The 72,089-nt window shown below is 36.5% G+C and overlaps 2 protein-coding genes across 4 annotated transcripts in view; both read right to left on the reverse strand.

Moving 5' to 3' along the window:
• Positions 1-4,571: 4,571 nt before the first annotated feature.
• Positions 4,572-57,750, reverse strand: LOC101207263 (valine--tRNA ligase, chloroplastic/mitochondrial 2). Of its 2 annotated transcripts, XM_011653085.2 has the most exons (27): positions 56,727-57,750; positions 55,443-55,527; positions 54,702-54,828; positions 54,013-54,096; positions 53,679-53,773; positions 53,150-53,241; positions 52,366-52,419; positions 51,245-51,297; positions 51,087-51,154; positions 41,317-41,392; positions 40,814-40,897; positions 31,565-31,713; positions 31,369-31,486; positions 31,146-31,262; positions 30,566-30,786; positions 29,888-29,977; positions 27,121-27,232; positions 18,410-18,520; positions 18,173-18,310; positions 13,524-13,574; positions 13,337-13,449; positions 13,013-13,157; positions 12,783-12,887; positions 12,586-12,687; positions 6,243-6,315; positions 5,921-6,087; positions 4,572-5,238 (listed from the first exon to the last, which is right to left on the reverse strand). In XM_011653085.2, the coding sequence occupies exons 1-27, from the start codon at positions 56,872-56,874 to the stop codon at positions 5,107-5,109; spliced, it is 2,910 nt and encodes a 969-aa protein (XP_011651387.1). In that variant the 5' UTR covers positions 56,875-57,750; the 3' UTR covers positions 4,572-5,106. The 2 variants fall into 2 exon arrangements, with proteins under 2 accessions (XP_011651387.1, XP_011651390.1); XM_011653088.2 differs by lacking the exons at positions 55,443-55,527; positions 56,727-57,750 and having other exon boundaries at positions 54,027-54,096; positions 54,702-54,774.
• Positions 57,751-66,846: 9,096 nt separating this feature from the next.
• LOC101203335 (glutathione S-transferase DHAR3, chloroplastic) overlaps positions 66,847-72,089 on the reverse strand; it is a 12,561-nt gene continuing 7,318 nt past the window's right edge. For both annotated transcript variants that reach the window (XM_004145807.3, XM_031882867.1), the window contains exons 2-6: positions 70,757-70,847; positions 70,394-70,537; positions 69,515-69,632; positions 67,932-68,072; positions 66,847-67,243 (exon numbers count right to left, since the gene is read on the reverse strand). In XM_004145807.3, coding sequence (XP_004145855.2) covers positions 67,157-67,243; positions 67,932-68,072; positions 69,515-69,632; positions 70,394-70,537; positions 70,757-70,847 — 581 coding nt within the window. In that variant the 3' untranslated portion in view covers positions 66,847-67,156. The remainder of the gene's footprint in view (positions 67,244-67,931; positions 68,073-69,514; positions 69,633-70,393; positions 70,538-70,756; positions 70,848-72,089) is intronic.

The following is a 72,089-nucleotide window of genomic DNA, read 5'->3' on the forward strand; positions in this document are numbered from 1 at the left end:
CCGAATTTAAATTTCAAAAAGGGAGAAATGTTGAGCCACCTCAAAAGTTGAAATGACGGTATCAGACATCTCATCATGTTTAAAACGCAATCATTTTGACCCAAGCGAGGTAACAATCATTTTAACCAAGTTAAGCCCTTTATAAACTCGTTGAAAACCCTTATTTTTCTTTATACCGAGCTTGCCCGCCTTAAAGCTTCAATGTTTTCGAAAAAACTTCTGGCAAACTTTAAGTAAATTTCTTTCTTTATTCTTGGTGCATTCCTTTATTTCTTCCTATTTCAAATGCCTGAACACAAAACCAACACCATTAAGAGGTATTTGACCTCAAAACCCAACTAATCACAAGAACGAACAGATCAAGTATGTTTTGATGGTCCTGTATCAGAAAGGGCTCAACCCAGTCACAATCCCACATTTGAAGCATCTAGAGGTACTTTTGAGAATTCAATTGACTTAAATCATATTTCGATACGAGGAGTAGGAAGTGAAGGGTAGGAAAATGCATCCAAGCACCCTCTGATCAAAGGGTTAGACTTAAGAGATGAAGACTAGAACGATGAGGATTTGGCCGCGGTGTTGGAAATGGTTAAATTGCGGAAGAAGGTGAGATGAACAACAGGAGAAAGAGAGAATAGAAAAAGAAAGGAAAGCAAGGAAAGAGAAAGAAGAGTGTGAACATAGTATGAAACACAACAAAGAAGATAGATGGCGAAAAGAGGAGTTGAAGAAACAGGGTGAGAGATAAAGAGAAAGATCCTCCATCCCCGTCACCGTAAGAGAATTTGAGAGGATCGCAAAAAAGACCCAAAAAAAGAAAGAGAAGGTAGCGTCAGACCTCCATCGAATTCTAACGTCAAGCTCGACCTTCACAGACGAAAAGAAGGAAGTAAAGTTGAGGGAGCGGGAAAAGCTCCTCAACAAAATTGAAAAAGTTCCACTCTCTGCATAGAAGGGCAAGACAAAGAAAACTCTTAGCGAGGAGTTAGTTGAAAAATTCTAGAGGAAGTTGGACGAGTAAAGTCCTCTTGAGGATGAAGTGTTGAAGCCTTCAAAGAAGAAGAAGAAGGTTATGGTGAAGAAGAAGAAGGTTATTGTGAAGAAGAGTGTTTTGAAGGAACAATTTGCCAAGAGGGGAGAAGGAAAAGAAAAGAAGAAAGGTTCTTTAAGCGAATTGACCTTAGAGAAAGAAGAGGACCAAGAAGGTGGTGAGAATGAGCCCTTCTCTACCAAGGTCGTTACTGTAAGATTGGTACCTAAGAAAGGCTGAAGTATTAGCTAAGTGTTCTAAAGTGGACGTTTTGAGCAGTTTATGTGATAAGAAGTTGGCAATAAAGTTAATTATGCATTGGGGAAGGGTTACCCGATAAGGATTTCTCGGTATTTAAGTGTACTATGATTAAGGTATTTCAGGAAATGAAAGATTTGGCATGGAGTAAGGAAACTTTCCAAAAATTTTCTATGTTTTAAGTGGACCATGTGTAGAGTTTAAGCTAAGCATGATTAAGTTAAATATTAAGCTTACACGTTCATCACTAAGAGTAGAAGTTGGCAACCTATTAAGGATTTAAGGATGACTAAGCTTATTTAGGAAGTAGTATAAATAGAAGACTTCTGCCAGATTGTTAAGTATTTTTACTCTACATAGTTCAAGAGAAAATTTAAGAGTTGAAGTGCTGTCCAAGTGTCTACGCGTGAAGAAGAAGAAGACAACCCTTTGGAGTTTAAGTAACCCAGTGGTGTGAGGGTTTTCTTTCAAAGTATTTTATATGTTTGAAAGCTTTTCTTTAAAGTATTACTAATTTGAATGATGATTTCAATATAAAATGTTCAAAGAAATTCTTATGCAAAACTTATACTATGTTTTATGTATTTTCAATTATTATAAAATGATGTTCAAACTATTAGTCTGCTCCCTATTAATGAGGTAACTATTATATGCACATAAAGGGTAAAGGAAGCCATGTATTAAAGATGCACATGGTGGAATGTGAGGCGGAACAATCTTAAAAGATGTGCATTGCCCCTCAGCCTGAGCAACAAGAAATGAATCAGGATATTCTCGGATGCTGGTGCTGAGAAGGTCATCTCAGTAGTCTAAATGTGAGATGATGAGTCTGCATAGATAATGATTTAAGTCCTTGGAGAAAGGAATGACCATTGATTAATGTGTGTGATTGTAATGTTTATGCGATTTGTTATGTTATGTGAAAAGATATATTTATGCAAAATGATATGTTTGGCGAAATAATGTTTACGAAAGACATTTCACAAAAAGGTCTTCATAAGAGCCTCACTAAGTCTTTGGATTTATGTTTTAAAGTTTATCTTACAAGTTCCAAGCATTAAATCCAAGGAAGGAAAATGTGAAAGGGGCATGTTAGGCGAAAAGAGGCTACCAAGGCATTTAGATTAATCTTAGTGTTGTACTTTGTATTTCCTTTGAGTGTGTAAAGAGTCGCCTACCAAGGCATTTAGATTAATCTTAGTGTTGTACTTTGTATTTCCTTTGAGTGTGTAAAGAGTTGTAGAACACCCTGTTTGAGTTAATAAAAGTAAAGTTTTATTATTATGTGTGTAGTGTTTATATGGACTAAAACATATTTTCTAAATTAAGTTTAAGAAGTTAGGCTTTTGAGCAAGGTTTAAGGACCTCAAAGCTAAGTGTTTTGAAGTTTAATATGTCAAGATACTCAAAGTCATACCGCGTCTCGCATGGCTAGTAAGGACCCATGTAGGATGGGGTGTGACAATTAGCAAATATTTTAAGATAGAGAAGAGGCGCTTCCCTTTTAAAGGCGTTCTGACAACCTTTTTTTAATCACTCATCCGCGTATTCAAGTTGTAGAAGCTTTTTGAAGGGTTAGTTGATATAATGATAGTTAAACAAGAAAATATTTTGGGCCTGAAGAAATCAATGCATTCTATGGATTGGATGATAAGGCGGTGGGTCAAGTTATTTTTAAGAACCTATCATGGGAGGACATGAACGGTGTGTTGAAGACCATAGCATGGGCATACACAAAGTGGGATATAACGCCAACCAAGAAATACCAACTCTTCTTAAATAATTTGATACGTAAGCTAGTGTTCAACTTTCTTTGTGAAGAAGAAGTTGATGTCGATGCGTCATGCAAATCTCCCTGAACAAAGCAATGTTACTCTAATGTATTATGGAGAAGATCCTTGTCAATGTTGGCAAAATAATATGCAAGCACATACATGCGTGGGTCAGACATCCACATGACGCAAGACCATTTCCATATCTAATAGAGTAGTTGTACTTTAAGGCACTTCCCGTGTTGAAGAACCTCCCAAAAATTACGATGAAGGATGAAATTTGCACAATAACAAGTCTAAACCTCGTAATCAACCTCCACAAAAGCAAGGCTAAAGACAAACCACTCAAGACAAAGAACACATGGAAACGTTTGTTGAGGATGATGAAGTGGAAGTTGAAAATGAAGAAGAAGAAGAAAAAGAAAAAGAAGTCTCACTTGTCTACAAGAGGAAAGGCGAAGGCAAGGCGTCCAGGTCAAAGAAAAGAGGAAAAAAAACCCAGAGACAAGGAGTCTAAGGACCCTCTTCCTCTCGTAGTCATTACCCTGCCTACTGCCCAAACCACCAAAGCCACCATCTTGCCTTCGCCCTCCAAAACACCCAAAACCACCACGACCACAAACCTAAGAACACCATCGTTCTCCTCACAAATCCAAACTTCTAACTCCCCAAAAATCCAAAACGTCAAGCCCTTCCTGTCAAATCCAAACTACTACTACTTCCCCGCGGCAAGAAGAAAATCCTCAATCTCTTGTCACAAACTTGCATGACCTAACCATCACATTGCCTGATGACAATGAGCCCCTAATCAACCAAGGGGAAAAATGATGAGTTCACCCAAGACCAATTCGAAGACTTTCTATGTGATCTGCCAATAACATTATAGATCATTTAGGTTATATACTCAAACTTAATTCATATTTATGTCTTTACATAAAATTCAAATTCACACAAAATAACAATGAAACCTTAATTTATTGAATTCAAGATTATAGTATCCATTTTCACTAATAAGTCATTTATTAAATAGAATATGGTTTAAAATTACAAACTCGACATAAAATCCAACACTACCATTCACAAAATTTAAAATTTTACTATATTTTATAAATATTTTGTTAATTATGCTATTTTTGACAAATTTTCTTCTAAAATATAGTTTTAGGTTATAAACTCAATTTCTTTCTAAAAAAATTAAAACATGTATTATGTTATATATTATAAACAGTATAATATTACTATACAATAAAATTTGACATACAACATTTATAAACAAATTAATCATAGTTTATTATTTGCTAATATTCGGTAGGTAATTGCAACTAATTTTATAATTTATAAATATATAATATCAAATACATTAAATTGTTCACATTAAAATTTGATTTTTGAATCTGTTACCAAACATGCTAAAATATAAAATAAAAAATCTATTTTCACCAAATCCCTTTTTCAACGGTTTTCTTTTCTGTAAACTTATTAAAAGTATATTGTAGAGAGATTCTTATAGATGTTATAAATTTACCTGGATAAGTAATAAGTTGGATGTCAAATCTTAGAATTAACTCATTTACATCAAGTAGTTCATGGATACTTGTTTCTTTATAATGGAAAGCCTACATTGATGATGACACTCAGCTTCATCTCAACCACATACGACTACAAATGGCAAAAAGAATCAGCGGAAGGCTAAAAATACATATTACAAGTTAATATTCAAATGGAAAAATAATAAAATCAACGAAGTGAAGAATCGTTTTTAAAAAACTATTTCCTAGGCTATAAACTAACATAAAGAAAGAGTTGATTTCAAGTTTTTAACTATTTGGTATGATTCAACTCAGCCTCTATTTCTGGGGTTAGCCTGAGGGTTGCTCAGCCTTTACTGAACAAACTCAATGGGATGGAGGGGCATGTTAATTCACCAGAAAAATGGAGCTCTTACAACTCGAGAAAGCCTCGCATAAATTGGCCTCAATCAATTGCTTGTTACTTCTTTGATAATTGAACAGTTTACATACAACTGGAACCAATTTTTGGTGATGGTCAACAATCAGGAACTGGAACAGTTGATCCAAGGAGAGAAAGGCGCTTCTCGGTGAGAGCTATCTTCTCTTTCGCTTCTTCAGCCTTTTCTCTTACACCACGGACGATGTCCTCGGGAGCTTTCTCTACAAACTGCAAGATCAAACCAGACCGCAAGAGCTATAATATGTTTTGGTGTGATTAAAATCCCTTTCAGTTTATGTATTTCTTAAAGGAAAAAAGCTGAAGTCTTGTTCTGGTGAATAGATTAAAATGTAACATCATTTTAGGTTGAAATCAGAAGCTTACATATCCAACGCATTGACTAATGAATATCAAATGTAAAATAAAATGTATTTGCTATATCAGTCCCTCATTTCAAATAAACAGAAAAACAGGGTGTTCATCCGGGTGTGAGTCACTAAAAAGTGGCTGTAAGAAAAGCACTGATATATAAATGCAATACTAAATTCAACTATACAAAGTCAAATTGATTTGGACCTCCCTTGCCACGTTGTTCACAATGATCACTTTTCAATTTGTAAGATTTGACTTGATGTTGTTGGATAAGTATGAGGACGTGACTGAAAAATGAGTCAAAGTTCCCAAACCCCTCCCCCCCCCCCCCCCCCAAAAAAAAAAAAAAAAGCAGCCCGGAATCATTAAGAAATGACGAGGCAGATACAAGGAAGAAACAATTCTGTACTAGTTTATCTTTTACTAACTGAAAACTTCAATATTATGTAGAGTTACCTATTTCATATGTATTCTATTTCAGGCAAAAAACATGTAAATAGATACTAATCTGAAATATGTTTCTGAGCAAGTAACGTACACTTGGAGAACTGAGCCGAGCTATAAATCCATCATACTCTATTTTCATTTTTGTAAGGCGCTTCGATAAGCGTTGAACTTCGGCAGAAATATCAACCATATCAGCAAGAGGTAGATAAGCCTCTAGCCCTTCACCAGCAACGAGGTGCACCGACTGATCTACATTTCCTGCGGAAAAAAACATAAAGCAAAAATAATACTTCAACAGTCTAACCCAACTTAGGTAAATGATTTAACAAGGCACGGAAACCATCACCCACAAATATGCATGCGAATAGATACTGGTACAAAAATGAGAAAAATAACTCAAGTAATAGACATGCCTGGAGGAGAATTTGCAAAATGGACATTATGTAGATCCAGTCGAGTAAGAAGAGCTAAAACTTCCTTCTCTTCCTGCAGCAGGCAGTAAAAACAAGTTATAATTGTTTTATGACTTCCGCAAGAGATTTACATCAGTTGTGCCACTAGGTATGATAAAATAGAGTCAGCAATGAGATATGAAATAGGGCTACCACAATTTGAAGATTCAGAAATTCTGCATGGGTTGATTTAGAAGATTGAATTTTACGAGATTTATTTTCCATTACCCACCCACGGTCTGGTGGTGAGCTGATGGAAACCAGGAACTTTATTGAATAGTAAGTAATAGTATTATTGATATTAGATTCAAGGATGAATCTAGGTTACAATCTCTAATCCGATCTCAAGGATGTAAGAACTCCCTTCTGCTAACCTATCTCTCAAGGTAGAACAGAAACGCTTCTCTATCCAAAAGCTTAACTAACTTTCCCGCCCTCTCCTTTCCACTATTAATACTTCCTAACTACTTTACTCTCACGTAAACCCTCTCCCTCATTCGCACGTGTCAATTCTTTTTTCTTCTCCTACTATATTGGTGTATGATAGGGGGTCTATCATTACACTCCTCCAAATTCAAGGTGAAATTCTGGAAAACATTGCTACAAATCTTCATAAGTCTCCCAGGTTGCTTCATGTCGAGGAAGTCCCTTCCAACTTACCAGAACATCCCAACTTCCTGTTTTATTCTTCAAATAGCCATATATCTCTTCCCTGCTTTCCATTCATGATTCTCTGTTACATAAGGAATATCTTGACAAATTTCTTCATGCTGTCCCAGTAACTGCTTCAGCTGTGAAACGTGAAACGTGAACACCGGATGTATAGCTGCATCACTAGGCAAATCAAGCTTATACGCCACCAGCCCAATCTTTTCCACAATTTTATAAGGCCCAAAGAACTTGGGTGAAAGTTTTTGGTTCATTTTCTTCTGCAAGGTTTCCTGTCGATAAGGCCTTAATTTCAACAGGACTAAATCTCCCGCTTGATAATTCACCTCTCTTCTCTTCGAATCAGCATATTTCTTCATTTTATCTTGTGCTACCCTTCAATGTTCTTTAAGAGCTCCCAACACAACATTTCTTTCCTTCAGCTGGTCATCCAATGTGGAATTCAAAGTATCACGATTTCCGTAGTATATTAAGGGAGGGGGTAGTCGCCCATATACCGCCTAAAAAGGAGTGACACCAAGTGACCTTTGACATGTGGTACTATAACAATACTCGGCCCAATGTGACCACTTAACCCACTCCTTCGATTTTTCTCCACAAAAACAATGTAAGTAACTTTCTACAGTTCGATTAACAACCTCTGTCTGCCCATCTGATTGAGGATGATATGCCGTACTCTGTTTTAACCTTATTCCGGTTAATCTAAAGAGTTATTTTCAAAAATGACTTAGAAAGACTTCGTCCCTATCCGACACTATTGACTTCGAAAACCCGTGTAGTCGTACAACCTCCTTTACAAACAGTTCAGCTACACTCTTCGCTGTATATGGGTGCTTTAATGACAGAAAATGGCCATACTAACTAAATCGATCAACCACAACTAAGATCACATCAAACCCTGCTGCCTTTGGTAAACCATCGATAAAGTCCATAGAAATGTCATCCCACACTCTGTTAGGAATTTCCAATGGTGTTAACAAACCAACAGGAGACAATGCCAAGGTTTTATTCCTTTGACAGACAATGCACTCTTCACAATACTTCTTCACGATGGTTTTCATGCCCTCCCAAAAGAGCTCTCCAGTCAATCTCTTATACGTTTGTAAGAAACCAGAATGGCCCCCAAATACTGAGTCGTGGTAAGTATGCTAGATCATTGGAATCAATTTGGATGTTTTAGAAACCACCAACCTATCTTTAGACTTCAACATCCCTTGTTGCATTGAATACTTACTGTTCTGACCTTCTTTTTTATTTAACTCTGCTATGATTTGCTACGAACGATTATCCTTAGACACCTCTTCCTTTATTATTGCTAAGTCAATCATAGTTGGTGCTGTCAAGTTGTTCAAATGAACAGTTGGAGGCATTCTCAACAAAGCATCAGCAGCTTTGTTCTCAAGACCCGGCTTGTACAAGATTTTAAACGAATAGCCAAGAACCTTAGATATCCACTTCTAATATTGAGGTCGTATCACCCTTTGCTCCAACAAAAACTTCAAGGATCGTTGATCTGTTTTCACAATGAACTTTTGCCCGAGTAAATAGGGTCTCCATCTTTGTACCGCCATCACCACTGCCATCAGTTCTCTTTCATAAACCGGTTTTGCCCTATCTCCTACTGCCAATGTATGGCTGTAATAGGCAATTGGCCGTTTAGTCTGTATTAGAACAGCTTCTAGCCCATATCCGGATGCGTCGGTCTCTATTTCAAATGGCAAACTAAAACCTGGTAATGCTAAGACTTGGAGAGTCATCATGGCATGTTGCAATTTGACAAAAGCTTCTTGAGCCTCCATATTCCACTTGAATCCTCCTAATTTCAAAAGTTGTGAATGGGGCTGCAATCGAGCCATAGTGCTGCACAAATTTTTTGTAATAACCAGTCAAGCCTAGAAAACCCCTGACTTCTCGCACATTAGTAGGGCATACGCCACTCCTTAATAGCTCGAGTTTTTTTCGAACCAACTTCTACACCTTGCCCGGAAATGATATGCCCTAAGTAATCAACTCTTGGTTGAGCAAAGCTACACTTTTTCTTGTTTGCATGTAATTCGTTCTTCCTCAGCACCTCCAATACCAGCTTCAAATGATTCATGTGAGCCTTTAAATCAGCACTATAGATCAGAATGTAATCAGAAAATACCAAAACAAACTTTATGAGGTATGGACAGAAACACAGTATTCATAAGAGACTGAAAAGTGGATGGTCCATTTGTTAACCCGAAGGGCATCACCATAAACTCAGTGACCTGTTCTAAATGCAGTCTTTTCCACATCCTCTGGACACATCCTGATCTGATGATATCCAGCCTTCAAATCAATCTTCGAAAACAAGGCAGCCCATTCAAGTCATCGAATAACTCTTCTATTATTGGTATAGGAAATTTGTCTGGAATCGTTACATTATTGAGTGCTCGATAATCGACACAAAACTGCCAACTCCCATCTTTTTTTTAAACTAATAATACCGGGCTGGAATATGAGCTTGTGCTGGGACGCATTATTCCTGAAGTCAGCATCTCTTCTACCAAATTTTCCATTTCTTCTTTCTGTTGATAAGCATACCGGTAAGGTCTCACATTCACCGGATCCACTCCCTTCTTCAAATGAATATGATGCTCAATCTGTCTTCGAGGAGGTAATGTTTCAGGCCACTCAAACACATCTTCAAAGCTCTTCAACACTACTGTTGCTGATTCTTCCATAGTTAACTCCTTCTCTATCTCCTTCTCCTTTCCGATGACCATTCACTCCTCTCCAATGCTCTACATTCTATCAAGAAGCCTTGGTCATTCTCTCCCCATGTCCTCATCATATTTTTTAAACTCACTCTCCCCTTAGTCAAGCTTGGATCCCCTTGAATTATAATCTTCTTTCCTTGGTGCACAAAAGTCAGAATCAGATTCTTCCAATCTACCTCGGTGGTGCCTAAGGAATACAACCATTGCATCCCTAAAATAGCATCCACTCCACCCAACTCCAATGGTAGAAAATCATCAACTACCTTCCATACACAAAGTATCAGCTCTACTGCTTCACAAATGCCCTTTCCCTTAATTGCTGTTCCTGAACCAAGAATGACTCCACAATTGGACATCTCCTTCGTGTTCAATTGCATATCCTTCACCAATTTTTCGAAAATGAAGTTGTGGGTTGCACCACAATCTATTAAAGCAATTACTTCCTTCCCTCAAATCTTTCCTTTCACCTTCATCATGCCTGGATTCGGTAATCCCACCACGGAGTTAATAGACAACTCCACAATGGTCTGATTCTCCTCTGTCACTTCAATTGTATTCAACTCTTTTCTTTCATTCTCTTCTTCTAAAATTTCAAACTCTTCATCTACCCCTCATACTACAAACATCCACAGAGGGACTCTACTCCTTCATTTTACATAATGATCGTGGGAATATTTTTCATTGCATCGAAAACACAATCCCTTCTCTTTTCTTGCCTGAAATTCAGCGTCGGATAACCTCTTCGACGGACCTTCCTTTCAAACTTCTCCTATCGACGTCCCTTGCAATGTTATGGTCCTCATTGGCCAGCTCGAGTATCCTTTATTACCTCTGACATTAACGTTGTTATTCATTTTGTTCGTATTCAGCGGTATTTTCTGTTGCCTTCCCCCGAAATATCTGGGAAGATTCGCTTCCCTTCTAACGTCTTCTCTATTTTCCACCTTTTGTGTTATCTGCATCATTTGTGCGAGGCCTTTGGGCTCACAGAAATCAACTTCGGTTTTGATCCACGACAATAATCCCGTCCTAAATGTCTCTACCACCACCTTCTCCGGTAAATTAGTAAACGACGCTATCCATTTATCAAATACATTCCGATATTCTTCGACATTGTCTCCTGCATAATTCGTAAAAATTTTCCATATAGGGAACCTTTTCGGATTAATCAAAATCAAATCAATAATCTCTCCTTCATATTCGCCCATCCCGTAACTTTCTCCCGTTCCTCTTGGGAACAATACCAATATAGAGCAGGTCCTTCGAAACTAATCGTGGCAACTGTTATGATATATATATATATACATATGTCCTTTATTGTAATTTTACTTAGTCTCTAGGGTTTAGTTTATTCTCTATATAAATATGTAACATTGCTTTGACTCAATGAGAATAAGACATATACGTTTCTGAATTCTAAATTACAGCAACCATCATTTTTTTGGATTCAGAAAGTTCATGGATTTGGAAATGCCTGTCAACGCGAAACAGCCATGAATCGGGATCCTCTCCATTGAATATTGACATCTTCACCTTCTTGAATTTACTTCGCTCATTATTTCCATCTTCATTCGTTTTCTTCTCCTCCTTCGTCGTGTCAATTTCGCGTCCGGAAGATCCTTTGTCTTCCTTGATATTCTTTGCCAGAAAATAGTCGATATCTTATCGCTCATCGCCGATCTATCCTATGCGGCCGATTCCATTAATCGCAACATCATTTGATGTTGTATTTCCATGTTCTTCTTAACTCATTCAAAGTCTTTTCAATCGCCGGCAACTTGCTGATTTCTTTCTTAATTCCGAGCATTTCTTGATCAAAACTTTCTAACTTCTCTTCAATTCATGTTTGCACCATTTTCTTTTTCCTTTCCCAATATCACACGCTCTAATACCAATTTGATGGAATCCATGAGCTTTATTGAATAGTAAGTATTATTGATATTAGATTCAATGATGAATCCAGGTTACAATCTCTAATCCGATCTCAAGGATGTAAGAACTCCCTTCTGCTAACCTATCTCTCAAGGTAGAACAGAAACGCTTCTCTAACAAAAAGCTTAACTAACTTTCCCGCCCTCTCCTTTCCACTATTAGTACTTCCTAACTACTTTACTCTCACGTACACCCTCTCCCTCATTCGCACGTGTCATTCGCACGTAGACTAGCACATGTCTTAGTTTACAAGCCAAGTCATAACCATGGAGTTATCAGCATCCCATGTAGCAAACAAAGGATCGTCTAGTTTTGAGAGAGTTTTATCTTCGGTAATGTAGCCGATTTTCCCGTCCACAAATATACAACCTAACACTTTGTGACCAATGAAGAAAGTTGTCTCCATTAAGTCGCATCGTGGTTATTTGGATAGTGGGGCTATTGGAATGGGTACGATTGTTGACTTTAACCATAGGTGTCTTAGTGTCTGACATGGTTGAAGCAATCCAGTTCAAAAAACCATAGGTGTCTTAGTTAAAAAAAAAAGAGCCAAATTTGTCACTGGCGGTAGGCGGCAAATAGCGGCAAAATTGGAGGCAAACGATTTAGATAGGAGCGACTGGCGGAGACAAGCAAGAAACCACAAAAACCCACTAACTTATAGTAAAAAAAAACGGCTTCCGACAGGTCCAACGGTCGAAGTACAGTGACCAGCAGCGGCTGCAGTGGCAGCTGGCTGTAAGGGATTTAGGGTTTTTTAGGTTTTTCAAAAAATTAGGATTTGTAAGGTTCTCAAAAAACTTGCTCTGATACCATGCCAAAATAATATATTTCTTGTATTTCATAAAGAGAGACGGGTTTTCTTAAATAAAACGAAGGAAAAAATAAATTTGGCAAATATAGTACAATTAATACAACAAAATATAATACAAAAAAGGAAATAACCAACAAATACTTACAGATATATATTGATTGACCTCTTCACTTGCAACTATAGAAGCAGAAATACGCTTTGCGGGCTCAACTGAATACTCTGCTCTAGCATTCCGAATTGCTTTAGTCTTCCAAAAGCAAGCACAGAAACTTATTACACGATCTTTTGTAGTTTTAAGAAGGAAAATAATTATAACAATAAAAGTGAAATAAATAGGCTCACCAACAATTTTAGGTTCTCAAATTTCTTGACCGCACTGGCCTGCCTTGGAAGTGAAATCTGTGGCCAACGAGATATAATTAAAGCGTCTTTACAATTGGGAAGTGCCTGTATTGAAGAAAAGAGAAGTGGAAATTAGCTCAAATCAAAGTAGCAGATAACGATAGAAACAATGTGGTCTGGATAGCTAAAATCCAATTTAAAGTGAGAAAAAATGTAGACAAAACATTGACCTGCCAAAGTTCTTCTGTCACAAACGGCATGAAAGGATGTAGTAATTTGAGAATATTTTTAAAAACATACAACAGCACAGCTTGTGCCAAAGCAACTGAATCAGCTCCAGATTGATAAAGGCGAGCTTTACTGGCTTCAATGTACCTGATTTATTCGAACAAAATAGCCACAAGTTTGAGGGAGCTGGTAGGATATTAATATTGATTTTGTTGAAGGTACTGTAACGTAGCTAGATAGTAAACCTTAAGTAGCTATTAGTTTAGGTCTTTAAACATGTATTAGTTTTTATTTGAAATGTCCTATAACATAGCCAGCAAACTTACCAATCTGCAAAATCACCCCAGAAAAAGTTATATACATCCCTGCCAACATCTCCAAAGAAAAACTTATCATAACTAACAGTGACCACGTCTATTAGAGAATGAAGTTCTGAGACCTGAAAAATTAACAGAGTCCAACTGAATACTGAACTTATATTGGTTAGAAAAAATGGAAGGATAATGTTCTTACAATCCAGCATTCTGGTAAAGGTAACTTGAGCAGACAATCATCTTTCTCAAACTGGAAAAGTAAGAAAGGAACGAAATGGTTAATGATGGGAACCAGATAGCATGCAACTTTCAATTTGCATAGAACAGCTAGGAATAAATACATCAACGAGAAAGAATAAAAGGTGATTTGAGGAATGTATACCTCTCCATGATCAGTTCAGCTCAGAACACCTAAGAAATAGCCTACCCATACCTCACTTCCTCTGTTTATCCAGTGATCTCTATAATACTACTAAACTGAACATCGACCCATCCATACAACTCCCATATACATAACTAATCTTTCTACTTTATAAACAACAAACACATTGCGCATAGGAAAAATTGGAACTTCAATAACAAAGTTTAAAGAGAATGAATAACCAATGATGTAACTCAAATGAGAGACTTTTATTAATGTTTTTGAAGTTGTGAATACAAGAAGACAACTACTTTGTTTATAGCAAAACTAAACTAATCCTTATCCTAATTAAGAAGAGAAACTTAACAAAAGTAAACTAATCCTAATCCAAATTAATAAAAGAAACTTAATCCCAATCCTAATCCTAAATAATAAAATAAACTAATTCTTATCTTAAAAAACCAAAAAAACTAATCCTAATCCTCTTTTTTTTTAAACGGAGACAAAACCTCCTTATTATTGCGAACTCAAAGTACAAGAGATTTATACAAAGAGAGAAATAAAGAAGTTATAATCAAGGAAGTCCTAGAGGGATCAAGAGGCACAATCGAACATCTCAGCTAGGATGACACCCCATAGCATCAAGCATCAAATCCCGAGTAAAAATAAAAAACCCAACAAAGATACAATAATAAAACATCCAGCTTGATTCAATGGTCCAGAAAACAATATAGGACCATAAATAACAGCAAGAAACAATGGGGAAGGCCCAAAAATACAATCTCAAAATTAAAGGCTAAACATGGGCAATCCTTCAGCGTGAACTGTTTCCCACAAAGCATCAGATATCAGAGTATCACACAGCTGCATCATTGACCCAATGCTCTTTATATAGCTAACCAGCTCAACAAGGGCTTTCCTTTCTTCTGCACTATTTAGACAATTTGATGGATCTTAGTTATCTTACGAATGATTCTTACTTCTCGACATGAGATTAGAGAACAAATTGAGAACTTAACTGCTCAAGAACATATTCATTGGCGGCAACATTGTAAGCTTAAATGGTTAACTAAGGGAGATGAGAATTCCAGATTCTTCCATCATACTATGACTACTGGTAAACGCAAAAGTACTATATAAATTCTTTCTCGACGTGGTTGCAGTCTTCTAACTATTAATGACATTGAATCTGAATTGTGATTTCTACTTGAAATTATTCACAAAGAAAAGTGGCCAGCGTTTTATTCCGATGAATGTAAACTGGAGCCCCATCAATGCTGAACAATTAGCTGCCCTTGAACACCTTTCACCGAAGAAGTCTACCATGCTGTTTCCTCTTTGGGTGTGAGTAAATTTCCAGGTCCTGATGGTTTTACTACTTAATTTTACAAGTTTTTCTGGTCTACATTGAAGTCTGACATCAGGAGCATGATTTTTTTTATTTCTACTCAAATGAATCAATGTTTCTCTGAACGAGAATTATCTTTGTTTCATCCCAAAACAGTTGATACTAAAAGTGTTTCGGATTATCGGCCCATTAGTATCATCTCCTGTGCCTACAAACTCATTGCCCGTGTTCTATCATATCGTCTCAACAAAGACCTTCTCGACACTGCTGTGCCAAACCAGTTGGCTTTTGTTTAAAATAGACAGATTTTATATGCCACTCTTTATGGCCAATGAATTGATTGACGATTGGTCTCGTAACAGGAAAGAAGGCGTGGTTCACAAACTTGAATTGGAAAAAGCTTTCGATACGGTAGACTGGGACTTCCTTGATGTCATCCTTTACATTAAGGGTTTTGGTCAATTATGGAGGTCTATGATTCGTGGTTGCATCTCCCGTGCAAATTTCTCCATTATTATTAATGGCCAGCCTAGGGTAAGATTATTCTGGTAGTATCAGACAAGGTGATCCTTTATCACCATTTTTATTTATTTTGGTTTCTGATTGTCTTCGTGGCCTCATGAAGCACAGTTTATCTAAGGGTCTCCTCGCTGCCAACCCTATTGGTGATTCTGATTTTATTCTTAGTCATATGCAGTTTGCATACAACACTTAGATCTTTTCCTCCGCAACTCCTTTTGCCTTGCAACATCTTTCTGAGGTGATTCATATCTTTGAAGCTGCTTCTGCTTTGTCTATTAATCTTTCCAAGAGTGAGCTTTTGGAATTAATTCAGATGCCTCTATCATGGATTCGTTGGCTGCTTCTTTTGGGTGCAAGCACGGTCATTGGTCCTTTACCTACTTTGGATTTCCATTAGGTGGAAATTCAATGTCTATTGCTTTATGGAAACCCATTATTGAATGTATGCAACATAAGCTTCATAATTGGAAGAATGCTTGCATTTCTTTAGGGGCCGTCTCTCTAATTCAGGCTACTCTCTAGCTTCCCAGTTATTATTTATCCCTCTATTATGCTCCTTCAGACATTATCAAAATGCTGGAAAAGTTTATTCGTGATTTTTTGGGAAGGTACACAAGGTTTGGAAGGTTTGCCCAATGTTAATTAGGAGATTGTTCAGCATGATCGTCTGATGGGCAGGCTTGGCATTGGCAATTTTCTACCTCGTAACTGTGCTCTCCTTGCAAAATTGCTTTGGCGGTTTTTACATGAACCTATTGTCTTGTGGAGATAACTTAATGTGGCAAAATACAATACCAATTCATGTGTTTGACCGACAGATATTAAGAGATTTTTCAAATCTCCTTGGCGTTTTATTTGTCAAACCATTGATCTGGTGACTAAGCGTACTCGCTATCATCTTGGCAATGATACTTCCATTTTTTTTGGAAGGATCCTTGGCTCAGTTGTGGTGTCCTCTCTTCAACTTTACCTCGTTTATTTTGCTTGGCTCGCTTCCCCGATATTAAGGTTGCTGATGTGTGGGTTGAGGATGTTGACTTGGTATTTGCGTCTGCATCGTCATCTTAATGATTTAGAAGTTCTTGAATGGGCAGCCTTGTCTCAGCTTTTATTTTCGTAATACCACTTATTTGTGGATTTGGACAATTAAAACTGCTGATTGCAATGTCGTATGGCCTACACATGGCCCTCTCACCCTCTTGGTGTCATATGTGTCATTCTCAATCGGAATCTGCTGCTCATCTGTTTCTTCATTGCACTTTTGTGGCCCATTTTTGACACTATATATATCCTCAAGCTTTCAACTAGTGAACAGTTTTCTCCCATAGCATGTTTGATAACCTATCTACTTTGTTGGTTGGTCGCCCTTTCCATGGACACAAGAAAAATTTATGGCTGGCCATCACTCAAGATATGGACTCTTTGGGGGGAGTGCAATAAGCGGTTCTTTCAAGACGCTCCAATTTTGAGGTTTTTTTGGACGTGGTTATTTCTACTGCTTTGTACTGGTGCAAATATAAGTACCCTTTTAAGCTTGTAAGTCTCTCTTATCTTGTCGCTGATTGGCTTTCTTTCCTGTAATCACCTTTGGGTGTTTTGGGCTATGCCTTTTTTTCATTCTATCAATAAAATGTTTCGATTTAAAAAAACATGGGTTGGATACAAGGGATAGAAGTTAATAACACAAAACATTGCACCATTTATTTAAACATTGGGTGTAGTATAAGCAGATACTTGGCAAGGTTATTAATACTATCAATTTTTATATGGACATTTTTTACATCCTTCTAGGAAGACCTTAGCAGTTGATGTGACACTACCCATAGAAGTCAATATATGATGCAAGAGTTTGACTAGCAGGGTAACAAAGTTGTTATCCCTCTAGCCAATAGGAAAGAGGTAACACTGTACCACCAACCAAGTTCCTAACTTGGTTTTCATCCTACTGCCTAGTGAAATCGGTGATATCATAATTGAAACTAGGTGGCTTAAATCGTTAAAACTTAAGAAAGGTCAGTTGAAAAACTAAGATTGTTAGAGGATGTGTTGGAAAAAGATTGACTAAGGTTGCTGAAATATTGTAAAGAACTTTACCATAGAGAGCTAGCCAATCCATTACCTCTATTATGCTATTCAACATACCAATTGTATCCTTCTTGCATCAACTTTACCTAACCATAAATTGCCACCATTCAGAGTATAAAATTTTATATGATTAGGTTCCGCAACTTTTTGATAAAGGATTAGTTCAAAATTGTATATGCCTGTATGTAGTTCTAGCCATCTTAACAGCTAAGAAAAGGTCACCGATCCCTAGGACTCTATTTTGTACTCTTAGTATATATATCTTGTACTTCGAGTTTCTGAATATCAATAAAGAGGCTATCTCCTTTTCAGAAAAAAAAAAAAAAACAGCTAGTGATAAATAATGGATGTCCAGCATTTGAATTAGTTTTCTTACTCCAATATCCTCCTATCCATGGCTTTAATTTGAACAATTATGCATTTCTATCTACTACAAAAAATCACCGTATGAAACATAAGAATGAAAGAAACGTATTACACTATCGTGAATTACATAGCTAGACACTAGTGTAAATGTCAAGAGAAGAGAAACCTCAAAACTCAGTATGGAATCCCAAGATTGCGAATCATTTTGTGTCGGTAAATTCTGCAGTATGAACTTTCCAGCATTCCACAATTTATTAGTGAATGCCTTATTGGAAGTCAACCTCTCGGTGGACAGATTAAGGTCCTGAAGAAAGAAAGTAACCAAATAGCTAGATCAAGCCTCTAACTGTTAAAATTCAACTGTTATAAAATTCTGACAATTATGTAAAAAAAAATGACAAACCTGACCAGCAGTTCCTAAAGCAAGTGTGAATCGTAAAGCATCAGTGCCAAATTCTTTAATTGTATCAAGTGGATCTATCACATTCCCCAGTGTTTTAGACATTTTCCGTCCCTGAAAATATTATGACGCAATCAACTAGTACTTGTCTTGATATATAAATCAAGAACACAATTAGTCGGTGGTGAAAATCAAATGATGAAAGCAAGAGTACAACAAAGGGCATAACCACCCAATCTCATGACTGATATTGTGGTTAGCATTTAATTGAGGAAGTATGGATATTGTTACCAAGATAAATATATCTAGAGGTTATAGATATCCGTGTGTGGGCATGTGCATATATCTATGATGTTAGTTATTTCCTTTTGTGCTAATTAGTAGTTTTGTCTCTATTGAAAGTAGAGACGAAGAATAAACACAATTTTACGTGGAAATTCTAATACAGGGAGAAAAACCACAATGTTGATAATTTTATTATTTTCTAATACTCATAAAGGTACAAAGGAGAAGTATTTATAGGCAACACAAGCCTAATTAACAAAATAAAAATAGGGCAAAGTAAATTACATAACTACCCATGGGCTTTCACCATGACCCAAGCCCATTGTTTTTAACACTTCCCCTCAAGTTGGGATGTAAACGTCATAAAGACTCAACTTGCTAACACATAAATAAAAGCTACATGAGGAACCCCTTTATGAGGATATCAATAATCTGTTGGCTTGAGGGTATGTAAGGAATGCAGATGCTATCATCGTGAAGCTTCTCTTTGATGAAGTGTCTATCAATCTCTACATGTTTAGTCTTGTCATGTTGGACCGGGTTAATGGCAATGCTAGTGGTTGCCTTGTTATCGAAAAATAGCTTCATAGGCACCTTATAGTCTTGACAAAGAACAGACAACACCTTCTAAAGCCAAATCTCCTCACAGATCCCCAAACTCAAAGCACAATATTCGGCTTCTGCGTGGTTTCTAGCCACAACTCCTTGCTTCTTACTTTTCCAAGTAACAAAATTGCCTCACATAAAAGTACAGTATCCTAAGGTAGACTTTCTATCAACTATAGACCCTGCCTAGTCAAAATCAATATAAGCTTCAACACATCTTTGGCCAGTCTTCCTAAATCTCAAACCTTTACCAAAAGTTGCTTTTAAATACCTTAGAATCCTATTAACCGCCTCCATGTGATCTTCATAAGATGCCTACATGAACTTACCGACGGTGCTCATAGCATAGAAGATGTCAGGCCTAGTGTAAAATAAGTAAATTAGCTTTCCCACCAAGTGTTGATATTTCTCTTTATCAATAGGAACCCTGTCACCTGAATTTCCGAGTTTGGCACTAAACTCAATGCGTGTACCAACAGGCAGACATCCTAGCACACCTTTCTCAGTTAATAAACCAAGGATGTACTTTCTTTGAGACACTGTGATGCCTTCTCTGGATCTAGCAATCTCCATCTCGAGAAAGTACTTCAGATTCCTCAAGTCTTTGATTTCAAACTCAAAATCCATCTTCTTCTTTTGTTGAATGATCTCATCAATGTCATTCCCAAAGAGCATAATGTCATCGACATAGACAATTGATATTACAGTTTTCCCTGTCTTAGAGACTTCAGTAAATAAGGTGTGATTGGAGTGCCCTTAATTGTACTTCTAAGACTTGATGAAAGTGGCAGATCTATCAGACCACACTCTTGGTGATTGTTTCAACCCATATAAAGACTTCCAAAGCTTGCAAACCCGATTATTAAATTGAGCTTCAAATCTTGGATGTGAGCTCATGTACACTTCCTCTTTTAAATCCCCATTCAAAAATGCATTATTAACATCAAGTTGATATAGAGGCCAGTCCTTGTTCATTGCAATAGACAGCAAAACTCTAACAGTGTTCAAATTCACAACCAAAGAAAAAGTCTTAAAATAGTCAATCTCATAAGTCTAAGTGAACCCTTTAGCAACTAGCGATGTCAAGGGTACCATCTGCTTTGTACTTGACTATAAACACCCATTTGCATCCAACAATCTTGTGCCCCTTAGGAAGTGTGCAGGGATCCCAGGTTTTGTTCTTTTCCAGGGCTCTCATTACTTTCACGACAGCAGCTTTCCACTCTGGACATTCTAAGGCAAGGTAGATACTTTTGGGTACTATGATAGAGTCAAGATTGGTAGTAAAAGCTCTAAACTGTGGTGAGAGATTCTCGTATGACATATAATTAGAGATGAAGTGCTTCATACAGGACCTAGTACCTTTCCTCAGTTTAATAGGAAGATCAAGAGTTGGATCATACTTACTGGTATTTCCTAAATAGTCGGACTTAGTTTCATTTTTCAGTATGTTCAACTTCATTCTCATCAATCATGTCCTCTTTGTCTATAATAACCCCATTAATATTGCTTTGCCCACCCATATCATCTTCAAAAACAACTATCTCGGACCCGTCATTCTTACCTGCCTTACTATCGGTGTATGAGTCAGCTGAATTTGTCTCAAACCTGTCATTCTCACATATTTTGTTATTATCATGTGAGTTAATGGAATCAGTCATACCTTGGTCTCTTATTGGTTCAAAATCCTAGACTAGAGTCATCTAAACAGCAAGAAACTCAACTTCCTTTTTGAGATTGCTCCTATAGTAAATTTTTTAGGGAACTTAATTTGTGGATAGGACTGTACTGTCAGGATTAAGGTCAGGTAAGGTAACCACGAGAGGACAAGTAGACTCTAAAGGGAAGCATATAGTTAGACTCTTCACTCACGATGGGTGAAAGCATTTATAGCCTCGTTGGTGCAAACGATACCCAACAAACACGCAAGCTTGAGCTCGATGAGTGAATTTAGTTTGGTTAGAGTCATGGCTATGGACATAGGTTGTGCATCCGAACACTCGAAAGGGAACATCAGGTATGAAATGGGTGAAGGGATAGGATTCTTTGAGACAATCTAACAATATATGGAGGTGAAGAACACGGGAAGGCATCTGGTTGATGACATGAACTGCAATGAGAACGACATCACCCCAGAGATAGAAATGAAGAGAAATGGACAACATAAGGGAACGTGCAACTTTCAAAAGGTGACGGTTCTTTCGCTCAACAACCCCATTTTGTAAGAGGATGTAAAAACAAGAACTTTGATGAACAATTACTTTAGAGGATAAGAACTCATTAAAAGGTTGGTGGTTTTGAAATTATCACTTTGCAGAATTGTAATCTTTGTATCGAATTGCATTTCAATAGTGTGATAGAAGTCTCGAAACGAGGAGGTAACTTCGGATTTGTCGGGGATCAGGAAGACCCAAGTAAGACGAGTATGTTCATTGATAAAGGTCACAAACCATCGATTCCCAGAGGTAGTGACTTTGGATGGTCCCTAAACATCATTGAGGACAAGAGTAAAAAGTTGGGTTGGCTTATAGCGTTACGAGGGAAAAGAGACTCGACATTGTTCAACCTGTATGCACACATCACAAGATAAAGAAGAAACATCAACTTTAGAAAAACGGTGAGAAAATAAGTATTTCATGTATTTAAAGTTGGGGTGGCCTAAACGAAAATGCTACATCATAAAATCTTTTTCAAAAGTAGTAAAGTAGGAAGATAAAAGACTAGTCCTAGAAATGCTACTAGAGAAGGTATCATCATTAAACAAGTAAAGTCCCTACCGGGCAGTGACAATCACCCTCCTCAAGCTCAAGTTCTAAAAAGAAACAGAATCAAATAAGAATGTTGTTTTGCAGTTTAATTCATGAGTAATCTTGCTTATTGATAGAAGATTATATGAAATTCGTGGCACATGCAACACATTGTGTAATGATAACCTCCAAAAGGAGAAATCTGCCATTTCCTGGCAATGGGAGCCAAGGAGCCATTGACATTTCTTATTTTCTCATTCCCAGCACATGGCATGTAGGACATAAAGTATTCAGAGGAACCGATTAAATGATTTGTGGCACCAAAGTCCAGGATTCAAGAGGTTCTTACCATCAACACTAATGAGACTAAAGGACTGAGGGATACCTGACTAGACAATAGCTCCAAATGTGTTCGGATCAGTAGTCTCACTCACATAGGCTCATCCTCTTACCTCCCTGAGAAGGACCACGCAATTTCCTGCACTGCTCCTTGGTATGCCATTGTTTCTTGCAGTGATCACTAACGGGAATCGGTTTTCCTCTATTCTTTTCACTATCATGAATAGGGGTCTCCACATTGAAGACTGCAAGATCAATACCAAAGGGTTGGCAAAATACTCATGACACTTATACGATCCTCCTCAAGACGAACTTTAGAACAAACTTCCATCAAAGAGGGAATAGGTTTCTGGCCAAGTATATGCCCTCATACAACATCAAACTTAAAGTGGAGACCAGCAAGAAAGTCACCTATCAATTTCCTCAATCCTCGAGTGTTATATACAATCACTAGGACAATTCCAGACAATTTCCCTGCACAGATCCATTTCCTGCAAGATAAAACAGTGTTAAAATAAGACGTCACATCCATCGTCTCCTATTTGTATTCGTGGATCTATTTTCATAGAGTATAAGGCCAAGGGGCATTATGATGCTTGGAGTGCAGTCTATGAGTCGTGTCCCAAATATCTTAGGCGGTTGCAGTATACAGTTGTGGCTTGCCAATCTGGAGTTTCACACTATTGATCAATGTGGATCGAAGAAGAGAGCCCTCTCCCTTCTAGTACCGTTTCAGTGGATCTCCTGGTGGAGGACGAAGTATTTCCACTATCAAAAAATCAAATTTATGTTGTCCTTCAAAGAACATTTTCACTGACTAAGACCATGAGAAATAGTTATTGTCGTTCAGTTTTTCTCCTAAAAAATATTCTGTAAAATCAGTGGGTGACAGCGCATACAAATTTGATTTCATAAGTGGTTGTGGCTAAACGGAATTAGGTGGCTGCACATGGAGCGACTCGTGGGGGACATCATAGGTTGCGGATGAAGACTAAGGGTGGCAGAGAAGGATTGGCCGATTGATCTAAACTGAATGGACCGGTTCAAAGGTCCCTTGCAGCGGTCGGTGGAGCTCCGATGGTGGCACATGGAGGCACATGGAGACACAGATGACAGAAAAGGTGATGGAATCGTGTTGGTGGGTGTTGTATGAAGGCAGCAGAACCACTCATCTATGGCATCGATGACGACGTTGATACCGACAGTTGTCTCCTCTATTTGGTTTCCATCAAGAGTTGTGTTGTCTAGGGGTTTGGTCGATATCATGCTTTGATACCATATTAAAAATAGAGACAGAACAAACACAATTCTACGAGGAAACCCTAGTATAGGGAGAAAAACCACAGTGCTGATAATTTTATTATTTTCAAAACTCATAAAGATACATAGAGGAACTATTTAGAGGCAGCTAGAGCCTAATTAACAGAATAAAAATAGGGCAAAGTAAATTACGTAACTACCCTTTGGCTTTCACATGACCTAAGCCCATTATTTCTAACAGTCTTGATCAAATTATATTTGGTGTAAGATTATTTTATTATTTGTGATGGGTGTTTCTTCTATTTAAGAAACACTATGATGTAGCGTAAGAGATGGAGAACTTTCTCCAGTAATCAAATCAAAGTCTTTATTTTCTTTTTCCTAAAATGGAATCAGTCTCTTTATTAATAATCAAAATGAGACAAAAACTAAAAGGACAATAGGATTGTACAAGAGCTTTCTAAAAATCAAGTAATCAGTAAGTGCACCCGGACATAGATTAACACCCCCTTAGGACGTTGACCCTAACAGAATAAAATAAATGCACTCCAGCTTAAGTTAAGATCTATGATGTTGTAGCTGCCGAAAAGCTTTGAAAGAGTACACCAGGAGGGGGCATTTCTGTGAGCGACTTCAAAGTGATCCATCCAACCAAGGGATTTATCATGAAACACTATTGATTCCTTTCAAACCAAATTTCTGCCAATATAGCTTTCATCATATTTGCCCAAAGTAAAATAACTTATTTGTTAAACTGAAACCTCTTAGCAAATGCATCAAATTTTCTCGAAAAACTGCTCCAAAAACCCAAGACAGGTTAAACATTTTGAACAGTTATTCCCAACATTTGGCCGAATACTTACAAAGGAAGAATAAGTGTTGGGAATCTTCTTCATGATGTAGACACAACGGGCAAATGGAAGGAGAAAAACAGCAATTTGGCAATTTATGTTGCTTCTGAATGTTTGTTGTTAGGTGAATGCAAGGTTATTGAGCACTTGGCAATTTATGTTGCATAACAGAGACATTCAATTGCCCCACCATCATGATCTAAACAAGAACATTCACCCTTCTCGGGTTATTAGACTTCCAAAGGGCATTATAAAGCGTTATATCCTAAGGGGAGGATGAAGACAAGTGACAAGGGACTTTACTGTAAACTTCCTGCTGCCACCTAAAGACCACATTCGTCTATCATGATCTTCAGAAATACTTCTATTTGCAATTTTACCAAGCAATGCTTGAATGTCTAAAATCTCTTCATCCTATAGCAAACAGCGGAAAATAATTGACCAAGATGCCAATGAAAAATTCCAATGGTCAGGAACCAAATCATTGGGAAGTAAGGAAATTCAAAACAGTCGTGGAAAGATCAATTTAAAAGGGGTCTCACTCTCCCAAGGATCTAACCAAAAAGCCATCCTTCTCCCATTCTCATTCTAAAAGTGGCCAAAGCTTCTATTTTCAACCAAGTTCTGGAAAAACTAACCCAAGGGCTTCTCAAACATTACCTTTTAAACTTTTCAATCTTTCTTATCTTGTCACTCATTGGCATTCTTTCCTGTAATCACCTTTGAGTGTTTTGGGCCATCCCATTTACTTCGTTCTATCGATGAAATGTCTCTTATTAAAAAAATTGCCTTCTTTTCTCAGGATGTGCCAATCAAATGAGTCTTTGCCATGAATACTCCTTGCCACTTAGCACCACAAAGAGTGGCTCTTCCATGAAATGAGTCTTTGCCATGAATACTACTACTTCAATGTATCTCCAACCCCATTTAGCTAAAAGAGCCAACCTTGCCACTTTGCACCACAAAGAGTGGCTCTTCCATGAAATGATTCTTTGCCATGAATACTGTTGGTGATATATAATTAAATTTGCCTTCAACCACAAGCTTAAGCTTTTGGATGAATTGGTGGTTTAATATGGTATCAGAGCAGGTGGTCCAGGGAGGTCCTGTGTTCAAGCCCCTGCATTGTCGTTTCCTCCCCAATTAAAATCAATTTCCACTTGTTGGGCCTTTCAGATATTTCTTGTCGTTTCCTCCCCAATTAAAATCAATTTCCACTTGTTGGGCCTTTCAGATATTTCAAGCCCACAAGTGAGGGGGAGTGTTGGTGATATATAATTAAATTTGCCTTCAACCACAAGCTTAAGCTTTTGGATGAATTGGTGGTTTAATAAATACTACTACTTCAATGTATCTCCAACGCCATTTAGCTAAAAGAGCCAACTTTTTAGCTTCGAAGCCTCCCAAGTTGAAACCACCATCCATCAATGATCTGTTGTCCTATTCCCATCTAACAAGGTGGTTTATTTTACTGCCCTTATGACCCTCCCAAAAGAAATTCCTTAGAATTCTTTCCAATTTTGGTGACTCCTTCTGGCATTAGAAAAGTAGACATGTAATAAGTGGGGAGGTTGGAAAGTTACATAGGGTGGCTCTTCGTCCTCTCGAAAGGTTAAATCTTTTCCATTTATTTAACGTTGCATGGATTTTATCTATAACCAGTTGCCAAAAAGAAATTTGTTTGAGATACCTTCCCAATGGTAAGCCAAGGTAAATTATGGGTAAATGTTCTGCCTTACACCTCAAAATGGACGCTGCGGACAGCAACTCATTCTCATCTGCATTTACGCCACTTAAAAGGTTCCTCCTCTATAGATGTGGATTGTTCAACAACAAGCACAATTCACAAAGCTCCCTCTTGCGATCGGCATCGCCAAGAGTTTCCCAGTCTTCAACCGGCAGTATTCAATGTTGGTCCAAACAATTGCCCTGGTACCAAATTGATGTAGCCTAAGAGATAGAAAGGAGAACTTTCTCCAAGAATCAAATCAAAGTCTTTATTATCAATTAAAAGTTGTGAACATAAGAAGATAAGTACTTCATTTATAATAGAAAAGCAAACTAATCCTAATCCTACTAATCCTAATCCTAATAAACAAAGAAAGTAATCCTAATTCTAATCAATCATGAAAACTAATCCTAATCCTAACAAATTAAGGATTTCACCAAGATACCCTAATTTACCCTAATCTACTATATCACCCTATGTTTCTCATAGAAAACATGACAAAATTTATATTTTCCTCCTCGTCTTTGAAACATAGATTACACATCAATGAAATTTGTTTCTTGTTAAAAAAACATATATTACACATGCATGTGTCTATGTATGGAAGATAAAAAAATTAATATTTCAGGATCACTATGGAAGTAGAGTCAGTCTGTTGATGTATATAATCAGAAAAGATAAGGAAAAGTTTTTTTTATTCTTTAAAGAAAATGCTTCAGAAGATGAAGAAATTGATGCCCTTTTGCAATTACAACTCCCAATCCATGGATATATGCTGGTTTACGCCATTCTTATTTTCTTAGTTTACATAATCGATGCCTTTTTGGTTTGCAAAAGAAATAACAATAATAAAAATTCAATGCACACATTCTAGAAATATCAACATAGTCTGCACACCTGAGAGTCCCGAATAAGTCCATGGAGATAAATATATGAAAATGGAACAGTGCCAGTAAATTCAATTCCCATCATGACCATTCTTGCCACCCAAAAGAATAGTATATCATGCCTGTTCAATACGATAGTAGTCAGCTTCCAAAACCTTTTAGTTAGAGAGAGAAAAAAAGAAAAAAGCGATTATCTCCAAAACAAAAGATGAGGGAACACGTGCTTTCAATTTCCATTTTCTTTTCAGAAAAATACCTAGCCACTCTAGCATACTTCCAAATTTCTTGCATTTATAGAAAAATAGAAACTTATACAAAAAAGGGAATTTTTTTTTTTGCATGGTTGGAAAAAGGGTTTTTGTTTTTTGTTTTTTTTAAATGAAACAAACTCATGCATTAATAAAAATAGAAGCAACGGCTCATAGTACAAAAGGGTTATACATTGAGCAAATGCTATGATAATAGAACGAGAAGGATTAGTAGGTACACCTAGTCATCTCAACTAGATTGACACCCCATAGCACCGTCATCATATCCAAACAAAAGGAGACCAACCTAAGTAATTAAAGATCAAAAGGCTACACGCAGCCAATACAAACCAAGCAAACATATGATCAATCCGGCTTAGAAGCCACTACAACCCAATATAATCTGAGAACAATACAAACAGATACGGAAGGAGACAGCCATCATAAGGGTCATCTAAAGCCAAAGTCCAGAATTAGAGCTTCAGTCAACGGGGAAAGATGAAAGCCTTCCAATTTAGGAAGAAGGGTTTTTGTTGTTCGCAAGAAGACAATAGAATTGCTTCCTCAAAAAAGAGATGTCTTATGTGGACCAAATGATAGAAAATGGCGAATTGAAAAAGGTCATCTTGGAGTACCTCTTATGGTGGAATGGCCTCCCTCCCAGTCCATAGTAAGTTGTGGTTTCCATATAGTTCAAAGATTAAAATAATTGAAAATGATTTTTTTTTTTGATAAGAGACAAGTATATTCATATAACAAAACAGAACAACCTAAGGGCGAGGGATGAGAGGGCCCTCCCCGGAAGAAGCTAAGGAACTAAGACATAATGGCCTTCCAATTGTTGAAAATCATAGAAAGGCTATAATTACAAAAGTGTTTGGTGTAATTCGTACTCCACCAAGAGGCTGTGTGTTGAACCACAGTCCAAAAAGAATCAAAAGAATTAAATCTATCGTCAAAGATTCTGCTATTCCTTTCTTTCCAAATGCTCCACAAAAGGGAACGCGTCGCGCATTTCCATAAGATGTTTCCTTTAGGGCTGTAACCTCTAAAGTTAAGACCTTCAATCATCCATCTATCAATCTTGCTAGGAAGGCAAAGCTCCAAATCGAAAATACCAAACAGAGTGTACCAAGCTTTTCTTGTGAAGGGACAATGTAGAAATAAATGATCCAACGTTTCCTCATCTTTAGCGCATAGGCAACACATCGAGGGGCTAAGCAAAGTGTTCTGAATTTTTTTTTGTAGTTTCTCATGGGTGTTGAGGCTTCTGTAAGCAAGCGACCATAAGAAAAACTTCACCTTCTTCGGGATTTTATTCTTCCAAATCTGACGAATCAAGGGAACGGCAATGTTGGGAGATCTCTTAGTTAAGTTAAGAAAAGTAGATTTTGTAGTGAAGTTGCCATTTATGTTAGGAATCCATTTAAGACTATCATTCCTTTCAGTGGGGGCCCACGAGTGAAGAATTGCAAATGATTTTTGTTTTCCTTTTTTTGAAGATAGACAAGAAGTTCGGTAAGTTGCAAAATTAAGTATTATCCTTCAAGAAAGAAAGATACATGATAACAAAATCCTCACGACACTATCAAAATGGATTACAAAAGACCTCCCAACTATGAAAGTAACATTTTGAAGGTAATTGGAAAGGTGCTTTGAAAGAGCTTACCAAGAAGTAAATGGGACTGGTGATGATGAAGGCATTTATATGCAGCCAATGTTTGCTTTATTTGCATTACATGATTACATTATAAGCTTGAGTTTTATTTTAAGTTTCTATTTCATTGTATTTCTTAAAAAAGTTGTGTACAAAGCCGTTATTATTTTGGTATTTTAGATCTAACTGGTGGGATCCCAGTTCTATTATTTCTCATGAGCAGTTTACAGAGCTTTCATCATCTTCGTATTCTTGATCGAACTCATGAGATCCCAATTATGCTTATATTATCTTCAACAATTTTACTAGATTCTTATCTTGATTTGCATAATTTCAAAAAAAAATCCTTCAAAAAAGGCGATCATATTAGAAAAATCCATTGTTCTTTAAAAGATTTACTATTCTCTAGCTTCATCTCTACTCAGATTGTAATTATCTCTAAGTTCTTATTTTAATTGTTTTTTTCTTTCTGCACTTCTTATAAGAGTCCGTATCTCTTGAACATTTATTCTTATCTTCATTTTTTTTCCTACACATCTTTTAAGAGTTCATATCTCATGAACATTTATTCCTTTTCGTTGTATCTATCAATCGGAAGTTGTTTCTGGTTAAAAAAAATCCACAATTCAGTTTATTATGTTTTAGCAAGTATGAGTAAAGGTTAGAAAAGTTGAGTTGAGTCATTATAAGTTAGGTGCTTTCTATATCAACAAGAGCTTTCTGCATCCTGAAGATTCTCATATACATAACAGACGTTGTTCTAACTACTTGAAAAACCTATGGAACACGAAAAATTAAAAGGACACATGTAAAATAAATAAACAACTAGATGCACCAAATCAAAACGATACATAGTTTTGAGATAGAGATACCCAGTTTCAAGCATTGTTGTTGGATAGAACCGCTTAAAATCCTCTGCTGTCTCATCTGGCCAGCCAAGTGTACTAAAAGGCCATAATGCACTGAAAACAAAAGGGGTAAAACCCAGTTCAAGAAAAAGTATAGTTTTTGAGGTACAGGTTTCTTAATGAAAAATTATCTACTAAATTACATTAAAGAAAAAGAAGCAGACCTATACATCTATACATGTCTGGGATCCTTTCAACAATTTATTGAGACCGCCAAACATGTACATGTTTAGAGAAACTCAGGCTGTATATAATTTTAGAACCTGACAGATTATTGAGGTTACAAACAATGATGGATCCAGAAATTTTGGTGATGATGGACTTTATAATTCAGTAAAATAGTTCAGAAAAAAATGTAAAGAATGAGACTTGGAATTGGGTCTAGAGGGGGATGGGAAACTAATTTACGACTGGACCAACTACTAATTTTGATACACTTTCAGTTTTTTGTATATATAGATACTATATAGTGAGCAAAGTTGAGGGGGGCTTGAGCCCCTAGGCCTATCATTAAATCCGTCGGTGGTTACAAATAAATGGGAAAAAAATGCATGAATGCATTCTAAGAGACGAATACCATATAAATTGGCCACCATTTTTTGTCATTCAGTTCGAATTAATGATATTAATAGCTAAGCTGACCTTGAGAACCAGGTGTCAAGCACGTCTGGATCTTGGTATATTTCTACACCCTTCCCATATTTTTTCTGGGCTTGCTCAAGCGCCTCATCAGCATTCCTAGCAACTATGTAGTCTTCTTCTGGATTTCTTCCAACAATGTACCAAACTGGTATGCGATGTCCCCACCAAAGTTGCCTGCTTATACACCAGTCCTTAATATTTGACAGCCAGTGATTGTATATCTGCAATCAACAATAAGAGCGTGGATAAAGTGGACAGTGTTGAAATATGTCTGTTCCACCCAGCCTAAGCAAATGCTCACTTATATTCTAGCCCATTACTTTATTAGGCCTTTCGCTCTACCTTTGTTGTGGAATTAAGGCCATATACTGCTCCTATAACATATGAAATTGTTGTAGCAATGTATTCACTGACAATCAAATTCCTTAGTATTTTTTAGGACACATTTCACAGATGATGCACATCTCCCAGTGTACCAGCAATATCGAGCAACATAGCATGCATACAGTCATAAGAGATTCTAACTGATAAATGAGAATAAAAACTATATATTCAACCAGCCATCCATTTTTATCAGTACCTTCTCAAATCTCTCAGGGATAATGGTCAATTCTCCTTTTTCAACAGCACGGAGGGCTTTTTCAGCCAATGGCTCCATGGTCACAAACCACTGCTTACTAACTAGAGGTTCAATTATCTGACAGGAAAAGGGGGCAAGTTAAAAACCAACAAACTACAACGACGAAAAAGAACGTCATAGATGGTAAACTTTGTAATTAAAGAAAAAAATAATAACAACTCACTTCTCCTCCACGTTGGGATCTTGGAACCCGTAAGGTGTGGGCTTCCTTTTTTACAGCTAAGCCAGTCTCCTCCAAATCTGCCCATAGTTTCTTTCGTGCTTCAAACCGATCTAAACCACTGGTACAGTAGGCTATATCAGACACTATATTATGAACAAATTACAAGTATCCTACTAAACACATCCCAAAAAATTACCAGTAAAGTCCAGCAACCTTATTAAGGGTTCCATCCTTGTTCATCACATTAAGTATAGGGAGACCAAGTTTTCGAGCAAGCAAGTAGTCATTATGATCATGACCAGGGCTTATCTTTAGCACACCAGTTCCAAAGTCCTTATCAACATTCTGGAATAATGGCAAAAAATTAGAAAGCTAGATGTTAGGTCTGACACAATTACACATGAAATAATGGAACAATAAAGACATAAAAGAAGACCTTTCGAGGAAGCCTAGACTGAAACATAGAAATTTCTAAAAGAAATGCAGCAACTTGGTGTTCTTCAAATGCAGAAATCAAAGATTACTCCATTCAAGACATCTGCCTCACTTGGACCGCTTTCATCGGATGAGTTACAAAGTAGTTTCCCTCGATTGCCAGTTCAGAAATAGTGCTTTTGTAGTTTGGACGGGTTTTATTTGTATTTCTGCCATTTTGTTTTTCCTTTCAGCCTTGCTTTAGTCTACCGTAGGTAGCTTTCATAGTTATTTTGTTGGTTACTTTGGTATTTTCATGACCTTAGTACTATTCTTGTATTTTGGTCTTTTCATGACCTTAGTATTGTTCTTGTATTTTGGTCTTTTCTTTGTATTTTGGATATGACGAGGGTGCTATGGGGTGTCAACCTAATTGAGATGTCCGGGTGCACCTACTAATCCTTTCTCTCTCTCTCCCTCTTTTCTTGACTTCCCTATTATTCTCATTGTATAGATCTCTTGCACATTGAGTTTATTAATAATAAAGAAGCTCGTCTCCTTTTCAAAAAAAAGTAGGGTAAATCAAAGATTATGAATTCATAGATTAAACAGAAAAGGGAAAGTTAGAACCTCAAAATCTAACCACTTGAAAGTGCTGAAACATATTTTATTACTAAGAATTATTCACAATTCTCATATTCAACCAGGAAAAAACAAAGACTATTAATATGACTGTGGTATGGAAGGGGATGAGAAATTCTCATAAATCTGTTAGCTCTCCCCTCTCCCTCTCCCCTCTCTCCCCTCTCCCCTCTCCCCTCTCCACCCTACTCCCTCCAACCTCCCCTCTCCCCTCTCCCCTCTCCACCCTACTCCCTCCAACCTCCCCTCTCCCCTCTCCCCTCTCCCCTCTCCTCTCTCCACCCCACTCCCTCCGACCTCCCCTTTCCGGCAGCCAGGTTTTTCAGCAGCCCTCTCCATTTAGTTCACCATGGAGGTGGTTAGTTGTAAAATTGACCAGTCACACTATTGCATTTGACAAGAAGGAGATCGTCGCTTTATTGAAGATGTAGAAGCCGACAGAACTATCTCTCTATCCGTTGGCCAACTTAGATGGATTAGGTCAGTGTTAACTAATCTATCAGTTTTTCGGTAGAGAGACATGTTAGGAAACATAGAGATATTGACAGAGGCAGATTGAGTATTTCAAAGTTTCAAGCTTCGTTGGGTTGGATACTGAGTTGTGATCACTGGCCATATTCAGGGGGTCTCTTTAATATCAGAGTGTGCTTAGGTAGCAAGAAGCAAGGTTGGAAATTGTTTTGCTCGATGCTAGATAAATTTGTTGAAAAACTGGATTATGCTAGATGGTTTGCTGAAAATTCCCTCAATATTCCTCCTCCGATTTTGAATAGGAAACTAAGTTATGGTGAAATGGCAAAATCAGTTCTTTCCAATTCCCCTGTTCCAAAACCTAATTTTAAGGTTACTAACCAGCCTCCTAGTCAAAAAAGGAAGGTTCAAAAGTCAATCCATCTTCCCCAAACAAAAGCATTGGCTGATTAAGAATCATGAAGTTGTGAAAGTCAATTTCGAAAATTTATGAATTATATCAAAGTTATTTGCCTCATATGACTGGAAACTGATTCATAAAAGGTTGGAAGATCTTTTCCAATAAAAAATTGTTATAAATCCTTTACATGATGAGAATGCCCTCATTAGAGCATTGACGAAGGATCGATTTTAGATCTCATACATGAGGAAGGAAAATGGCAAGCCTGGGGAATTTTCATCTCAAATTCGAAAGATGGAATAACTTTAATCACAGTCGGCCTCTTGTTCAAAAAGGCTATGGCGGTTGGCTCAAAATTAAAAAACTTCCCTTGGATTATTGGTGAAGTACCTTTGAGGTCATTGGAGATCATTTTGGAGGTCTCTTAGATATAGCCTCTGAAACTCTGAATTTAATTAATGTTAGTGAAGCCCAGATTCAAGTTAAGAAAAATCTTTGTGGTTTTGTGCCGTCCACGATTGAAATCACTGACCTAAAGAGGGGAAATATACATCTTCATTTTGGAGATTTTGAATTCTTAAACCCTCATAATCCCCTCAAAGCCCCTAACTTACGAGACAATTTTAATAACTCTCTTGATTGTTTCAGGATTAGAGAAGTTATGATTGATGAAGATCTTGATCCCTCCTTTCCTCTAGTCCAGAAAATCCCGAAATCAGTGTTTACATCTCTCCCTAGAAGCAGAAATCCATTTGAAATTCTGAAGATTTTTCCGACCCTTCACCGACGTCAAAGATGAAAACAGTGGCCGGCAATCAGGTTGAAGAAGCATTGAATGATCGGGCAACTGAACAGGCCCCTCTTTTGAATTTTACTAAACCCAAGTCAAACAGCTGTTGCAAAAAGGCAGTGGGGTCCACTCCTAATGATCCTGTTTTTAATATTCCAGTAGCCGAAGAGTCCTCCTTTGAATCTTTAAATGAAAGGAATAAAGGAAAAGGAGTCCACTTCAATAAATCTTTGAGTTATAACCATTTTTGCCCAAGTTTTTCAGAAGACAACTCAACAAATTTATTGCAGAAAAGGTTACAAATCGTTTCTGGTTTTAATAATCCAGTAGCCAAAAAGTCCTCTTGAATCCTTAAATGAACGGAATAAAGGAAAAGGGGCCCACTTAATTAAATCTTTGAGTTATAACGATTTTTGCCGAAGCATTTTGGAGGACAGCTCAGCGGATTTATTGCCAAAACCATTGCAAAATGTTTCAGTTTCTGATTCTTTTCTTTATGTTAGAACGGGGGCCATCTTTCATCAGAAGTGAGTTTTTTCAACCATTCCAAGTGTGCCAAAGGCAGTAAGTCCTCTCTTACTCCAAAAATTCTTAAACACTATATCCGCAAGCAAACCTCCTTCAACAACGTGTGGACAGCCCTGCTAAATCTGAATTAAATGGGATTTGTGACCTTAAAATTCCCCCTTTGGACTCTTTTCAGAATAACACCATCAAGCATTCAGTTTCTGTCAATAACCCAAAACTTCTGGAAGTTTACAGCTCTAAATCCAAGTCCCTGAGTGTTTTTCCAAGTCAGTAATTAGCGCTTCTCCTTCAAAGTGTCTCAACACTTCAAAATCTTCCACTTCCATTGCAAAGACATCTTGTCAGCAAGGCTCTTCATGCAAAGCTGACTTTAGTCCTAAAGACCAGCCCAAAACTTTATCTCCTATCAGTGTTAGTAGTGAAGAATCAGATGATCTTAGTGAAGTTGACCCTAAATTGGATTCAGAAATTGAAGGGAGGGGCTTAAATGTTTTGTTTAATGAGGAGGGTTTTCTCCCAAATAATTTTCCACCAGATTTGCCTAAAGAGTTGATGTCAATAGTCAGTGAATGTGGAATTATTCTGGCCTAATTTAAAAGTGCAGCCATCCCGATCCTTCTCCTAGCCATGATGAAGATTGTCTCATGGAACACTAGGGGCTTAAGTGATTTCTCTAAACGTGCAGCACTCAAAAAGTTCATCATAAACTGTAATCCAGATGTGGTCATGATTCAAGAATCTAAGAAAGAAAGTTTGAATTCAGTTTTCATTAAATCACTGTGGAGCTCCAAGGATATTGGCTGGGAATTTGTGGCATCTGTTAAGTCATCCGGGGGAATCCTTACAATGTGGGATTGTAGCAAGATCTAGGTTACTGAAGTTATTGAAAGAAGGTTCTCTCTATCTATCAAATGCCTCTCCTTGTGTAAAAAGGTATGTTGGATTACAAATGTCTATGCCCCTTGTGGATACAGAAAAAGAAAATTGGTTTGGCCAGAATTGTCTTCCTTAGATGTTTGTGCGGCAGCAGCTAGGTGTGTTGGTGGGGATTTTAATATAACTCGATGGGCACATGAAAGATTTCCCTTTGGCAGGAGCACTAGAGGTATGTCTTTGTTCAATAAGTTCATTGAGTTGGGTAATCTCATGGAAATTCCTTTGCAAAATGGCAGGTTCACTTGGTCTAGAGAAGGGTTTTCTCCTTCTAGATCACTATTGGACAGATTCTTAATAAATCAGCAGTGGGACGATCTTTTCGAAAACTCTCGGGTGTCACACAAAGCACGTATTTTCTCGGATCACTTTCCTCTAATGTTGGAGGCTGGAGCTTTTCTTTGGGGACCCTCTCCTTTTCGATTTTGTAACAGTTGGTTGTTGTCCAATGAATGTAATCAGATTATAGTTGAAACAGTCAATAATTCTAACTTCTACGGTTGGGCTGGATTTATTTTACAAGAACAGTTGAGATCAGTTAAATTGGCAGTTAAAGCTTGGAAAATTGAAGCACAAGCCAAGATTAGAAAAGTATGACTCAGTGGCTGAATCGGTTGAGCTAAATGAAGAAGAGTTGGGGTCTAGAACAGCTCTGCAAGCTGAATTGCTTTAGTATTTACCAAAGTGAAGAACGCAACGACATTCAGAAAAGCAAACTTATTTAGTTGTCTTTCGGTGATGAGAACACGGGCTTCTTCCACATATTTTAAATGCAAAGAAAAGAAGGAATCTCATAACAGAACTAAAAGATGATAAAGGAGCTGTGCCATTTTCATTCCGCGATATTGAAAGGCTTGTGTTAGATTTCTTCGAGACACTTTATAAAAGAATGCCGAGGGACAGATTTATTCCTATTAACAGTGATTGGCCTCAATTCAGAATGTAACTCTTGTTGCTCAATTTACCGTAGAGGAAATATTTAAGGCTCTGAAGGCACTTGGCAGCAATAAAGCTTCGGGCCCAGATGGTTTTACAGTGGAGTTCCTCCTCAAACACTGGTCTATTTTCAAGGATATGTTTGAATCCTTAATGGATGATTTCCACATAAACGGAAAATTAAACGCTTGCATTCAAGAAAATTTCATTTGTTTAGTGCAGAAAAAGGAGAACGCAACTCTAGTCAAGGATTTCCGTCCAATCAGCCCTACTACCTTAACATACAAGGTAGTTGCAAAGGTTCTTTCGGAATGCTTGAAACAAGTTATCAATGCAATTATAAATCCTTCACAAAGTGCTTTTATTGAAGGTAGGCATATTCTTGACCCTATATTAATTGCTAATGAGGCAGTGGAAGACTATAGGGCAAAACGAAAAAAGGGATGGATCTTAAAACTTGATCTAGAAAAAGCCTTTCATAGGGTGGATTGGAATTTTCTAGAAAAGATATTATCTTTTAAAATATTCAGCCCCAAGTGGGTCTCATGGATAATGGGTTGCATAAAAAGTCCAAAATTCTCATTATTCATTAATGGTAAGCCAAGAGGCCGTATCACAGCATCCCGAGGCATCCGCCAAGGGGATCCCCTCTCTCCCTTCCTATTTCTCTTAGTAAGTGAGGTTTTAGGAGAAATCATAAGCAAGCTTCATAGCAGCAGACAATTTGAAGGTTTTCTAGTTGGTAAAGATTCGATCCACCTCTCTTTGCTGCAATTTGCCGATGACACTCTTCTATTTTGTAAGTATGATGTGAATGTGCTTTTTAAGCTTAAGGAAGCCATAATCTTATTCAAATGGCGTTCGGGGCAGAAAGTAAACTGGGAGAAATCTGCCCTCAGTGGTGTTAATGTGGGGGCAGACGAATTGACTCAAACAACAAATCTACTAGGGTGAAAGGCAGAAATGTTTCCGATCTTATATTTAGGTCTCCCTTTGGGAGGCTACCCTCGACAAAAGATGTTCTAGCAACCTGTCATTGATCGAATTCAAAAGAAGATAGGTGGAAAAGATACGTCTCTAGAGGTGGAAGACATACCTTGTACAACTCAGTTTTGGTTAGTCTTCCCACATACTACCTGTCTTTATTTTCAATTCCTGAAAATGTGGCTGCCTCATTAGAGAGAATCATGCAGAAATTTTTTTGGGAAGGTCATGCTGGCAGCAAAATCAACCACCTAGTTAAGTGGAACAAGGTTTCATCTCCTTTAAAAGATGGAGGTCTCAGCCTAGGAGGAATTAAAATCCATAACTCTGCTTTGCTTGCTAAATGGGGTTGGAGATACTCGAAAGAAGAGTTAGCTCTTTGGAGGAAAATAGTTAGAAGCATCCAGGTAAGGAGGTTTTTGATTGGTTCACCAAAGAGAAGTCCGGTAACAGCCTAAGAAGCCCTTGGGTCAGCATTGCTAGAGTTTGGAGGTTGGTTGACTGCCTTGCCTCCTTTAACCTTGGTAACAGTATTAGAATTGGGTTTTGGACAGACCCTTGAGTTGGTAACAAGGAGCAGTTCTCTAGTCTCTTTAGAATTGCTCTTTTGCCCTCCGGTTCAGTAATACCACATTGGGACCATGATATTTCATCTTGATCTTTGGCCTTTAGAAGAAGCTTGAAAGATGAAGAAATTGTAGAATTTCAATCACTTCTGTCCCTCCTTTCAACAGAAAAAGTGGTTACTTCTGACGACTTTCGATCATGGTCCATTGATTCCATGGACGGTTTTCCGTTAAGTCTCTTTCATCTCACCTAAAAACAGCCTATCCGATGAACAAACGGCTTTTTTCAGCAATCTGGAAATCAGGCAGCCCTAGGAGAACTAACATATTGATCTGGATAATGATCTTCGAGTCCCTTAATAGTTCAGAAATTTTGCAAAAGAAATCCCCGAATAAATATCTTTCTCCTTCGATCTGTCCTCTTTGCTTGAAGGCTAGTGAGACCCTTCGTCACATTTTCTTGATCTATCCCATCTCTTCTTTTAGTTTGGACTTTTGATCTCTCTCTAAGCGCAAATGTGGTTCATCTGCTGTCGGGTCTGATTTTACCCAAAAAATCTCACATCATTTGGGTAAATTTGTTAAAAGCTTTACTATCAGAGTTATGGTTCGAGTGAAATCAACGTATCTTCCATGATAAAGCAAGGCAAAGGGCAGAAATTATGCGTGCAGTAGATCTTAATGCTGCAGCTTGGTGTTCATTAAAAAAGGAGTTCGCTAATTATTCTATTCAAGATATTTACCTCAACTGGAATGTTTTTCTTAATCAAGCCTAACCGTTGCTGGTTCATTTTCTCCGTTGCAGTTTTTTCTGACCGAAGTTTTGAAGATTTGAAGGCTTGATCTTGTTTATTTTTACTTTGAGATGTATTATATTGTTTTTTGGGATTGTTTCTGAATTTTATGCTCTTTGTTTTACTCTTTTTTCTGGTCCCTTGTAATAGGCTGATTGTTATTAGGTTGCTGTTCTGTTGGTTTTTGTGTTGCTTTGATGTTTTCTTTCTCGGAATATGATGATTGATGCTATGGAGGTGTCAACCTAGTTGAGATGTCCGGGTGCGCCTCCTGATCCTATAGTTTCCCCTTTCTCCCTTTCTTTTTCTTCTTTATTGCTCTCTTCGTATAAATCTCTTGTACTTAGAGTTCTTATTAATAAAGAAGTTTTTGTCTCCGTTTCAAAAAAAATACTAATGGGACTTATGTTTGAGAAAATTTTGATAATTTGTTCAATCAACATTGATTTTTTTAACTCTCAATCATGATGGCAGAGTTCATTCTCCTATTTCTAGATCCAGTGGGTTTTCAACAACTCTTTCCAGGATAATATCACTCAAATTTTGGTTGGTCTTCTTTTGGTTGATGGTTCTCAGATTTTATGGTGCAATGCAGTTTAAGCTCTTGTTTGAGATCTGGCTTGAACATAATCAACGAGTTTTTCATAATCGAACTTTTCAGTTCAATGCTGGTAATCATGACTCCTTGCACGAAACCAAACACTGTCTAGAACTCGCTGCGGGCCCATTGCTTTTTCAAAGGCATTATACTCCTTGGTTGATTGATTGGGATCGATTCAGTCCAGATTTATCCCCACCCTTGAAGATGGGGGTCTGGTGCACATATTTTGATGGTTGGTCCATATTTTCTAAGGGAAGAAATGCTTTCTGCACTTTGGGATTTCATAACCCCTGTTTTTGGCTGGTCTATATTAGATTGATGCTGTAATCTATAACACCAACTGCCTCCATAAAACTTTTGTACACAGCCAAAAAATAGCCAGGGCACATCTGGGTGTTCTTCAACTTGAAGTTCCTTAGCAGTTAACTCCTTCCCAAAATGCTTATAAAATAACCTTGTGCATCCAGGAGGATATTATGCTAATAAAATGCTTATAAAACTTTTGTATTCGGCTTGCTGCCTTGCTTATGTTTCTGTTTTGGATATTTTGTTTGGCCTTGTATTGTGGCCTTTTAAACTCTTGTTTGGCCTTGTTTAATGGCCTTTGTTTGGCTCTTGTATTGCTTTTAGAAACATGGTATTTAGGTTTTGTTTTTCTTTCCCGCTTTTTGAATGTGATGAGGGCGCTATGGGGGTGTCAACATAGTTGAGATGTCTGGGTGCGCCTGCTGATCCTTCCCTCCTATTGCTCTTGTATAACCCTCATGTACATTGAGCTTTGTCTCTCTATTTTTAATATTAATAATAGTGAGACTCGTATCCTTTTCCAAAAAAAAAACTAAGACTTACTACATCAACTATTGTGTGGGCTTGCTTATCTTGTTGACACAACAAATTTACGGTTAAATGCTAATAATCCCCTATGCTGAAAATTTTGACTAAAAGGAAAAGAAGACCCTAAGGGATTGAGAAAAATGTCTGAAAGTTCTGGGACATTAACTCTTATGTTGTCTCTACTTAATGCTCTCTAGCTATATTTCTCTCAATTGTTTATTGCCAACCATATGGCCCGTCGTCTTCATAAGAATTTCAGATGTGGACATTCCTCATTTTTTATTAAACTTATTTTTGCAATTTGAATAAGACAGTCATCCTAAATAGAAAAAAGGAATTGAGTGTAGTTATTCATATTCCTGTCAGAGCTGATAGGGATGTGACGTGACAATCATATTTCACATCATATGTCATTGGCACAATTAAATTTCTTAGCTCTAAAGACGGTTCTTTTACAACAGCAAGGAGCAGCAACAGAAGGGATATTCATCTCTACCAAGTTGAATCATGATAATTACCTCAAATAGATAAGGTAATTGAGAATATGGTTACCTTATCAGAGATGATAGGGACATGACGACCATACGTCATTGGAACAATTGCCATCATGCCAACATATTTAGAATAACGATCATCCTGCAAATAAAGTCATCCCACTATAAGGATCAAGAATCAGTTTCCTATTAATTAGCAAGAAACATCAGTGAGGGTGGACATATCCATGATATTTAAGCAAGACACTACTATTCTTTTTAAGTCCTATGCTAAGCTTCAAATATGTCCATGTTTCCTATCAGGATATTGACTCACCAAACAAAAAATATTCAGACCTTTAGATCATTTTCATTGCATACTTAAAGAGCTAGAACTAGTTATATCTCTCTAAGACCTTTTTCTTTTCATTGTTTTAAGTATAAGTCATCTTGTGTGCACCTTGACTATCAATTTCATCATCCATAGTGTCCTTAAAAACCCAGAGAGATGGAACTAGTTATAAGTATCCATCCACCATCACCAACCCAAGTTAAACTGTAAATAGTTGAATGCCAGCTTACCTGAGGATGCACTGCTATAGCTACATCACCAAATAAGGTTTCAGGACGAGTTGTTGCTACTGTCAAGTAATCACTACTGATAAAACATAATTGAAATGTTAGCCCCAATGCATAATCCCTTCTACAGGCTTAGAGAAAGGAAAAACAAGATAACAATAACAGAGCTCTTTAGCTAGAACCTAAATAATGTGACTAAGACCTAAGAAGCACAAACACTCCTAAAATGGCCAAGCGTGTCCAACACTGACACCCCCGACACCTCTGACACGTGTCCGACACACCAGCTGGCATTTCCATTATTTTATTACTAAATATTTTAATTCCAAAACAACCCGACACGGCAAGACACATGAAGAACATGGAAACCTGCAAATGTTTGAAGAAAAAACTATTAAAACAGATCATTTGATCTGCAGTGTTAACAAGACAACCCAGGTGCCTACCTGAAGCATCTATCCTTTTTTTCTTCTATAGCTTCTTCAACTTCTTAGATGTCTTGTTTGAGAAGAGAGATTAGAGAAGAAAATAGAAATAAGTTGGGAAAAGAGAAGAACATGAAAAAGAAGATGAATTGGGAGGAGAAGAAAAATGAGAAGCGTAAAGAAAAAATTGAAGAAGATAGGAAGTATAAAAAGAAGAAGACATAAAAAGAACCTCAAAAGAAGAAAATGATGTATGAAAACACAAGACTATTTTTAACTCAAGGTATAATTCTCTTGTACTTTGAGTTTTACATTAATAAAAAAGCTGGTCTCCGTTTCAAAAAAAAAGAAAAAACAAGAGTATTTTCAGACTGCATGCCATCAAATCTGGCAGGCTGCTATTTCCAACATATCTTAAAAATTTGTTCAATTTTATATAAACTATTCAAAACTTTTTGTAATATTTTTATTTATAAAAAATTCAAGATTTTTCCTCTTCCTTAAACACAGACCTCATGCTGGGAACCTTAATTCCTTTCTCTCCCATTTCTTTTTTTTTTCCTTTTGTTTTTAATTCATATATTCTTTTTTCCTTTATTTGTACTGTATGGTTGTTAGTTTGATGATTTTAAAGGTAATATTTCACAATATGTGCACAGCATATATTTATTTTGAAAAACAAATAACATGTCGTGTCCTACTTTTTTAGAAATTGGCATACCATCGTGTCATGTCATATTCACGTCACGTGTCAGTGTCTATGCCAAGACAACCTGACTAAAAATTCAATAAGATAGTCCTAGAAAAAATACAAAGGTTCTCTCTCCCCTCTCCCCTCTCCCCTCTCCCCTCTCCCCTCGGGCCACCACCAACTCTCTAAGAATGGAGGTTTTTAGCTGCAAGATCAACCATTCTCGTTACTACATTTGGAAGGAAAACGACTGCTGCATCATTGAAGACGTGCAAACCCACAAGACCCCATCCCTTCCCGATGACCAAATTCAATGGCTCCAGGAAGCCATTGTCGAACTCCTCAACTTTCTAGCTGACTGTTACTTTAAAAAAACATGCAAACATTGACAGTGGCCGGCTAAAAGTCTCTAAGTTCCAAGCAAACTTCAGACGAACTCTCAGTTGTGACTTCTGGTCGTATTCAGAAGGACACTCCAACATTATAGTTCGTGCTGGTGAAAATATTAAAGGATGGTGGTCCTTGCATAATATGTTGATTAAATTTGTAGAAAAGGTTAATTACACCAGTTGGTTTTCAGGTAATGTCCCAAAGTCCTTCCCACAGTTTTCGGCGAACAGACCAACCTATGTAGAGATGGTCAAGTCTACTAGCTCTACCATTCCAGTAGAAAAATCCAGAAATAAAGACCCCAGTCTTCGTACAAATCTCATTAGAACTCATCAAGCTCCTGTCCGTCTTTCTCCCCCTAAACACAAGCAGTGGCTAATAAAGAATCACGAAGTGGTCAAGGTTGACTTTGATGACCTTCGGATTACTACAAAACTATTTGCTTCAAATGATTGGAGGATGATTCGCAAGCAGTTGGAATTGCTTTCCCAAACAAAAATTGTAATAAACCCCTCTATGATGTTAATGCCCTCATCAATTTTGACAAAACTCCATCCATGGACTTCATTGGAGAGGAAAAGAAATGGCAGGCTTGGAGCACTTTCCACATTAAATTTGAAAAATGGGATTCAGTTCGACATAGTAGGCCACTCGTGATCAAAGTTTTTGGGGGTTGGATTAAAATAAAGAATTTTCCTTTAGGTTTCTGGCAAAGAAGCACCTTTGAAGCTATAGGAGACGACTTTGGAGGCTTAATTGGAATTGCCACAGAAACCTTAAATCTCACAAACTGCAGTGAAGCTTTAATACTGGTTAAAAAGAACATTTGTGGCTTTGAACATTTGTGGCTTTGTTCCTTCAACAATTGAAATCTCTGATCATAAGAGGGGTAGCATCTTTTGGACTATGGTGATATTGAGTTTTTAAGTCCACCTAATTCAAGTATAGCCCCCCATTTGCAAGGGAATTTCAGAGATTCAATTGACTGGATGCGTATAAGGGAAGTCTTGAATGATGAAGGTTTTGACTTATCTTCTTTCCCCCAGTCATAAACGTTCCAAAGTCAGTTTTTGCTGTTCTTCCCAGGGCTAGGAATCTGTTCAACCTTCAGAAGACTTATCCAGCCAGCTCACCGGTGTCGGAGAAGATGAAAGAAACCGATGCACAGCTGGCTTCAATTTCAAATGGGCGGGCATATGAATAGTTTCTGCCAATCACCAATCCCCTTAAGCACTGTTTGTATCCAGAAAGCTATGAGACCCACTGAAATTAAATTAAACCCTATTATTACAGCTGCTAATACCCAACAGAAGAGAGAAAAAATACAAAAGCCTCCCTAATTACTTCCTCGAGTAATTATGATCCTCCCTCATTAGTTAAGCCCTTGGCCAACCGAATTCAGCAACCAACTTTTGAACTGCCCACTGCAACTGCAACTCCATCTTCATTCTGTCCCGAGCCCCACCAAGAATATCCTTTTTGTCCTGATATTCTCCAAGAACCTTGCAGCTCCAATATTTTTAATTCTTCCAAAGGTGGTAAATATTCTAAAGCTCCAAAATTAGTAAAGCGTTACATCAAAAAGCATACTTCTTTTAATAATATCTAGACCTTACTAAAATCAGAACTGAACGGATTCTGATCACTTAAAGCTTCAACCTCAACTCCTCCACAGATCCCCCATACAGGGTCTTCCATCTCAGAAGAAAATCCTGATCTTATGGAGGTGTGCAGCACCAAAATACAGTCTTCTGATTGATTCATAAGATCAATTTCAGCAGGCTTTCCTTCCACTTCTTTTCTTTACTCAAAAATCCCCATCCCCAAAACTAATGTAACTTTATTACGAGGATCCCCTGCCATATTGCCATCTCACTAGAAAAGACTTGTGCAGTGGCCATTGACTCTATTTAGTGTCAGTAGTGAAGAATCAGTGGGTTTTCTAAGAGATTCTGATCAAAAGGGATTGATCTTACTGCTTTATTTGAGGAATCTGTCATCCCCCTTCTCAAGCTCTTTTGGAATTACCTAAAGATCTGCTATCTTTAGTTAATGATTGTGATATAGTTCTGGTCTAAGGGGTCAGCTCAATGTTTTGTTTTCTCACTCAGCCCTATGAAGATTATTTCCTGGAATACAAGGAGGCTAAAAGATACTTCTAAAAATGCAGCTCTCAAAAAGTTCATAAAAAACTGTAATCCAGACATAGTTTTAATCCAAGAGTCAAAAATGAAGGCTATCAGTGTTGTATTTATAAAATCTTTATGGAGTTCCAAAGATGTTGGGTGGGAATTTGTGGAATCAGTGGGTTCTTAAGAGGGAATTCTGTCTATGTGGGATAGCAGCTCGATCACGGTTCTAAAGGTAATTAAAGGTCGTTTCTCTCTATTAATAAAATGTCTTTCGTTATGCAAGCATAAAATTTTGGGTTAATAATGTGTATGGGCCTTGTGGCTACAGAGAAAGAAAGTTGATGTGGCCCGAACTATCCTCCCTTTCCCAATGTTTGGCTGAGGCTTATGTTAGACCACCCATCATACATCAATACAGTAGGAGAAAGAATAGGAAAGAGAAACAGGAGAAGGAGTTAGTTATGTAACCGCATGTGGGGACCACAAATGAGTGGAACGACACATGAAACAGGGGGGACCACTGTAGGTGGAGAGTGAATATAAATAAAGGAGAGAAAGAGAGAACGGGTAGCTTTTCTTTTTGGGTAAAGTTTCTTTCTGTTGATTCTTGTAAGAGAGGATAGCAGGAGAGGGAAGGGTGTTCATCGAATCGGCTTTAAACCAATCCAGTGAGATTGTCCTGTATTACTTTCGGTAATTTTCATCTTAGTAATATCAAGAACCTTTGATTTTCATCTCCTACGAGTGGGAACAACTGGTGTTCCATCAACTTGGTATCAGAGCACGTCGATCCGAAAAGAAGTGGGGAAAACATGGTTCAAACCAGAAGTGAAGAGAGAAGGGACACGCACGAACAAGAACTCAACAAAATTTCGGTGATGGAGAAGAAAGTTACGGTGATGTCACAGAACATGGAAAATCTTCAGGCCCAAGTGGAGAAAACACACCAGATGGTGATGATATTCATGGAGACGATGGCCAAGGAACGAGCATTAGCGAGCGGTAAAGGAATCGATTCGTCGATACAAGAAACATGGACGGGAAAAGCGGCGGAGGGAGAGAGTTCGGCAAGTAAAGAAACTAAAAATGAGACGACGGAGAAGAAGGGTGATGGCGACGGGGATAACAACGATCGAAACAAATTCAAAAAAGTTGAAATGTCGGTATTCAATGGAGATGATCCAGATTCATGGCTATTCCGTGCAGATAGGTATTTCCAAATACACAAACTGACGGATTCTGAAAAACTTACGGTCGCTACAATCAGCTTTGAAGGCCCCGCACTCAATTGCTATCGGTCGCAGGAGGAGAGAGACAAATTTACCTGTCGATTAAATTTAAAAGAATGACTACTGATCCGATTTCGATCATCTCGCGAAGGCTCTCTGTATGGCCGGTTCTTACGTATTCAGCAAGAATCAAGTGTAGAGGAATATAGGAATCTATTCGATAAGTGGGTGGCACCGTTATCGAACATTCCGGAGAAGATTGTGGAAGAGACATTCATGGGAGGGCTGTTACCGTGGATTAAGGTGGAGATGGAATTCTGCAATCCCGTGGGATTAGCCGAGATGATGAGATACGCGCAAATGGTGGAACATCGGCAGATCCTGAGGAGAGAAGCAAATCTTCCCGGTTATTCTGGAGCGAAGGTTCCAAACTGCACCTATCCTACGACCAAAACAAACTCAGTTATAAAAGAACAAGGGAATAAGGAGAACACGGTATTTCCGATACGAACAATCACACTGAGGGGATCGCCGGCAAAGGAGGTTAAGAAAGAAGGACCATCTAAACGGCTCTCCGACGCAGAATTCCAGGCCAAGAGGGAGAAAGGACTCTGTTTCAAATGCGATGAGAAGTACTACTCCGGGCACAAATGCAGGGCGAAGGAAATACGTGAGTTACGTATGTTCGTGGTAAGAGCGGACGACGTGGAGGAAGAAATTATTGAGGAAGACGAGTATGACTTGAAGGAACTGAGAACTATTGAGCTGCAGAATGACCTTGGGGAAGTAGTGGAGTTATGTATTAACTCGGTAGTGGGATTGACGAATCCGGGTACCATGAAGATAAGAGGAACAATTCAAAGTAAGGAGGTTGTCGTGTTAGTGGATTGCGGAGCCACCCACAATTTCATATCCGACCGGTTAGTGATGACGCTGAAACTACCCACAAAGGATACTTCTAACTATGGAGTAATACTGGGATCAGGAACAGCCATCAAAGGCAAGGGAGTGTGTGAAAAAGTAGAGTTGGATCTCAATGGGTGGACAGTCCTAGAGAACTTCCTGCCACTAGAACTGGGAGGGGTAGACGTGATACTTGGGATGCAATGGTTACACTCATTGGGAGTGACGGAGATGGACTGGAAGAACTTAACCATGTCATTTTTCCATGACAACAAAAAAATAGTGATAAAAGGGGATCTAAGTCTAACCAAAACTCAAGTGAGCTTGAAGAATTTAACTAAATCGTGGACGGAGACAGACATGGGATACTTAATTGAGTGCAGAACCTTGGAAGCCTACATGGCCGAGATAGAAACAGAAGAGAGCAATAACGTACCTGAGAGTATATTGACAACCCTGAAACAGTATAATGATGTTTTCGATTGGCCCAAGGAATTGCCTCCCAGAAGGGATATCGAACATCATATACATGTAAAGGGAGGGGCAGACCCGGTGAATGTCCGGCCCTATCGGTATGCGTTTCAGCAGAAGGAAGAACTGGAAAAACTGGTGGACGAAATGCTGACTTCAGGAATCATCCGTCCCAGCACAAGCCCCTACTCAAGCCCCGTACTATTGGTCAAGAAGAAGGACGGAAGTTGGCGATTCTGCGTGGACTACAGGGCACTCAATAACATAACTATTCCAGATAAGTTCCCTATACCGGTTGTGGAAGAGCTGTTTGACGAGCTAAATGGTGCAAATTTATTCTCTAAAATTGACTTGAAATCGGGATATCATCAACTTAGAATGTGTAGTCAAGACATAGAGAAAACGGCCTTTAGGACTCACGAAGGACATTACGAGTTTTTGGTAATGTTGTTTGGACTCACAAACGCACCAGCAACTTTTCAATCACTAATGAACTCGATTTTTAGATCGTATTTGAGGAAGTTCGTCTTGGTCTTCTTTGATGACATACTGGTCTATAGTAGGAACTTAGATGAACATTGTCAGCATATGGAACTAGTTTTGGAAGTATTGAGAAGGCATAAATTGTTTGCTAATCGAAAGAAATGCAGCTTTGCGTACTCAAGGGTGGAGTATTTGGGACATATATTGTCAGGAAAAGGAGTAGAGGTCGACCCTGAAAAAATTAGAGCAATCAAGCAGTGGCCAACTCCAACAAATGTTCGGGAAGTTAGAGGGTTTCTGGGGTTGACTGGTTATTTCCGCCGTTTTGTACAGCACTATGGATCCATAGCGGCACCTCTAACTCAACTACTGAAGCTGGGATCATTTAAATGGAATGAGGAAGCACAAGAAGCGTTTGAGAAGCTTCAACGAGCAATGATGACCCTGCCTATATTAGCTCTTCCAGATTTTAACGCACCATTTGAAGTAGAGACAGATGCGTCAGGCTATGGGGTTGGGGCAGTACTAATGCAGAGCAAGAGACCAATTGCTTTCTATAGCCATACACTAGCGTTGAGGGACCGAACCAAACCAGTATACGAGAGGGAGTTAATGGCAGTAGTACTGGCAGTCCAACGCTGGCGACCCTATTTGTTAGGAAGGACTTTCATAGTTAAAACATATCGGCGATCACTTAAGTTCCTACTGGAACAGAGAGTCATACAACCGCAATATCAGAAGTGGATTGCAAAATTGTTGGGTTATTCATTTGAGGTGGTGTATAAACCAGGTTTGGAAAACAAGGCAGAAGATGCCCTTTCACGAGTACCACCAACTGCCCATCTTAACCAACTAACAGCTCCCACCTTGGTAGACATAAAGGTAATCAGAGAGGAGGTTGACAAGGATGACTATTTGAAAGATATAATCAACAGGATTCAGAGGGAGGAGGAGGTAAAGAATTACACCCTGCAACAAGGAATACTGAGATACAAAGGGAGATTGGTGATTGCGAAGAATTCTTCATTGATACCGGCCATTATGCACACGTATCATGACTCGGTCCTAGGAGGTCACTCCGGGTTCTTAAGAACGTATAAAAGGATGACAGGAGAGTTGTTTTGGGTGGGGATGAAGGCTGAAGTACAAAAATATTGCGAAGAATGTATCACGTGCCAGCGGAATAAGACCTTAGCATTGTCTCCGACAGGATTATTGACACCCCTGGAGGTACCAAATAGAGTATGGGAGGATATATCCATGGATTTTATTGAAGGACTGCCTAAATCAATGGGGTTTGAAGTAATATTCGTAGTGGTGGATCGCTTCAGTAAATATGCTCATTTCCTCAACCTTAAACATCCCTTTGACGCGAAAATGGTAGCTGAATTGTTCGTTAAGGAGATTGTAAGACTGCATGGTTTTCCACAGTCAATTGTATCTGACCGAGACAAAATCTTTCTGAGTCATTTTTGGAAAGAACTGTTTCGTTTAGCTGGTACGAAGTTGAACCGAAGCACAGCATACCACCCCCAGACAGATGGACAGACAGAGGTTGTCAACAGATCGGTAGAAATTTATCTAAGATGCTTTTGTGGGGAAAAACCGAAAGATTGGATGAAATGGTTGTCTTGGGCTGAATACTGGTATTATACTACATTCCAAAGATTATTGGGCGTGTCACCGTTCCAAGCTGTTTATGGAAGAACACCACTAGCCCTGATATATTATGGGGATCGTGAAACTTCCAACTCGGCCCTAGATGAGCAACTTAAGGAAAGAGATGTAGCTTTGGGTGCTTTGAAGGAACATCTATGCATAGCCCAAGACAAGATGAAAAGTTATGCCAATATGAAGAGAAGACATGTCGAATTTGAAGAAGGAGATAAAGTGTTCCTAAAGATTAGACCATACAGGCGGGCATCACTGCGGAAAAAGAGAAATGAGAAGCTATCACCGAAGTATTTCGGGCCATATCGAATAGTGAAGAGGATTGGTTCGGTTGCATATCGGCTGGAGTTACCAGCGGCAGCAACAATTCATCCTGTGTTCCATATTTCACAGCTGAAAAGAGCCTTTGAGGAGAGTGCGAACAGCGACGAGCTTTTGCCATTTTTGACTGCAAATCACGAGTGGAAGGCTGTGCCTCAGGAGGTATTCGGTTATCAGAAAAACGAGAAAGGAGGATGGGAAGTCTTAATGAGTTGGAAGGGACTATAGCATCACGAAGCAAAATGGGAGAGCTATGATGACTTTCAACAGTCCTTTCCCGATTTCCACCTTGAGGACAAGGTGAAACTGGACCGGGAATGCAATGTTAGACCACCCATCATACATCAATACAGTAGGAGAAAGAATAGGAAAGAGAAACAGAAGAAGGAGTTAGTTATGTAACCGCATGTGGTGGTGGCGGCGGCTGAGTCGAGGCTAGTGCAAAACTAAGGTTGTCTTGCACCTTTTGGTTTTCGCCATTAGCGGCTAGGGTTTCGTCATCACACTCTGATACCATATTGAAAAGAAGAAACAAGGTATACATGGAAAACCCTAGTACAAGGAGAAAAAACCACAATGCTGCTCTTATTATTTTCTAATGAACTTAAAAGAGTACAAGAGTAAGAATACATAAAAGCTATAATAAGCCCTAACAAAAAAGAAAATAAAACTAGGGTACAATAAATTACACAAATACCCTTGGTGCTATAAACATTCCACTAGGCCCTAATTCCATATATATATATATATATATATTTGCAAATTTCTTATAAGCAAATTGTAAATTGGATGAGTACGAATTAGATTTAGACCTGTTACCGATCTAAAATTTTTATTCAGGTTGTTCAATTTCATCTTAGGAGAACAAATGAGGAAATATCCATTGGTGCATATTAAATTAGTCCTACAATGTATTTGAAAGTAAAGGAACGGACTTCTTGCTCAATAAAACCACAGTTAAGAACTATTGATACTGATTTAGGTTATCAGTTCTAATAATACGGATGAGATTGGACATTCTAAGGCAATCATTGAAGAAATGTGTTCTCACAGCTACCTTGAACCTCCAGCCACTCGATACTTAATATGATAGAGAGTACCAGATTCTTCAGAGTACTCTACTTCCTAGGCAAAGTTACCATTCACGTTAGAAAGTAAAAATTGAGAACAAAAAGTAATAAAAGAACTAATTCTGCCAATAAACTAGAGACCTACCAGGTCAGAAACAGCAGTTTGCAAATTCGGAGACCAGTTTACCATGTAAGACCCTGAGGAAATAAATAAATAAATCCAGTAATCAGCTAGTTATTTAGACGACTTTAACTTGAGAGAAATTCGTACATGATTTTCAATTTTAATAAAGGAACTCATTAATCTGAATATCTCTTTTACAAAAAACTAAAATATCATGTAAATGAAATATTTCTATCAGAAGATGAATTTATCCTTTAATTGCTCCCATACTGGTTTTATGGCATAATAGTTTGAGAATGGCACCTCCAACAATGGCAAAAAATTGAAGAACACACGAGTTCTTTATTCCAGTTTTTTTTTTTTCTTCTTGGTATTTTTGTTTTTTGTTTTTTTTATATATGGAACACATAATAGAGTCAGCCAAACAATTAAATAAAGATATCCACTTGTTCGAGATAGTGTAGACAGATAAATTACAAAAAGAATTTAGATTTAAGATACCAAGAAGATAAAAACACAACCAATCAAATCTCAGATATGGTTTAGGTTCCCCCTTCATTATTCCAAATTCTTCTATAAAGTAACAATTCTAAAACCTTTATGATATGATTCACTGCCCATTAAACAGGCTGTAATCAATGGAAATAAGTGGCGTTAACTAGGGAACACTGAGTAAATTTTAAGCTTAAAACTGAGGTAATGGCTAACAGATACTGGAACCATTGTACTAAGAATAGGTTAAATTACCTAATAACACAATTAGAAGAGCTTGTCTCAGACTCTCAAGTTTAACAGTCTGATCTAACAGAAAGTGAGGCAGGTGTAAGGGTCCACAGCTAAGCTTTACCATAATGGTAAAATTTTATATATGGCATTGGAATTCAATGAAAATTTAATGACTTAACCCAGGGATCAAAATGGAATATAGATAAAAGTTCAGCTACCAAAATCAAGGTTTCAAAAGCTTCGGAATCAAAATGGAAGAACAAGCAAAAGTTCAAGACCAAGACAAAAATAAAGCCCAATATCACAAAGAACAATTAATACATTAAAAAAGACCAAATTTGGGACTGGATGAATCATCATCTTCTGCATTATATGAAACATAGTACAAAGAGGCCCTTCAGAAATCAGTATTCTACCTTGATAGATCAAGCCTCTTTCATGAAGTCGAACAAATGCCTCAATAACGGCTCCTAAATATACAAAAGTGTGTATCAGCAAGTGTGGAAATTGCTTTCAAGCCAACTGACCATGGTAAGAAAGTAAGTTAAATGGACTTGTAACAAAATTTATTTATTTTTCTAAGAGATCATCCAATTAAAAAAAAAAAAGAATTAGACAAAAGAGATGGACATAGAAAATGCATTTCAATTGACTTGATTTTTATAGACATTATACTCAAAATAAAATTTTGGCAAAAGAAAAGCTTTTCTTAGAATGAAATAAGTGAATTTTCGGGTGGAAAAGAGTCTAATTAGGGACAATGTGTGAGGTTTAACCAAATCACAAAACCAAATAGAACCTTTAAAACCACCAGAATCAAATTGAAATTAAGCTCAATTTTAGGAGCTAAATTGAAATTTCAAGGACCAAATTGAAATTACACTCGGGACCAAATTTTTAATTTAATAATCTTTTTCTTTAAATAAAATTATTTTCCATGATGAGTTAAAAGTTCAACGTCTATGCATACAAACACCCATAAGGAGTCAAAGGAGAAAAAAAATATAAACTTTCAATCTAAAGAACTCAAAATAGCATAAAAGGCACCTAAGTATGGCAAATATCAGTGCAAGAATGAGACACCACTCAATTGCAATTTGTTAGATAACATTTCAGCTGACATAACTTACAGTCATGCAATCATTAACCCTCTTTTATGTCTAGTGCCTACTAAATAAATGCAATGGAAAACTCTCTTACGACTTAGCTGATCATCAAGTGTAAAGTGCTCTTTAGTCCAATCACAGGAAGCTCCAAGTCTCTTAATTTGATTAGTGATAGTTCCACCATACCTTTAAAGTTTGAATGGGAAAAAAATCATTCATTTTAAATGAGATAGCTGCTAGAATAGATATGCAAACAATGAAGATTCATATCATAAATATTGTGAAATGCTTGCTTTGGATCAACAATGAATGGTAGGATTAGGAATAACACAGGATAGTTGTTCTTATTCAAGAACATGAAGCCACACCCATTTTTTCTTACCCTAAAAACGGAACTTCAGCAACTTCACCAGAAAAGTTATCATTAGAATACAAAGAAGCAGAAAATGGAGATACAAGATTTAGGACCATAATATGCTAAGATGAAATTTTAAAAAATTACAAAGCTATGAATTATCTTGATATGCAAGGTTACAAATTACCATTATTATTTTTCATAGAAGCAAGCAAACTTCAATACCAAAAAAAATAACGAACAAAGCAAATTGTGTGAGATTGTATACTTCTCTTTCCACTCCCAAACTCGCTTTGTAAATTCATCTCTACCCAATTCAACCCTTTTTATTCCTTCAGACGCAAGCATTCTTTCAACAACCAACTGCAAGGAAATGCAAGAGAATATGCCTCTAGATTAAACTTAAATAAAAAAAGTAGAAAATAGGAAAATGAAATATATCCCATCACTGACTTAGACAGCCATCCATACAAAAATAAGGAGAAATTCCTCCAGCATTGAAGAGTGAAATTATTTGAATATTTTGTCTTGTTTTATGTGTTTATGAGATACTAGCGAATGAAATAAAGACAGCAGTCTACTGGCTCGCTTTAGAGACAAACCTGTGTGGCAATACCTGCATGATCAGTCCCAGGAAGCCAGAGTGTTGGTCTTCCCTTCATACGGTTGTATCTAACCATAATATCCTGGCAAGGGAAACCAATAGCAATTTTTGAGAGACAAGTAGAGCAAAGATAACAAGGAAAAAAAATGAAGGCCTGCTCAAAATAATTGACTGAGGACCATAAGACAACTAAACAGTCTAAGTCTTTGTCACTGGGAATATTATTTCACTGTAATTTTCTGGTAGCATCGGATATTGGGCATAAACTACTAGGTAAAAAGTGATGATAAAAATAATGGGCTACAATAAGAAAAACTAGGTTGTTTGCCATATAATCTTTATCTTGATGTAGAAAGAATAGAGTTATTCAAGGATAATTCACTTTTACCCCCCAGTTATAATAAACTTTATAAATATGAATTTCCCCCCTACATGAAGCTCATTCTAAGAAAAGACTCACAAGTTTGATTCTTGAAGGATTGCTCCTTGAGGCTATTTAAGCTACATTAGCCTCCTATTTGGATACCATAACCCCCATAGACGCAAAAGTTTAAACTAATGGATTAAGGTCATTTAAATCTTATATCAATACTTTAATACAATAAATTGTATTATCATGTAGAGTTGGTTGCAGAAAGAAAATTCATGATCAAATACGGGCTACCAGCTAGCTCTTAGTTTCACAACCTCAAGAGTCACAAACATCGCATGTCCCATGTGCAATGATCCTGTCACATTGGGAGGTGGCATTGAAATCACAAACGGAACAGTATCTTGATCATGATGTGGCCTAAAATAACCTTGAGATTCCCACCTAACGAGACAAAGAGAGCATTTAATAACCATAAGTAAGTAAGCAAATTTGTTTTTTCTTCTCACGATCAAGTGAAACTCAGTAATGAAGATTAGGCACTCATTTACCTTGCCAAAAAATAAAATAAAATAAAAGAGGTACATTCAATTTTGGTCATTTAAATCAATGTAACAAACGAGAATATGTTGTTTACTTAGAACATTAAAAAAAATAATAAATAAAATAAAGTGAAATAGTAGAACCATATCTAATGGAACAAAGATGTAGAAACTCTACTAAGGAATAACTAAGTCTGCATTTCTGACTATTTCCTAAAATTCTCCTTACATTTATCATTGATCTGAGTTTAAAAAATTAAATAAAATGTTAAGAAGAAGCCAGCTCAATTGCAGAAAAAGAAATACCAGTACATTCTTGGAATCTTTAACGAGCAATCTGTTATTGAAATAGTGCACTAACTTCTTTTCAACACAATTAGATAAAATACAAATCCATGAAGTAGCACAAGACAAAAATTTGCCATCAAATAGGCTAAAGCAACACGCCAATGTCAACAAAAAGAGAAGTGATCTTAATGTTAAATACTGTGAGATATTTGACATGATATTGATTACCATTTGTATATTCGCTCTTCCGAAGCAAAGTCAAACGTCTTTGCTATCTCTGGAGAAGTAAAAACACCATTCGCTGATGCAGCAACTGAAAATTCCATGAACTACTGGTGAATATATATACACACATGCAAATGAATGTTATACTTTGTCTATCGAGTCTAATTCTAGCCCTTGTTCGAATCAAGATTAAGAGGTCACTCCTACTAATTATAAATTATTATATCCATGACCACCACGAATCCAGCCCGAAAGAAAGTTGTCTCTTCTATCTCTGTCAAATGCTTAATCACGGTTCTCAAGCAAAACAAATTATTCAAAACTTGTTTCGTTTCCAACGTATGGTACTCGGACAAAGTTCATGAACACCAAAACACCAATTGCAAACAACAGAATGAAATTCTCAATGAACCTCTATGCAATAAAAGGCTAAAGGTGGCCTTGAGAATTTTCCTCTTGACAAGACGAGGAGTAAGCCTTAAGGCAACATGAGGCGTAAGCCTCAAATTGAATAAAAAACATTTTAAAAATTCTAAATTAGTATGATCAATCAATGCCAAACGCCATATTCATATAAAAGTGGGGAAAAAAACCCACAATTTTCTCTTAACAAAAAATTCTGAAAGGACGTATTTAACATCATTACTACTATGATTAATAGAATTCATTTATACTATAAATTTCTTTTTCAATGTTCTTAGAGTCACAAAAGTAAAAGAAGTAATCGTTCAAATCGTCACTGCTTAAACCTTTATATTTTTAAGAATGAGTCAAATCAATATTATTTTAGATTTTAAGCCTTGGAGTGTTTTTACAAGGACGTATGCCTTTTGTAATTCAAGGAAAGTGTAAGCTTTGAGGCTAAAAGTTGAAGTTTTGGCTCAAGACATAAGCCACAATAGCTTTTTATAACATTGATGAACCTTAAACCCATAGATTTCATTGATTGACCCAAAGGCTTAAATATGGTAAATTTAATCAACAATTCCTTTACTTGCGGCCATGAAATTTGTAGAAGATACAACAGATTGAAATCAATATTAATAGAATTAAAACAAATGCTATTATACCATGTTACATCACCCGGAAAGCTTAAGCTAATGGTTTATAGTAAATTTAGTTATAACGAGACTTCAGAAAATATCTCTTGCAAATAATGAGTTAAAATTCAGCCACTAAAATCCATAGGAAAAAAAATCATGAGAAATCGGGCAAAAAAAAAAAAGGGAGAGAAACCCATTGGCACTACCCACAAAAGCAACCAAACACGAGGAGAAGTGAGAGTACCAGCTAATTGTCTCTGGTGTAAACGACGGAATCGGAAGCGGGAGAGGCCAAAAGAACGCCGGTGCTTGGTAAAGAGAAGGGGATTGAGTCTGGAAGCAGAGGAAGGATGGAGGAAGTAAGGGCCAGAGAAGGCCATTTGAAGAAGCATGTTTTGACGAAAGGTTTGTTGTGCTCAGAAATGGTGGGAGTGAAATGGAAGTGAAGGAATTGAATTGTAGAGGGGTTTGGGGTTTAATGGAATGGCTGAGGCTCTTCAGTGCCAGTGAATGGGATTGAGCTATGTGAGCGACGACGACTATTTTATCTGACCAAAGAGTTCCTTCTTTTTCTTTTTCTTTTTTTTCTTTTTGTAAGAATTCCAAAATTTACCCACTAGGTTGGAGGGGGGTTTGTACACATAATTTCTGACCTGATTAACATCTATGGTTTGTTGGGCCTTCTAGCACATCCAGCCATAGACCATCAATTAGATATTACAAGAATAAGACTTAAAACACATGCTCTTATTCCTAAGGGGTTGTCTGTCCCCTCATATTCAACAAAGTGGAGTCAAGTATTTTATCATAATACTAAGATTAGGGTTTTTCAAATCTATCTCTCGCTCTCATCTTCTTCCTCACTCCTTCTTTCTCTTATGTCATTGTTTCCCACTTTCTTCTTTGTCACTGTTCCTCACTTCTCTTTCCCCTCTGTCACTCTTCCTCACTCCTCCTTTCTCCTTTCTCCGTTCCCTCTACTTTTTTCGTGTCTCCTCTAGCAATGTTTCTCACTCCCTCTCTTTCCTTCCTTCTACTTTCTTCATGTTTTCCTTCTCCAAATCGCTCATCTTCCTTTTTTCTTCTGTGTACTCTCTTTTTTCCGTCTCCGAATGAGCTTCTCCAAATTGCTCATCTCCGTCTTAAATCGTAAGGTGAAACCCTCCATGGAGCTAATATCTTCTTCCATACTCTTTTCCACCATTTCACCAACCTCTGATCTCTCACGTATCCCCTAGCCCTTTCATTTCTTCGGTCATTAATTTAGAGTTTTGTCAATGCAATTGAAACGGTAACCATAAGTTTCATATTTATTTATTGTTTTAAACTATTTAAAATGTTGTCATAATACAATTTTTTTCTCACTCTTTTACTCTATTAATAATCAATAAATATATACAAAATCCAGACTTTAGTTTAAAAAACTTATAGAGTTTTATCAATTTTGATACTCACTATTGATTTCACAACATTGTAAGTAGGCTTAATTTTGAGTCTGTGCAAATTATTAATTTAATTTTTTTTTTTTTTTTTTTTAGTTTTTGGTGCAACTCAATTTTACAATGACCAATAACAAAGGTTCAAAACAAACAATAATATATGTTGCAATTTATCTTCCTACTAGACAATAGAAGGTTGTATTTTGACTTGAAGGATTTTTCTTTGATATTCTTGGGTTGTTATGAAAAAATCATTCTTAAATATATAGGTGCAAGAGATTTTTTGGATAAGTCAGGATCGAACACAAGGAATTTCTATCAACGCTTAGTTATAATGTTTACTGCTCAATCAAGTAGTATACATTTTATACATAATAAAATATAAAATGTTATACTAAGCTACTTATTTACACAAAAGATTCTATAGAGGGAATGGAATGGGATGATTATGGAATACGAACTAACTTGCGTTCATAAGGATGAAGGAAAGTCATAGTATTCTAGGTGATCTAAGTTATGCAATATGTCCTTGATGCGATATAGATCACTTGACCATCTTATATTTAAGGCGAATAACCTCTCGATGCTTAAACATCATACTTATTCTCCTTTCAGGACACAAATGGTAAAGATGTGATATACATCTAGGGTTTCTTACTTATAAGCATCATATATGACTCTCTATTTAAAACAAGCAACCTCTCAGTGCCTAAACACCATATTTGTTCTCCTTTCAGAACATAAATGATTAAAGTCAAAATGCCAAAATGAAGTTTGTTCAAACTCCCTTCTACACGTATTTAGTAGTGTCCTTACTACTTACTCTCTCGAGCAGTTGACAACCAACGTTGGCCAAGCAATTGAGTTCAGCTCAGCTAAATATGATGAGACTTATAACTAAAGAATCCTTACCTTTTAGTTATGTCTTTGCTACTTATTCTCTCGAGCAGTCAAAAGCCCATATTCTTCATACATAAACTGCATAGTTATACCTTTTCAATCCACCATCTCTTAACATCCCACCTATCTTTATGTTGTTAAATGAGAAGAGTGTGATAAATTCTTGATAAGAAGTTCAACTTATAATTCTTGTCGCGTTAGTTGAGCTATGTTCATCACTTGACCAATGTCAATCGTCAACTACTCGAGAGGGCAAGTAGCAAGGATATAACTAATGAGATCAAGTAGCAAGGATAAGACTAATGAGCGCAAGGAGGAATTTGGAGACAAATTTCACCTTAGCGAAGTAACTGCCAACATTTGTATCCCTAAAGGTGAACAAGTGTGGATAATAGGCACCAAGAGATTGTCGTCCTTAATCGAGAAGTCCTTAATCAACAACTGTGGATAATAAGTATTATAAGTCAAGTTCTGTAGGTATAATTTGCCTAAGCAAGCATAGTCATTTGTATCCCTAAAAGCGAACAAGTGTGGCATTTAAACACTTCGAGATAAGGTCACCTTAATCATGTGTCCATTATGCAATTATAGCATGTTAAGGTTATCGCAACACCTAAGCATTTAATAGCGCGCAAAATTTCTTTCAACTTTCATTTGCATACAAGTTAGATTATTTCACTCTCCCCTAATTAAATTTAATCTCTCGAGCTGTAAATAAGTAGTTGTAGTTATTGTTACATTTTTTCAACTTAATTACCATAAAGCCAAAATGACAAGTGAAATCTAGAACTAACATCTATAACAATTTCCTGTGTTCGACCTTGGATCACCTAGGTAAACCTACTGTTCACTTGCACTTAGACGAGACGTAAGAAAACTTGTACTCAACAAGGATTTAAGTATTATGCAATGAAGATGGACATAGTGAGCACCTTCAATGTTATGATCATGACCCGTGACCCATCGTTTAGAATCAAGGCATGTCATACAGAGAGTTACAACGAGCACATTATGTGTGATGACCTAACTCAGTGATGTATGACACTTGCGTTCCACACATGAATTTAGTAAGTCCAAACTGACCAAAACCAATGTTCAACCAGATGCCCCTTAATAAAATATCACCAATAGTGAAGCCATAGAAACGATAATAATAATAATAATGAGCCATCTTGAAAAGCAAAGTCTTCCAAAAGATTATATCAAGCCGAAATCAAAACAAAGGCTACACCTCAGTAGACAAAACATACTGCCTCTTTGATCCATAGTCAAGATAGAAGTCATAACTACGTAGCAAAATAATTACAACTACAAAACTCTCCCCCTTTGAACACAAAAAGAGGTAATTCTCATGAAAATAATCATATCAAAATTTTGTTGGATTCCAAGTGATAGTAGTTATCAATTTGCCGAATTTCTTTCATAAAAATAGTATTGTTCTTATCTGTCACATACATCCTTCTTTGCAGAAATTTAGTGTATAACCTTGATCACACATTTGGCTAATATTGATTAAATTTGCAATAAGTTCTTTTACATATATCGCATCATTATATCTCGAAAGATTTATATTAATTGTATTTTATCTTGCCAAAATTCTTCCTTTTGCTCCATCACCGAAAGTTACATACCTTGAAGAACTTTTTTTAATTCTGAAAAATATGAGCGATTACTAGTCATATGGCTTGAGCAACCACTTTCAAAATGTCAATCTTCAGTTGATGTTTGATTTATAGTAAAGGCAACTTTACATTTATCAGAGGATTGATTTACTCTCCACAATGTATTAGTGTTTCTTGACTTATATACAACAGACTTAGATCTGTCAAGAGTATGATTAGAATGATAGACATTTTCTTTAAGAAATTTTTAGCAAAAAAGCCTTATATGATCATGCTTACCGCAGTGATGACACACCCAAATCTTAGACTTCTTTTGAACATGATTGGTCCTGACTTGATTGGCTTTGAGAGGAATAACTTTCTTTGTTATCACATTTTCTTCTACACTCCTCTTGGCTTTTGCTGGAACAAAAAAAATTAATTTTTTCTGATTGCATGCTTGTCCTGATGAACTATAGTCGAGACCATACTTATTTGAACTAGATTTTCCAGTATTTAAAATCCAATTTAGATCATTTGTGCCAGAGTTTAGCATTTTTACAGATTTTGACAACTATTCATGCTCAGTTTGTACCTCTTTCAGTTTCTATTTTAAAGAGAATATCACAATCAATAATCGTTGATTTTCATCCATCGACTACTGTATTTTTTTTCTTTTTGAATAGCCCGAGTTGATGAATCCTCCCTCCATTGACGCTGCAACTGATCAAAAGACGGAGTATCCTCCGTTTGACAATTTAAGTTTTCAAAACCAGATATAGATTCATTTTTAGATATAATAATGATAAAAGTATTTGTATATTCCTCTTCTTCACCACTTAGGTTATACTCTTCATCTGATAGGGTAGCACCAAAACTTTTCCTCTGCCTTCTCAGGTACGTCAGACATTCAATCTGATAATGGTCATGACCACCACATTTCCTACATTTGAATGATCCATCTAATTTGACATTAGGCTTATCAAAATTCTTTCTTCTAAAGTTGTTCTGATCTCTACGGTTGAAGCCAAAATTTCTCCTTTATCTTTAGGATCATTTATAAAATATCTTTTAATAAGAAGTTAAAAGATCTTCCTTAAATATCTCCTTTAAAGAAGAAGATAAAAGATATTCCTCATATTTAGGAATATTTTATCGCAAGAAGTTCTTTTTTCTTGACTCTCTAAAAAGCAGAAGTTTTCTTTAGAAATTTATATTTTTGGTGAAGAATCTATACGAAGGTAAACTGGTTACCTCCTTTATTTTATGAAAAACTTTTTATATATTCTTTAGTGGTTTCGGTGTATATGAGATAAGAAATTTAAAAAAGATCTTGAAGATTTGATAAAGTCTTTAAATTGTGAAGCTTTTCACAAGTTTTTGTGTGTGGGTTACTAGATTTCTATTCAAAGAAATTTGTGTTACCAAAGAAAGTTTTCAAAGGTATCTCAGTTACCTTCTACAGTATGACAAATTATTGAAGATCGTCAAGTGATTTGACAGAGTATCGATTGATAAGAAATATGAATGAGACTGAGTTAATTGTATTGCGGTAAATGAATTCAAGGGGAGTCTGAATTCGTCTTTGAGGAGATTCACGATTACCTTAAGGGGAAGCCTGAGTTTATTTTAAGTTATGGTGATAAATTATCAAAGTAGCTTTAGATTTAAGTTATTACCTTTTGAATCTCAATAATATTTCTTATATGAGCAAAGAAGTTCCCTAGGTGTAGGTCGTATTTGTCGAATTGGATTATCAAAGGCTTTTGTGTTAGTTATTCCTACAGTTAATTATGTTAGTTATTCCTACCGTTAATCATGTTAGTCATACCTGGAGGATATTATTTTCGTCTCACCTGTTTTTCAATGGACGGACTGAAAGTAGAGAACTGGAAGTGATCTTTCATTGCTCTGTACATGCTGGCTCGATATCAATAGTATTGAGTGTTAATGGTATAAGGTTGATTCATAATAGATTTCAACAATAAATGCAATGGAATATGGGTGTTACATTGAATTTTTGTGTTTTTGGCTATTGAAAGAGAGGAAAAAAAGAGAGATAGGAAATATACGAGAATCAAAGCTTTTAATTGGCAATTTGGGTAATTGTGCAATTGGCTATCGAATTTGTAATCCTTCATTTTTCCCTTCAATCCAAGAACCAATACAATGATTTTGAACCACAATAGGGTAACCATTTGTATTCAAATTGAAATATTGTCAAACTATTAAAGTTTGTTTGGATTACAATTTCAAAGGATCAAATTAAAAAATGATTTTGAATTTTTTTTATAAAATAATATTGTTTAGGATAAATACTTAAACCAAGTTTTAGAAAAAATGATTTTTTTTTATTGTTTAATGGTCAATTTCTTAAATTTATATGAAAAATTAGGCTTCCACCTCTGATGATCTTTGTTGTCCAATCTTTAGTGATCTTCTTTCATAGATTGCTATCAACCAACCTCAAATCATCATCATTGGTGAACCTTCGACCACTATTTTTCAGATGACAGTTAAAATCAAATTTTCGTGTACCGTTTTTTCCACACCTCCCTCTAGCCAATCTCTAACAACTGCTTTCAACCGTGCAGGCCAATCACCCACCAACCTCTACCATCGTCAGTAAACCTCTGATCACCATTTTTATGGCTACTAGTTTTCATGGACCGTTGACGATCAACTTTCGTTTTCTGTTATTCAACAACCACATTCTAAAAATGATGCGACCAACTTTCAACAAACATATTTTGATGTCGGCTACTTGTCAACTTTCGATGATTGCTTTATACAATTGCACTAACAACCTCTAATCACTGTTTTTCGACAAATCCTTTCTGACAACTATTGTCAACCAACTTTCGACCACATTTTTCAATGACAATTTTCTAGTGATTGTCATAGGCACACCTTCAATTGTTGCGAACAACTACTTTTTGCCTATGGTTGACTCTCAATATTCATCTTAAAGGACTAGATAATCATATAGGAAAAGCAATTGAATCTAATATCGTTCTAATTACATATAATTGAAGGATTAAACATTTTTTTTAACTTTGTTCAAAAACAAAATTTGTATAACATAGAATATGTTGCTCAAATCTTCACGAGTTTGATAATTTTCTTATTATGAAATCTCCGAGAACAATCACTTAGATCATCTCTACTATCTTCTAGAATTAGAACTTGAGTGTGGACCAATTTGGTGATGAATTTAGAGAATTTTATAGGAAGAGAAAACTATGAACACAAGGTAAGTTTCAGCAAAATTAGTCAAGTTTCATCATCAAATAATCTCATCAAACTTCAAGAATAAATAGCTAAATTTATTCAAACTAACCATTAGTTTTTAATTTGGTTATAATAAGGATTTGTGGTTAACTGTGGAATCAACAACTCATGAAAGCAGGGACCTTGGAACTCAAAGTTGGGGTTTTTCCACTCACATTTGAAAGACAACAATTTGACTTCTAAAAATATTTTTCAATTAAATTGATTTTTCTTTAAAATGATAAATCAATTTAAAAATCAAAATTTCTTATTTAATTAAAATAATTTCTCAACTAATCTTATTGATTTGAGAATTCCAAATTTAATAAAATAATAAAAATTGATCAATGAAACTATTTAATTAATTATTATTTTAATCACAAATCTCGATCAATTTCATTGACCTAATCCAAATCCCTATTCGGATTTTTCAATACTTAAATCTTATTTAAATGCTATTTCTCTTTCCATTTGTAATAGTTGATTATATCAAATATTATCAACAATTTGTTCTTTAAATCAATTTGAACGATTCGAAATTCTTGATCACGTTGTTTTGAGTTTAATTCCATAATGAGTCAGTAGAGAGACCTAATGAACTTACAGATCATGAGTTCTAATGATCTAAGATTAATAGACTAAACTCTTTAACCTAGCTAACCAACATCCATTTTCTAACAAGACTGTCCACTATAGCCCCTAGGTCCACTTGATATAGCAATGATTAGTAAGTTGAGCCTTCATAGGTTATTTGTAATCTCGACTGGATCAAAATATCATTTTACCCTCAATGATACATTTTGTTTCTTAAGTCTCATTGATCTTCTAATGAACAATTGATTTATGATCCAACCATTAAACTATCCCTCTCGGGCCAATGAGAGGGTAAGACCCTTGTTTAAGTCTCAGAGTCAACACTTAAGGGAACAACCTCTCTACTATCCTTAGAATCGAGTAGGAGAGAATTTCATTTTGCACTCTATGTCCAAGATTGTCTTTTTGGTCTTCCCTTGAAATGAAAGGTCTGTTGCACTAGTGCTATTGAACTGCCCTCACCTATCAAGATCTAAGAATAATCTCGAGTAAATAGGAGTTTGTAGTTAGCTCAATATTAACATCAAGATACTTAGGTAATCAAAATTAAAATTGTCAATTTTAAACAGTAAATAATGTTATAAAGTAAAAGTGATTATTTCATGGTTTGGTCTTATGCAAACTTTTTGCATATTGAATAGGACACCCTTACTTGCACGTTTCTACATGAACGATTTAAGATCATATTGTCTGTACTAAATATAAAGGGCGCATGTCTGTAGTGTCTCCAAAATAATTAAGTATTCAACCATACTCCTATGCTACAGACCATTTACACTATCAACTCAAACTTGATTTATTTTGATGTCACTATATAAAATTCAAGTATTCATATTATAGCTAAAGGAACCTTAGTTTATTGGATTCATAGTTTATAACAAGCAAATCTCTTATTCAATAAAAATTTATTAAATAACACCTCAGGAACAATTTTATTGAATAATAAAATAGCTTAACATTTACAAATCACAAATTTTAGGACATAAAATGCAACATGTCTATCGTTTTCATCGCAATCGTTATCGACCAACCTTAGATTACCGCTTTTCAATTACCATATTCGACCAACCTTTTGTCACCATTTTATGGTGACTGTTGTTGGCTAACCTTTAGTCACCATTTTTCAATGACTATCGTTTACCAACTTTCCGTTATTTTTTTTCGATGATTTGCCTACCATCTCTGATCACCGTCTACAACCAAATTTCAGCAACTGTTTTCTTAGCAACTATTGTCGACCAACCTCTGGTGACCAATATTGCTCACCTTTAATCATCATTTTCCAGCAATCGCTATTACCTTCGATCACTGTCTTTGATGATTGTTTCATGCAACCATCAATGATCAACTTTCAACAGTCGTTTTCTAGTGATTGTCATTGGCCACCTCCAACTGATATCCCTGATAACCGTTGTCAACTCCGACCATCACCTTCACGGGCAATTTTTTTTATTGTAATTTAAAATTAATAGAAACATTTTTAGTATATAACAAATAATTTATACCTAAAAACACTTTTGAAAAAAAGTAGCCAAAGACTGTTTTTATTTGAATTTGAAGTTGCTTTTAGAAAAAAATGTTTAAATGAAAATGCATTTTTGAAAAACATGTTTAAATGTAATATATAATGTTGGTAGCTAATTGTTTGAATATTATATACAATGTTAAAAAGAAAACTAGCCTAACACATGAATGGAGTGCAAAAGATAGGATAAGTACACAGAAGGGGCCAACTGAAGTAGACCACCAATCAATGTTTGAAGCAATTCTATTCTGTGTTTATGAAATTGGAAAGGATTTGCGTATGGTCATTCAATGGTAGTTGTACTGGCAAGTTTTGTTTTGTTTTGTTTTGTTTCTTTTTAATTTTACTGCCGAGTTTCATCACGATCATCTTCAGTTTGGAGACAACCAATCGAGCTTCAAACAAGCTCTTTCACAGGACAAATCAAAGAAGAAAAGAAAAAGAAAAAGAAATGTATGTTGGTTGCAGAAACATAAGCAAAGAAAAGGAAGGAATTAAGGAATGTCTTATACGGGCTTGGTATTATGGTCTAAGAATATGTATATAATCAACAAAATAAATTGCAACCAATTCAAACTTCCAAAATATTACATTGAAAAAATATATGGATTCTTCAAATGATGGATACATGGAAAAAGTTTAAAACTTCAAATTCCAATACAACCAAGGCTTCTAGTAATGATTGAATTGACGTTTGTCATGGTGTTGTCTCAAGAAAGTTCCATAAGCTGCAAAAGGTTCTAAATATAAACATTGTTGCAATGTATTGATTGCAATAGAATTTGGCCCACAATTTTTCTTCAAATAGTTTGTTTCTCCTTCATTGAGCATCAGTTATGAAGACAAGCAATTCAATTGGAGAGTAATGGCTATTTAATTGTGCAAACAAATCAAATAATGAAAGATTTCATGTTTTAACCAATTAAGTTAAATTCCAATATTACTTGTTATTAAAGCAAGATAAGTACTGCACAAGTAACTCAAATGTTCATTCTATACATCAAATAATGATGACAAGAAAATAACAACAGCAAATAAAGAACGAAAAAACAATCACAACTTCATAAATTCATATTACATGGGAAGGTACTTGAATAAACAATCACAACTTCATAAATTCATACATGGGAAGGTACTTGAATGACTTTCATACAAAAGTTCAATTTACAAGATGTATTAGACATAAGCATAATACAAAACAGCTTTGAGTGTGACAAGAAGCAGGAGAAAAAACGCTCATTGCATCATATTTGTTAGAAATTTAACTGGACTACCGTGCCTGCCTTTGAAGAGATGTAGGACAGTGGAATCTCATTCCTAACGATTCAGCAGTATAGAAATTATTTTAACCTAATACCTTTGGACGCCAACCAGCAATAACATCCTCCGGCAACGCACGAGTTTTTGCAAAAGATTCTCTTGAAAATATGCTCTGATGCAGTGTCATCAATCATAATTAATACATTGAAGCCAGCAATAAAACAAATGAGCAAAGCTTCAGTAACATCAAGAAACAGATTCAAGGATAACGATGCATGTTAAACCAACGGTTAAAGTTTTTCCATTATCCTGCACACTTCAGTCCTAAGCTCTCTATTCAATTATGACATGAAGTAAAGTGGGATGAAAGGTTTGAACTTCAATCTTGCACATTTCAATATCATATTGCTGGCTGTTAAACACAACTATTCCATAAACATGATGCTACAATCCAGAAGACGTTAGTAGTTGTAAAAGTTCTGGGATAATGTACACAGCTTCTGTTCTAAATGATAGTGAATGAAACATTAAAACTAAAATGCAGTTTCATAATGAATATAACAAATCTAACAGAAACTATGGTCCCACTCTGGAGTTGTGTTTAAAGACTGTTCCGCTGTCTGCTAAAACCTATCACGTTGAAAACTAAATTCTCTTCATCTTCTTGGGTGGAATAACTTTGATAACACTTGAAGTTTTCATTCTTTGAACATGGGGGGATGAATAGTTGTTTCAAGTGCATCTTAACATTACATTTTAAAATGAGTTCTGATTAGCTTATAAAAATGGCTCTAAAGAACAGTTGTTAAAAGCTAAAAGCTAATGCATGAATCACAATGAAGCTAAAAGTTCAGATGTACCTTCATGTACGACTTAACGTAGGGTAGACTGTCTGGAACAGACCAGTTCTTATAGTGACCCAATGCAATTTCTAGATGGTACAACTTTGGACCAAGTGACAGATCTGCAGCAGAAATCTCTTTCCCATTGATCAAAGGGCCCTTTTCAAAAAAAGATATATGATGGTAAGTCGCAAAAAAGAGCAAATGATATTTACTTATTTTCATCATTTCATGCATTGCCACTCGTGCTGGGAAAGATTGGTAATGACACTGTTTAAAGAGTTTTTTAAGTTTGTAGCTTCAGGCTCGCCTTAAAGCTAGACTCACATTTTTACCTCGAGTCTTATGAGCATTTCGGATCATATGAGGCTTAAGGCTATATGATAACAAATGCTTTAAGTCTCTATGGATCATGAGAATAATAATTATTCATTGTCCACGTTCTTCAATAATATAAAACTCATTTACGTATTCACTGCCACTAAACAACAAGTTGTTAATTTAGCCCATACTACTTCTATTACCAAAGCTTATGAAAATATTGATGATAAAAATTAAAGATTAAAGAATAAGTTGTTCTTATAAGTGATGAGATTACCTTTGTAATATTAGTTAAGAAAGTTATGATGGATAGAAAAACTGATTGAATTTTTTTTATGATTTTTATAATTTTTTCCTTATATTTAGATGGAGGCATATTCAACTAATAGGAATGCTATTAGGGAGTTGTTAGAGTATTAAGGGTATATTGGTAATTAGCTAGAGAGTTTGACATGCTCATTGGTTACAAATAGAGGGTGTGAGGGGAATGAAGAAGGGAGGAAATTCTTTGGTGCGAGAACTAAGGCTTGAGAATGATCTCAAGAGGACATGGTCCAAGTTATTCGAATTATTTGGCTATCTTGTAAGTTTTCGTAATTTACCTTACAATATAGTTGATCGTGTTTTGGTTCCTATCAGCAACATGTCTCATTCCATTCAGGATTAAGCCTTACTCATTAGAAAACCTCAAGAATGCCAAACCTTCAAATATATAATCCAAAAGCCGAACATTGTACAGAATCATATACGATCCAAGTCATTTAGAAGGAGAAAAATAAGGTCAAGTCCATCTAAGATAGTTATCTATCAACTCATTACATATGAGATGACGGGTGACTGTAAATTTGTAACTGGATAATCTTAAACAGGACATTCAACATGAATGTGCAATTCATGAAAAAGAAATGGTGCCTTGCTACTTCTGACATTTTGTGGTACTGCCAGCGCAGAATTCAGAAACTTGAGGGAAAACATTAAACTGCAATCAATGTGAGAGAAAGCAAATGCTGGAAAAGGGTTCTATGAAGTTTTCATCACAGAGTTGAAAAAATGGAGCTACTTCAACAGAGCCAGAGCTTGCCAGTGGTTATGTGAGATAATGATGAATCATGTAGCACTATACGTTTCCTCTTTTACCAAATATAAGAGGATAGAATTCAGTAGAGATTATTTACTAAGAATCCATTCAACATTATGTGATTCATTCTTGTTCATTCACTGTAAGCCGTAAGGTACGATATTTGATTTAGAAAGAGATACAGAAAAGAAAAAGGTCTTACATTCTCTTTGATGTGATCATTGAAAGAAGTTAGCTCACTAAGCAATGCTTGTTCTGTTCCATCATTAGGATCCTTGCTCTTTAGAAAAGCAATAAATGTGGAAAAAATCTTTGATCCTCTGCAGGAAAAATATTGCAATAGCTGCCAGTAAACATCCTAATTATTTGATACATTTGGAGATAAAAAAATGAAACATATAACGAACAGAATTTTCATCTTTGAACACTTGATAACTTTCACACACTAAATGAAGACAGGGAAATATGAGATTCCATAAGAAAAAAAGCTTCGAAAAACTCTCATTCAACTCAAATTCGTGAGTGCAGAAATTCCTTTTCAATTTGATGAACATACATAGAGGCTTACATCCTCATGGCATGGCTTACTACGTCTCGTTTGGCAATTACTTGATTTTTAAAATTAAGCTTAGAAACACTAGCAGCTACATGTCACTTTGTTTTATCATCTACTTTTTAAGAGTGTTTTCAAAATCCAAGTCAAGTTTTGAAAACCTGAAAAATATTTATTTGGAAAGATGAAAAAAATCGTAACGAGATTGTGAAAAATCAACCAAATTGTTACCACAGTTTCAGTGTTCCACTTTTTTTTTGTTATTATTTTGTGTGAATATTCCTACTTACAGGATATTATCAAATCTCACATGCCCCTTACAGAACTATAATCTGAACACCAGTATGAATGTTGATGAACATGTTTGGATGGTACAAAGTATACACAGTGAACGCTCATCAGCTTAGGTTTCCACAAGTTCAACTTTTAGTACATTATATGTACTTCCAGTAATTGTGTCACACCATTGAACTTACACCCACTAGGAAAAAAATGAGGCAAGTATAAAACATAAAACATAAAACATACACTGAAGATTTGTCAGGAGGGGTTACTAAAGGTGGATTTGGGTACTTCTCTTCTAGTGTTTCTGTTATAACATCTGAATCTGCAATCCACTGCTCATCAAATTTAACAACGGGAACTTTGCCTTCTGAATTTATTTTTAAGAACCTGGACTCAAAATAAGTAAAAAAAAAAAAAAGAGGAATAGACAATCAGAAAAGAAGTTTAAAGACTTGCACAATTAAAAGGCATAAACATAGAACTTCCTCTATCTATCTATCTATCTATACATATATATTGGCTTTCTGATAAACCAAATGGAGCATATCGAACTACTTGTAAAAAATCTATGTTTTCACAAAGAGACAAATCAAATTAGATAATCACCATTCTGGCTTGTTTGACAGGTCTACCAACTTTAAGTCATAGGGTAGATGCTTTTCCTCCAAAGTGAGTAATACCCTCTGACAAAAAGGGCCTGAAAGGAAAAAATATTTCATCACTAAGACCAAATTGAGGTCATATACTAGTAAAAAAAAATTCATGGGCTTTAAGTATGAAGGTAAGGATTTCCATTAGAATAAGAAATGTTCTTAGGGTATTAAGGGGTAATTTGCCATATTAAAATACTTGGCTATTATTATAGTTGAACAGTGGGAGAAAAATAATGGGCTTGATATTCATATTTTCCCTATTTAGGGGTATTTATACAACTTTAGTGAGATAAATTAATTAACTGATAAGTAACAAATTATCTTTAAACTAACTACCATATTACTACCATAATAACAGTTAGTTTTATCTAATATCCCCCCCTCAAGTTGGACCATACAGATCAACAGTTCCCAACTTGGATAGGATAGAAAAATAGGGCGAAGGAGCCAATGGTTTTTTGAAGTTGTCAGCTAATTGGGAGTTAGAGTGTACTGGTAGTAGTTTTAAAGATCCATTAGCAAGTTTATCTCGGATGAAATGGCAGTCAAGTTCAATGTGTTTGGTTCTTTCATGGAAAATTGGATTATTGGCAAGGTGGATAGCAGCTTGATTATCGCAATATAAGAGGGAGGGTTGTACAATGGGTATGCAAAGGTCATGAAATAGGGAATTTAACCACACAAGTTCACAAGTGGTGGAGGCAAGCGATCTGTATTAAGCTTCAGCAGAGAATTGAGATACACAACACACAGCTTTTTGGACTTCCAAGAAATAAAGGCGTCTTCCATAAAGATGCAAAAACCAGAAGTAAACTTTCTGGTATCAAGGCATGATGCCCAATTAGAGGTAGCAAAAGACTTTAACTGAAACCTCTTTGCTGGAGAAATAAGGATTCCTTGCCCTGGTGAAGACTTCAAGTATCTTAACAGATTGTGAGCAGCTATCAATTGAGATTTGCAACGCTTAGCAACAAATTGGCTGAGCTTGTTTATAGTAAAGAAAGACAATGTCTGGTCTTGAGATGGTCAAATAAAGTAATCTTCCAATTAGCCTTCTATATGATGAAGGGTCATCTAGCACATCATCATGTGAGCTCTTCAATTTTACATAAGGATCCATTGGAACGGAGAGGGGTTTAGCTGCTAGCAGTCCAACATCTTGTAGGATCTGTAGAGTCTAATGTCTCTAAGATATGGATATTCCTCTATTGGATTGAGCAAGTTCCAAACCCAAGAAATACTTGAGAGGACCAAGATCCTTGAGTTTTAACTTTTCATGTAGCAAG

This window comes from Cucumis sativus, chromosome 3 (assembly GCF_000004075.3).
Source record: "Cucumis sativus cultivar 9930 chromosome 3, Cucumber_9930_V3, whole genome shotgun sequence".
Taxonomy (NCBI): Eukaryota; Viridiplantae; Streptophyta; class Magnoliopsida; order Cucurbitales; family Cucurbitaceae; genus Cucumis; species Cucumis sativus.

Coding starts and splice junctions, on each gene's coding strand:
- LOC101207263 (XM_011653085.2), bottom strand. CDS start 56,874: ATGCTTCTTCAAATGGCCTTCTCTGGCCCTTACTTCCTCCATCCTTCC. Junction 54,097..54,701: donor CGATGTTTGTGACTCTTGAG/GTTGTGAAACTA, acceptor TTCCCTTGCCAG/GATATTATGGTTAGATACAA. Junction 13,450..13,523: donor CTTTACCAGAATGCTGGATT/GTAAGAACATTA, acceptor TTAATTTTTCAG/GTCTCAGAACTTCATTCTCT.